This window comes from Schistocerca americana, unplaced genomic scaffold, assembly GCF_021461395.2.
Source record: "Schistocerca americana isolate TAMUIC-IGC-003095 unplaced genomic scaffold, iqSchAmer2.1 HiC_scaffold_13, whole genome shotgun sequence".
NCBI lineage: Eukaryota > Metazoa > Arthropoda > Insecta > Orthoptera > Acrididae > Schistocerca > Schistocerca americana.
The window spans coordinates 23,223,100-23,295,188 of record NW_025725371.1 but is presented as its reverse complement, the minus strand read 5'-3'; positions in this window follow the sequence as shown (position 1 = coordinate 23,295,188).

Below are 72,089 nucleotides of genomic sequence, written 5' to 3'. Positions count from 1 at the left end.
GAGACCAGTATTAGTTTCCGATTCACCACTGCAGGTTCAATGTATTCCTTCGACCTTCACATTGACTATCAAACACAGAAATCGCATCGGAATTAAATACAAAAGGCACAATGCCGCCTTAAGTACAAGAATAGAGACTCATCTTACAGTCGGTGATTTGAGCATTCCCTGTGTGACCAGTATTAGTTTCCGATAGACCACTGCAGGTTCAATATATTTCTTGGACCTTCACATTGACGATGAAATACAGATATCGCATCGGAATTAAATACAAAAGGCACAATGCCGCCTTAAGTACAAGAATAGAGACTCTTCTTTCATTCGGTGCTTTGAGCATTCCCTGTGAGACCAGTATTAGTTTCCGATACACCACTGCAGGTTCAATGTATTCGTTCGACATACACATTGAAGACGAAACACCGAAATTATATCGGAATTAAATACAAAAGGCACAATGCCGCCTTAAGTGCAAGAAGAGTGAGACTTCTTAGAGTCTGTGCTTTGATCCATTCCTGTGAGACCAGTATTAGTTTCCGATACACCACTGCAGGTTCAATGGATTCCTTGGACATACGCATTGACGATGAAACACAGAAATCGCCTCGGAATTAATACAAAAGGCACAATGCCGCCTTACGTACAAGAATAGAGACTCTTCTTACAGTCGGTCCTTTGAGCATTCGCTGTGAGACCAGTATTAGTTTCCGATACACCACTCCAGGTCCAATGTATTCCTTGGACATACTCATTGACGATGAAACACTGAAATTACATCGGTATTAAATACAAAAGGAACAATGCCGCCTTACCTGCAATATGAGTGAGACTTTTTAGAATCTGTGCTTTGATTCTTTCCTGTGAGACCAGTATTAGTCTCCGATACACCACTGCAGGTTCATGTATTCCTTGGACCTTCGCATTGACGAAGAAACGCAGAAATCGCTTCGGAACTAAATATAAAAGGCACAATGCCGCAATAAGCACAAGAATAGAGACTCTTCTTACAGTCGGTGCTTTGAGCATTCCCTGTGAGATCAGTATTAGTTTCCGATACACCACTGCAGTTTCAATGTATTCCTTAGACATACACATTGACGATGAATCACTGAAATTACATTGGAATTAAATACAAAAGGCACAATGCCACCATAAGTGCAAGAATAGAGACTCCTCTTACAGTCGGTGCTTTGAGCATTCCCTGTGAGACCAGTATTAGTTTCCGATACACCACTGCAGGTACAATGTATTCCTTAGACATACACATTGACAATGAAACACTGAAATTACATCGGTATTAAATACAAAAGGAACAATGCCGCCTTAAGTGCAAGAAGAATGAGACTTCTTAGAGTCTGTGCTTTGATCCTTTCCTGTGAGACCAGTATTAGTTTCCGATACACCAATGCAGGTGCAATGTATTCCTTGGACCTTCACATTGAAGATGAAACAGAGAAATCGCATTGGAATTAAATACAAAAGGCACAATGCCGCAATAAGTACAAGAATAGAGACTCTTCTTACAGTCGGTGCTTTGAGCATTCCCTGTGAGACCAGTATTAGTTTCCGATACACCACTCCAGGTTCAATGTATTCCTTGGACATACACATTGACGATGAAACACAGATATCGCATCGGAATTAAATACAAGAGGCACAATGCCGCCTTACGTAAAAGAGTAGAGACTCTTCTTACAGTCGGTGCTTTGAGCATTCCCTGTGAGACCAGTATTAGTTTCCGATACACCATCCAGGTTCAATGTATTCCTTGGACATACACATTGACGATGAAACACTGAAATTACATCGGAATTAAATACAAAAGGCACAATGCCGCCTTAAGTGCAAGAAGAGTGAGACTTCTTAGAGTCTGTGCTTTGATCAGTCCTGTGAGACCAGTAATTGTTTCCGATACACCACTGCAGGTGCAATGTATTCCTTGGGCCTTCACATTGACGATGAAACACAGAAATCACATTGGAATTAAATACAAAAGGCACAATGCCGCCTTAAGTACAAGAATAGAGACTCTTCTTACAGTCGGTGCTTTGAGCTTTCCCTGTGAGACTAGTATTAGTTTCCGAAACACCACTGCAGGTTCAATGTATTCCTTGGACATACACATTGACGATGAAACACAGATATTGCATCGGAATTTAGTAAAAAAGGCACAATGCCGATTTTAGTACAAGAATAGAGACTCTTCTTACAGTCGGTGCTTTGAGCAATCACTGTGAGACCAGTATTAGTTTCTGATATACCACTGCAGGTTCAATCTATTCCTTGGACCTTCACATTCACGATGAAGCACAGAATTCGCATCGGAATTAAATACTACAGGCATAATGCCGCCTTCAGTACAAGAATAGAGACTCTTCTTACAGTCGGTGCTCTGAGCATTTCCTGTGAGACCAGTATTAGTTTCCGATACACCACTGGAGGTTCAATGTATTGCTTGGACATACACATTGACGATGAAACACAGAAATCGCATCGGAGTTAAATACAAAAGGCGAAAAGCCGCCTTACGTACAAGAATTGAGACTCTTCTTACAGTCGGTGCTTTGAGCATTCCCTGTGAGACCAGTATTAGTTTCTGATACACCACTCCAGGTTCAATGTATTGCTTGGACATACTCATTGACGATGAAACTCTGAAATTACATCGGAATTAAATACAAAAGGAACAATGCCGCCTTAACGGCAAGATGAGTGAGACTTCTTAGAATCTGTGCTTTGATCCTTTCCTGTGAGACCAGTATTAGTTTCCGATACACCACTGCAGGTTCAATGCATTCCTTGGACCTTCGCATTGACGATGAAACTAAGAAATCGAATCGGAACTAAATACAAAAGGCACAATACCGCAATAAATACAAGAATAGAGACTCTTTTTACAGTCGGTGCTTTGAGCATTCCCTGTGTGACCAGTATTAGTTTCCGATACACCACTGCAGGTTCAATGTATTCCTTAGACATACACATTGACGATGAAACACTGAAATTACATCGGAATTAAATACAAAAGGCACAATGCCGCCATAAGTGCAAGAATAGAGACTCCTCTTACAGTAGGTGCTTTGAGCATTCCCTGTGAAACCAGTATTAGTTTCCGATACACCACTGCAGGTACAATGTATTCCTTGTACCTTCACATTGACGATGAAACTCAGAAATCGCATCGGAATTAAATACAAAAGGCACAATGCCGCCTTAAGTACAAGAATAGAGACTCTTCTTACAGTCGGTGCTTTGAGCATTCCCTGTGTGACCAGTATTAGTTTCCGATACACCGCACCAGGTTCAATGTATTCCTTGGACATATTCAATGACGATGAAACACTGAAATTACATCGAATTAAATGCAAAAGGAACAATGCCGCCTTAACTGCAAGATGAGTGAGACTTCTTAGAGTCTGTGCTTTGATACTCTCCTGTGAGACCAGTATTAGTTTCCGATACAACACTGCAGGTTCAATGTATTCCTTGGACCTTCGCATTGACGATGAAACACAGAAATCGCATCGGAACTAAATACAAAATGCACAATGCCGCAATAAGTACAAGAATAGAGACTCTTCTTACAGTCGGTGCTTTGAGCATTCCCTGTGAGTCCAGTATTAGCTTGCGATACACCACTGCAGGTTCAATGTATTCCTTGCACGTACACATTGACGATGAAAAACTGAAATTACATCGGAATTAAATACAAAACGCACAAAGCCGCCTTAAGTACAAGAAAAGTGAGACTTCTTTGAGGCTGTGCTTTGATCCTTACCTGTGAGACCAGTATTAGTTTTGGATTCACCACTGCAGGTTCAATGTATTCCTTCGACCTTCACATTGACTATCAAACACAGAAATCGCATCGGAATTAAATACAAAAGGCACAATGCCGCCTTAAGTACAAGAATAGAGACTCATCTTACAGTCGGTGATTTGAGCATTCCCTGTGTGACCAGTATTAGTTTCCGATAGACCACTGCAGGTTCAATATATTTCTTGGACCTTCACATTGACGGTGAAATACAGATATCGCATCGGAATTAAATACAAAAGGCACAATGCCGCCTTAAGTACAAGAATAGAGACTCTTCTTTCATTCGGTGCTTTGAGCATTCCCTGTGAGACCAGTATTAGTTTCCGATACACCACTGCAGGTTCAATGTATTCCTTCGACATACACATTGAAGACGAAACACCGAAATTATATCGGAACTAAATACAAAAGGCACAATGCCGCCTTAAGTGCAAGAAGAGTGAGACTTCTTAGAGTCTGTGCTTTGATCCATTCCTGTTAGACCAGTATTAGTTTCCGGTACACCACTGCAGGTTCAATGTATTCCTTGGACCTTCACATTGACGATGAAGCACAGAAGTCACATCGGAGATAAATACAAAAGGCACAATGCCGCCTTAAGTACAAGAATAGAGACTCTTCTTACAGTCGGTGCTTTGTGCATTCCCAGTGAGACCAGTATTAGTTTCCGATATACCACTGCAGGTTCAATGTATTCCTTGTACCTTCACATTGACGATGAAACACAGAAATCGCATCGGAATTAGATACAAAATGCACAATGCCGCCTTAAGTACAAGAATAGGGACTCTTCGTACAGTCGGTGCTTTGAGCATTCCCTTTGAGACCAGTATTGGTTCCCGATACACCACTGCAGGTCCAATGTATTCCTTGGACATACACATTAACAATGAAACACAGAAATCGCATCGGAATAAAACACAAAAGGCACAATACCGCCATAAGTGCCAGAATAGAGACCCTTCTTACAGTCGGTGCTTTGAGCATTCCCTGTGAGACCAGTATTGGTTTCCGATACACCACTGCAGGTTCAATGTATTTCGTAGACATACACATTGACGATGAAACACTGAAATTACATCGGAATTAAATACAAATGGCACAATGCCGCCATAAGTGCCAGAATAGAGACTCTTCTTACAGTCGGTGCTTTGAGCATTCCCTTTGAGACCAGTATTGGTTTCCGATACACCACTGCAGGTTCAATGTATTCCTTAGACATACACATTGACGATGAAACACTGAAATTACATCGGAATTAAATACAAATGGCACAATACCGCCATAAGTGCCAGAATAGAGACTCTTCTTACAGTCGGTGATTTGAGCATTCCCTGTGAGGCCAGTATTAGTTTCCGATACGCCACTGCAGGTACAATGTATTCCTTGGACCTTCAAATTGACGATGAAACACAGAAATCGCATCGGAATTAAATACAAAATGCACAATGCTGCCTTAAGTACAAGAATAGGGACTCTTCGTACAGTCGGTGCTTTGAGCATTCCCTTTGAGACCAGTATTGGTTTCCGATACACCACTGCAGGTCCAATGTATTCCTTGGACATACACATTAACAATGAAACACAGAAATCGCATCGGAATAAAACACAAAAGGCACAATACCGCCATAAGTGCCAGAATAGAGACCCTTCTTACAGTCGGTGCTTTGAGCATTCCCTGTGAGACCAGTATTGGTTTCCGATACACCACTGCAGGTACAATGTATTCCTTGTACCTTCACATTGACGGTGAAACACAGAAATCGCATCGGAATTAAATACAAATGGCACAATGCCGCCTTAAGTACAAGAATAGAGACTCTTCTTACAGTCGGTGCTTTGAGCATTCCCTGTGTGACCAGTATTAGTTTCCGATACACCACACCAGGTTCAATGTATTCCTTGTACCTTCACATTGACGATGAAACACAGAAATCGCATCGGAATTAAATACAAAAGGCACAATGCCGCCTTAAGTACAAGAATAGAGACTCTTCTTACAGTCGGTGCTTTGAGCATTCCCTGTGTGACCAGTATTAGTTTCCGATACACCACACCAGGTTCAACGTATTCCTTGGACATATTCAATGACGATGAAACACTGAAATTACATCGAATTAAATGCAAAAGGAACAATGCCGCCTTAACTGCAAGATGAGTGAGACTTCTTATAGTCTGTGCTTTGATACTTTCCTGTGAGACCAGTATTAGTTTCCGATACAACACTGCAGGTTCAATGTATTCCTTGGACCTTCGCATTGACGATGAAACACAGAAATCGCATCGGAACTAAATACAAAATGCACAATGCCGCAATAAGTACAAGAATAGAGACTCTTCTTACAGTCGGTGCTTTGAGCATTCCCCGTGAGTCCAGTATTAGCTTGCGATACACCACTGCAGGTTCAATGTATTCCTTGCACGTACACATTGACGATGAAAAACTGAAATTACATCGGAATTAAATACAAAACGCACAAAGCCGCCTTAAGTACAAGAAAAGTGAGACTTCTTTGAGTGTGTGCTTTGGTCCTTTCCTGTGAGACCAGTATCAGCTTCCATACGCCACTGCAGGTTCAATGTATTCCCTGGACATACACATTGACGATGAAACACAGAAATCGCATCGGAAATAAATACAAAAGGCACAATGCCGCCTTAAATACAAGAATAGAGACTCTTCTTGCAGTCTGTGTTTGAGCATTCCCTGTGAGACCAGTATTAGTTTCCGTAACACCACAGCAGGTTCAGTGTATTCCTTGGACCTTCACATTGACGATGAAACACAGAAACCCATCGGAATTAAATACAAAAGGCACAATGCCGCCTTCAGTGCAAGAATAAAGTCTCTTCTTACAGTCGGTGCTTTGAGCATTCCCTGTGAGACCAGTATTAGTTTCCGTTGCACCACTGCAGGTTCAATGTATTCCTTAGACTTACACATTGACGGTGAAACACTGAAATTACATCGGAATTAAATACAAAGGCACAAAGCCGCCTTAAGTACAAGAAAAGTTAGACTTCTTTGAGTCTGTGCTTTGATCCTTTCCTGTGAGACCAGTATTAGTTTTCGATTCACCACTGCAGGTTCAATGTATTCCTTCGACCTTCACATTGACTATCAAACACAGAAATCGCATCGGAATTAAATACAAAAGGCACAATGCCGCCTTAAGTACAAGAATAGAGACTCATCTTACAGTCGGTGATTTGAGCATTCCCTGTGTGACCAGTATTAGTTTCTGATAGACCACTGCAGGTTCAATATATTTCTTGGACCTTCACATTGTCGATGAAATACAGATATCGCATCGGAATTAAAAACAAAAGGCACAATGCCGCCTTAAGTACAAGAATAGAGACTCTTCTTTCATTCGGTGCTTTGAGCATTCCCTGTGAGACCAGTATTAGTTTCCGATACACCACTGCAGGTTAAATGTATTCCTTCGACATACAAATTGAAGACGAAACACCGAAATTATATCGGAATTAAATACAAAAGGCACAATGCCGCCCTAAGTGCAAGAAGAGTGAGACTTCTTAGAGTCTGTGCTTTGATCCATTCCTGTTAGACCAGTATTAGTTTCCGGTACACCACTGCAGGTTCAATGTATTCCTTGGACCTTCACATTGACGATGAAACACAGAAGTCACATCGGAGATAAATACAAAAGGCACAATGCCGCCTTAAGTACAAGAGTAGAGACTCTTCTTACAGTCGGTGCTTTGAGCACTCCCTGTGAGACCAGTATTAGTTTCCGATATACCACTGCAGGTTCAATGTATTCCTTGGACATACGCATTGACGATGAAACACAGAAATCGCATCGGAATTAAATACAAAAGGCACAATGCCGCCTAACGTACAAGAATAGAGACTCTTCTTACAGTCGGTGCTTTGAGCATATCCTGTGAGACCAGTATTAGTTTCCGATACACCACTGCAGGTTCAGTGTATTCCTTAGACATACACATTGACGATGAAACACTGAAATTACATCGGAATTAAATATAAAAGGCACAATGCCGCCATAAGTGCATGAATAGACACTCTTCTTACAGTCGGTGATTTGAGCATTCCCTGTGAGGCCAGTATTAGTTTCCGATACGCCACTGCAGGTACAATGTATTCCTTGGACCTTCAAATTGACGATGAATCACAGAAATCGCATCGGAATTAAATACAAAATGCACAATGCCGCCTTAAGTACAAGAATGGAGACTCTTCGTACAGTCGGTGCTTTGAGCATTCCCTTTGAGACCAGTATTGGTTTCCGATACACCACTGCATGTCCAATGTATTCCTTGGACATACACATTAACAATGAAACACAGAAATCGCATCGGAATTAAACACAAAAGGCACAATACCGCCATAAGTGCCAGAATAGAGACCCTTCTTACAGTCGGTGCTTTGAGCATTCCCTGTGAGACCAGTATTGGTTTCCGATACACCACAGCAGGTTCAATGTATTCCTTGGACCTTCGCATTGCCGATGAAACACTGAAATTACATTGGAATTAAATACAAAAGGCACAATTCCACCATAAGTGCAAGAATAGAGACTCCTCTTACAGTCGATGCTTTGAGCATTCCCTGTGAGACCAGTATTAGTTTCCGATACACCACTGCAGGTACAATGTATTCCTTGTACCTTCACATTGACGATCAAACACAGATATCGCACCGGAAGTAAATGCAAAAGGCACAATGCCGCCTTAAGTACAAGAATAGATACTCTTCTTACAGTCGGTGCTTTGAGCATTCCCTGTGAGACCAGTATTAGTTTCCGATACACCACTGCAGGTTCAGTAAATTCCTTGGACATACACATTGACGATGAAACCCAGAAATCGCATCGGAATTAAATACAAAAGGCACAATGCCGCCTTACGTACAAGAATAGAGACTCTTCTTACAGTCGGTGCTTCGAGCATTCCCTGTGAGACCAGAATTAGTTTCTGATACACCACTGCAGGTTCAATGTATTCCTTAGACATACACATTGACAATGAAACACTGAAATTACATCGGAATTAAATACAAAAGTCACAATGCCGAAATAAGTGGAAGAACATAGACTCTTCTTACAGTCGGTGCTTTGAGCATTCCCTGCCAGACCAGTACTAGTTTCCGATACACAACTGCAGGTACAATGTATTACTTGGACCTTCACATTGACGATGGAACACAGAAATGGCATCGGAATTAAATACAAATGGCACAATGCCGGTTTAAGTACAAGAATAGAGTCTCTTCTTACAGTCGGTGCTTTGAGCATTCCCTGTGAGACCAGTATTAGTTTCCGATAAACCACTGCAGGTTCAATGTATTCCTTGGACATACGCATTGACGATGAAACACAGAAATCGCATCGGAATTGAATACAAAAGGCACAATGCCGCCTTACGTACAAGAATAGAGACTCTTCTTATAGTCGGTGCTTTGAGCATTCCCTGTGAGACCAGTATTAGTTTCCGATACACCACTGCAGATTCCATGTATTCCTAGCACATACACATTGACGATGAAACACTGAAATTACATCGGAATTAAATGCAAAATGCACAATGCCGCCTTAAGAGCAAGAAGAATGAGACTTCTTAGAGTCTGTGCTTTAATCTTTCCTGTGAGACCAGTAATTGTTTCCGATACACCACTGCAGGTGCAATGTATTCCTTGAACCTTCACATTGACGATGAAACACAGAAATCGCATTGGAATTAAATACAAAAGGCACAATGCCGCCTTAAGTACAAGAATGGAGACCCTTCTCACAATCGGTGCTTTGAGCATTCCCTGTGAGACCAGTATTAGTTTCCGATACACCACTCCAGGTTCAATGTATTCCTTGGACATACTCAATGATGATGAAACACTGAAATTGCATCGGAATTAAATACAAAAGGAACAATGCCGCCTTAACTGCAAGATGAGTCACACTTCTTAGAGTCTGTGCTTTGATCCTTTCCTGTGAGACCAGTATTAGTTTCCAATACACCACTGCAGGTTCCATGTATTCCTTGGACCTACGCATTGACAATGAAACACAGAAATCGAATCGGAACTAAATACAAAAGGCACAATGCCGCAATAAGTACAAGAATAGAGACTCTTCTTACAGTCGGTGCTTTGAGCATTCCCTGTGAGACCAATATTAGTTTCCGATACACCACTGCAGCTTCAATGTATTCCTTAGACATACACATTGACGATGAAACACAGAAATCGCATCGGAATTAAACATAAAAGGCACAATACCGCCCTAAGTGCCAGAATAGAGACCCTTCTTACAGTCGGTGCTTTGAGCATTCCCTGTGAGACCAGTATTAGTTTCCGATACACCACAGCAGGTACAATGTATTTCTTGGAACTTCCCATTGACGATGAAACACAGAAATCGCATCGGAATTAAATATAAAAGGCACAATGCCGCCTTAAGTACAAGAATTGAGACTCTTCCTATAGTCGATGCTTTGAGCATTCCCTGTGAGACCAGTATTAGTTTCCGATACACCACTGCAGGTTCAATGTATTCCTTGGACCTTCGCATTGACGAAGAAACACAGATATCGCAGTGGAACTAAATACAAAAGGCACAATGCCGCAATAAGTACAAGAATAGAGACTCTTCTTACAGTCGGTGCATTGAGCATTCCCTGTGAGACCAGTATTAGTTTCCGATACACCACTGCAGGTTCAATGTATTGCTTAGACATACACATTGACGATGAAACACTGAAATTACATTGGAATTAAATACAAAGCACAATGCCACAATAAGTGCAAGAATAGAGACTCCTCTTACAGTCGGTGCTTTGAGCATTCCCTGTGAGGCCAGTATTAGTTTACGATACACCACTGCAGGTACAATGTATTCCTTGTACCTTCACATTGACGATGAAACACAGAAATCGCATCGGAATTAAATGCAAAAGGCACAATGCCGCCTTAAGTACAAGGATAGAGACTCTTCTTACAGTCGGTGCTTTGAGCATTACCTGTGAGACCAGTATTAGTTTCCGATACACCACTGCAGGTTCAGTGTATTCCTTGGACATACACATTGACGATAAAACACAGAAATCTCATCGGAATTAAATACAAAAGTAGAATGCCGCCTTACGTACAAGAATAGAGAGTCTTCTTACAGTCGGTACTTTGAGCAGTCCCTGTGAGATCAGTATCAGTTTCCCATGCACCCCTGCAGGGTCTATGTATTCCTTGGACCTTCACATTGACGATGAAAAACAGAAATCGCATCGGAATTAAATACAAAAGGCACAATGCCACCTTAAGTACATGAATAGAGACTCTTCTTACAGTCGGTGCTTTGAGCATTCCCTGTGAGACCAGTATTAGCTTCCGATGCACCACTGCAGGTTCCATGTATTCCTAGGATATACACATTGACGATTAAACACTGAAATTACATCGGAATTAAATACAAAAGGCACATTGCCGCCTTAAGTGCAAGAAGAATGAGACTTCTTAGAGTCTGTGCCTTGATCTTTCCTGTGAGACCAGTAATTGTTTCCGATACATCACTGCAGGTTCAATGTATTCCTTGGACATACTCATTGACGATGAAACACCGAAATTACATCGGAATTAAATACAAAAGGAACAATGCCGCCTTAACGGCAAGATGAGTGAGACTTCTTGGAGTCTGTGTTGTCATCCTTTCCTGTGAGACCAGTATTAGTTTCCGATACACCACTGCAGGTTCAATGTATTTCTTGGACCTTCGCATTGACGATGAAACACAGAAATCGAATCGGAACTAAATACAAAAGGCACAATGCCGCAATAAGTACAAGAATAGAGACTGTTCTTACAGTCAGTGCATTGAGCATTCCCTGTGAGACCAGTATTAGTTTTCGATACACCACTGCAGGTTCAATGTGTTCCTTAGACATACACATTGACGATGAAACACTGAAATTACATCGGAATTAAATACAAATGGCACAATGCCGCCATAAGTGCAAGAATTGAGACTCCTCTTACAGTCGGTGCTTTGAGCATTCCCTGTAAGACCAGTATTAGTTTCCGATACACCACTGGAGGTACAATGTATTCCTTGTACCTTCACATTGACGATGAAACACAGAAATCGCATCGGACTTCAATACAAAAGGCACAATGCCGCCTTAAGTACAAGAATAGAGACTCTTCTTACAGTCGGTGCTTTGAGCATTCCCTGTGAGACCAGTATTAGTTTCTGATACACCACTGCAGGTTCAATGTATTCCTTGGACATACACATTGACGATGAAACACAGAAATCGCATCGGAATTAAATACAAATGGCACAATGCCGCCTTACGTACAAGAATAGAGACTCTTCTTACAGTCGGTGCTTTGAGCATTCCCTGTGAGACCAGTATTAGTTTCCGCTACACCACTCCAGGTTCAATGTATTCCTTGGACACACTCAATGACGATGAAACACTGAAATTGCATCGGAATTAAATACAAAAGGAACAATGAAGCCTTAACTGCAAGATGAGTGAGACTTCTTAGAGGCTGTGCTTTGATCCTTTCCTGTGAGACCAGTATTAGTTTCCGATACACCACGGCAGGTTCAATGAATTCCTTAGACATACATATTGACGATGAAACACTGAAATTACATTGGAATTAAATACTAAAGGCACAATGCCGCCATATGTGCAAGAATAGAGACTCTTCTTTCAGTCGGTGCTTTTCGCTTTCCCTGTGAGACCAGTGTTAGTTTCCGGTACACCACTCAAGGTTCAATGTATTCCTTGGACATACTCATTGACGATGAAACACTGAAATTACATCGGAATTAAATACAAAAGGAACAATGCCGCCTTAACGGCAAGATGAGTAAGACTTCTTAGAGTCTGTGCTTTGATCCTTTCCTGTGAGACCAGTATTAGTTTCCGATACACCACTGGAGGTTCAATGTATTCCTTGGACCTACGCATTGACGATGAAACACAGAAATCGAATCGGAACTAAATACAAAAGGCACAATGCCGCAATAAGTACAAGAAGAGAGACTCTTCTTACAGTCGGTGCTTTGAGCATTCCCTGTGAGACCAATATTAGTTTCCGATACACCACTGCAGCTTCAATGTATACCTTAGACATACAAATTGACGATGAAACACAGAAATCGCATCGGAATTAAACACAAAAGGCACAATACCGCCATAAGTGCCAGAATAGAGACCCTTCTTACAGTCGGTGCTTTGAGCATCCCCTGCGAGACCAGTATTAGTTTCCGATACACCACAGAAGGTACAATGTATTTCTTGGAACTTCCCATTGACGATGAAACACAGAAATCGCATCGGAATTAAATACAAAAGGCACAATGCCGCCTTAAGTACAAGAATTGAGACTCTTCCTACAGTCGATGCTTTGAGCATTCCCTGTGAGACCAGTATTAGATTCCGATACACCACTGCAGGTTCAATGTATTCCTTGGACCTTCGCATTGAAGAAGAAACACAGATATCGCAGTGGAACTAAATACAAAAGGCACAATGCCGCAATAAGTACAAGAATATAGACTCTTCTTGCAGTCGGTGCTTTGAGCATTCCCTGTGAGACCAGTGTTAGTTTCCGATACACCACTGCAGGTTCAATGTATTCCTTAGTCATGCGCATGACGATGAAACACTGAAATTACATTGGAATTAAATACAAAAGGCACAATGCCACCATAAGTGCAAGAATAGATACAGTCGGTGCTTTGAACATTCCCTGTGAGACCAGTATTAGTTTCCGAACCACCATTGCAAGTACAATGTGTTCCTTGTACCTTCACATTGACGATGAAACACAGAAATCGCATCGGAATTAAATGCAAAAGGCACAATGCCGCCTTAAGTACAAGGATAGAGACTCTTTCTACAGTCGGTGCTTTGAGCATTCCCTGTGAGACCAGTATTAGTTTCCGATACACCACTGCAGGTTCAGTGTATTCCTTGGACACACACATTGACGATAAAACACAGAAATCGCATAGGAATTAAATACCTAAGCACAATGCCGCCTTACGTACAAGAATAGAGACTCTTCTTACAGTCGGTGCTTTGAGCATTCCCTCTGAGACCAGTATTAGCTTCCGATACACCACTGCAGTTTCCATGTATTCCTAGGACATACACATTGACGATGATACACTGAAATTACATCGGAATTAAATACAAAAGGCACAATGCCGCCTTAAGCGCAAGGAGAATGAGACTTCTTAGAGTCTGTGCTTTGATATTTCCTGTGAGACCAGTAATTGTTTCCGATACACCACTGCAGGTTCAATGTATTCCTTGGACATACACATTGACGATGAAACACAGATATTACATCGGAATTTAATAGGAAAGGCACAATGCCGATTTTAGTACAAGAATAGAGACTCTTCTTACAGTCGGTGCTTTGAGCATTCACTGTGAGACCAGTATTAGTTTCTGATACACCACTGCAGGTTCAATGTATTCCTTGGACCTTCACATTCACGATGAAACGCAGAATTCGCATCGGAATTAAATACTAAAGGCATAATGCCGCCTTCAGTACAAGAATAGAGACTCTTCTTACAGTCGGTGCCTAGAGCATTTCCTGTGAGACCAGTATTAGTTTCCGATACACCACTGCAGGTTCAATGTATTGCTTGGACATACACATTAACGATGAAACACAGAAATCGCATCGGAATTAAATACAAAAGGCACAATGCCGCCTTACGTACAAGAATTGAGACACTTCTTACAGTCGGTGCTTCGAGCATTCCCTGTGAGACCAGTATTAGTTTCCGATACACCACTCCAGGTTCAATGTATTCCTTGGACATACTCATTGACGATGAAACACTGACGTTACATCGGAATTAAATACAAAAGAACAATGCCGCCTTAACGGCAAGATGAGTGAGACTTCTTAGAGTCTGCTTTGATTCTTTCCTCTGAGACCAGTATTAGTTTCCGATACACCACTGCTGGTTCAATGTATTTCTTGGACCTTCGCATTGACGATGAAACACAGAATTCGAATCGGAATTAAATACAAAAAGCACAATGCCCTCTTAAGTACAAGAATAGAGACTCTTCTTACAGTCGGTGCTTTGAGCATTCCCTGTGAGGCCAGTATTAGTTTCCGATACACCACTGCAGGTTCAATGTATTCCTTAGACATACACATTGACGATGAAACACTGATATTACATCGGAATTAAATACAAAAGGCACAATGCTGCCATAAGTGCATGAATAGAGACTCTTCTTACAGTCGGTGCTTTGAGCATTCCCTGTGAGGCCAGTATTAGTTTCCGATACACCACTGCAGGTACAATGTATTCCTTGGACCTTCAAATTGACGATGAAACACAGAAATCGCATCGGAATTAAATACAAAATGCACAATGCCGCCTTAAGTACAAGAATAGAGACTCTTCTTACAGTCGGTGTTTGAGCATTCTCTTTGAGACCAGTATTGGTTTCCGATACACCACTGCAGGTTCAATGTATTCCTTGGACATACACATTGACAAAGAAACACAGAAATCTCATGGGAATAAACACAAAAGGCACAATGCAGCCTTAAGTACAAGAATGGAGACTCTTCTTACTGTCGGTGCTTTGAGCATTCTCTTTGAGACCAGTATTGGTTTCCGAAACACCACTGCAGGTTCAATGTATTCCTAGGACATACACATTGACGATGAAATACTGAAATTACATCGGTATTAAATACAAAAGGAACAATGCCGCCTTAAGTGCAAGAAGAATGGGACTTCTTAGAGTCTGTGATTTGATCCTTTCCTGTGACACCAGTATTAGTTTCCGATACACCACTGCTGGTGCAATGTATTCCTTGGACCTTCACATTCACGATGAAACACAGAATTCGGATCGGAATTAAATACTAAAGGCATAATGCCGCCTTCAGTACAAGAATAGAGACTCTTCTTACAGTCGGTGCTTTGAGCATTTCCTGTGAGACCAGTATTAGTTTCCGATACACCACTGCAGGTTCAATGTATTGCTTGGACATACACATTGACGATGAAACACAGAAATCGCATCAAAATTAAGTACAAAAGGCACAATTCCGCCTTACGTTCAAGAATAGAGACTCTTCTTACAGTCGGTGCTTTGAGCATTCCCTGTGAGACCAGTATTAGTTTCCGATACACCACTCCAGGTTCAATGTATTCCTTGGACGTACTCAATGACGATGAAACACTAAAATAACATCGGAATTAAATACAAAAGGAACAATGCCGCCTTAACGGCAAGATGAGTGAGACTCCTTAGAGTCTGTGCCTTGATCCTTTCCTGTGAGACCAGTATTAGATTCCGATACACCACTGCAGGTTCCATGTATTCCTTGGACCTACGCATTGACAATGAAACACAGAAATCGAATCGGAACTAAATACAAAAGGCACAATGCCGCAATAAGTACAAGAATAGAGACTCTTCTTACAGTCGGTGCTTTGAGCATTCCCTGTGAGACCAATATTAGTTTCCGATACACCACTGCAGCTTCAATGTATTCCTTAGACATACACATTGACGATGAAACACAGAAATCGCATCGGAATTAAACATAAAAGGCACAATACCGCCCTAAGTGCCAGAATAGAGACCCTTCTTACAGTCGGTGCTTTGAGCATTCCCTGTGAGACCAGTATTAGTTTCCGATACACCACAGCAGGTACAATGTATTTCTTGGAACTTCCCATTGACGATGAAACACAGAAATCGCATCGGAATTAAATATAAAAGGCACAATGCCGCCTTAAGTACAAGAATTGAGACTCTTCCTATAGTCGATGCTTTGAGCATTCCCTGTGAGACCAGTATTAGTTTCCGATACACCACTGCAGGTTCAATGTATTCCTTGGACCTTCGCATTGACGAAGAAACACAGATATCGCAGTGGAACTAAATACAAAAGGCACAATGCCCCAATAAGTACAAGAATAGAGACTCTTCTTACAGTCGGTGCATTGAGCATTCCCTGTGAGACCAGTATTAGTTTCCGATACACCACTGCAGGTTCAATGTATTGCTTAGACATACACATTGACGATGAAACACTGAAATTACATTGGAATTAAATACAAAAGGCACAATGCCACAATAAGTGCAAGAATAGAGACTCCTCTTACAGTCGGTGCTTTGAGCATTCCCTGTGATGCCAGTATTAGTTTACGATACACCACTGCAGGTACAATGTATTCCTTGTACCTTCACATTGACGATGAAACACAGAAATCGCATCGGAATTAAATGCAAAAGGCACAATGCCGCCTTAAGTACAAGGATAGAGACTCTTCTTACAGTCGGTGCTTTGAGCATTACCTGTGAGACCAGTATTAGTTTCCGATACACCACTGCAGGTTCAGTGTATTCCTTGGACATACACATTGACGATAAAACACAGAAATCTCATCGGAATTAAATACAAAAGTAGAATGCCGCCTTACGTACAAGAATAGAGAGTCTTCTTACAGTCGGTACTTTGAGCAGTCCCTGTGAGATCAGTATCAGTTTCCCATGCACCCCTGCAGGGTCTATGTATTCCTTGGACCTTCACATTGACGATGAAAAATAGAAATCGCATCGGAATTAAATACAAAAGGCACAATGCCACCTTAAGTACATGAATAGAGACTCTTCTTACAGTCGGTGCTTTGAGCATTCCCTGTGAGACCAGTATTAGCTTCCGATGCACCACTGCAGGTTCCATGTATTCCTAGGATATACACATTGACGTTTAAACACTGAAATTACATCGGAATTAAATACAAAAGGCACATTGCCGCCTTAAGTGCAAGAAGAATGAGACTTCTTAGAGTCTGTGCCTTGATCTTTCCTGTGAGACCAGTAATTGTTTCCGATACACCACTGCAGGTTCAATGTATTCCTTGGACATACTCATTGACGATGAAACACCGAATTTACATCGGAATTAAATACAAAAGGAACAATGCCGCCTTAACGGCAAGATGAGTGAGACTTCTTGGAGTCTGTGCTGTCATCCTTTCCTGTGAGACCAGTATTAGTTTCCGATACACCACTGCAGGTTCAATGTATTTCTTGGTCCTTCGCATTGACGATGAAACACAGAAATCGAATCGGAACTAAATACAAAAGGCACAATGCCGCAATAAGTACAAGAATAGAGACTGTTCTTACAGTCAGTGCATTGAGCATTCCCTGTGAGACCAGTATTAGTTTTCGATACACCACTGCAGGTTCAATGTGTTCCTTAGACATACACATTGACGATGAAACACTGAAATTACATCGGAATTAAATACAAATGGCACAATGCCGCCATAAGTGCAAGAATTGAGACTCCTCTTACAGTCGGTGCTTTGAGCATTCCCTGTAAGACCAGTATTAGTTTCCGATACACCACTGGAGGTACAATGTATTCCTTGTACCTTCACATTGACGATGAAACACAGAAATCGCATCGGAATTCAATACAAAAGGCACAATGCCGCCTTAAGTACAAGAATAGAGACTCTTCTTACAGTCGGTGCTTTGAGCATTCCCTGTGAGACCAGTATTAGTTTCTGATACACCATTGCAGGTTCAATGTATTCCTTGGACATACACATTGACGATGAAACACAGAAATCGCATCGGAATTAAATACAAATGGCACAATGCCGCCTTACGTACAAGAATAGAGACTCTTCTTACAGTCGGTGCTTTGAGCATTCCCTGTGAGACCAGTATTAGTTTCCGCTACACCACTCCAGGTTCAATGTATTCCTTGGACACACTCAATGACGATGAAACACTGAAATTGCATCGGAATTAAATACAAAAGGAACAATGAAGCCTTAACTGCAAGATGAGTGAGACTTCTTAGAGGCTGTGCTTTGATCCTTTCCTGTGAGACCAGTATTAGTTTCCGATACACCACGGCAGGTTCAATGAATTCCTTAGACATACATATTGACGATGAAACACTGAAATTACATTGGAATTAAATACTAAAGGCACAATGCCGCCATATGTGCAAGAATAGAGACTCTTCTTTCAGTCGGTGCTTTTCGCTTTCCCTGTGAGACCAGTGTTAGTTTCCGGTACACCACTCAAGGTTCAATGTATTCCTTGGACATACTCATTGACGATGAAACACTGAAATTACATCGGAATTAAATACAAAAGGAACAATGCCGCCTTAACGGCAAGATGAGTAAGACTTCTTAGAGTCTGTGCTTTGATCCTTTCCTGTGAGACCAGTATTAGTTTCCGATACACCACTGGAGGTTCAATGTATTCCTTGGACCTACGCATTGACGATGAAACACAGAAATCGAATCGGAACTAAATACAAAAGGCACAATGCCGCAATAAGTACAAGAAGAGAGACTCTTCTTACAGTCGGTGCTTTGAGCATTCCCTGTGAGACCAATATTAGTTTCCGATACACCACTGCAGCTTCAATGTATACCTTAGACATACAAATTGACGATGAAACACAGAAATCGCATCGGAATTAAACACAAAAGGCACAATACCGCCATAAGTGCCAGAATAGAGACCCTTCTTACAGTCGGTGCTTTGAGCATCCCCTGTGAGACCAGTATTAGTTTCCGATACACCACAGAAGGTACAATGTATTTCTTGGAACTTCCCATTGACGATGAAACACAGAAATCGCATCGGAATTAAATACAAAAGGCACAATGCCGCCTTAAGTACAAGAATTGAGACTCTTCCTACAGTCGATGCTTTGAGCATTCCCTGTGAGACCAGTATTAGATTCCGATACACCACTGCAGGTTCAATGTATTCCTTGGACCTTCGAATTGAAGAAGAAACACAGATATCGCAGTGGAACTAAATACAAAAGGCACAATGCCGCAATAAGTACAAGAATAGAGACTCTTCTTGCAGTCGTTGCTTTGAGCATTCCCTGTGAGACCAGTGTTAGTTTCCGATACACCACTGCAGGTTCAATGTATTCCTTAGTCATGCGCATGACGATGAAACACTGAAATTACATTGGAATTAAATACAAAAGGCACAATGCCACCATAAGTGCAAGAATAGATACTCCTCTTACAGTCGGTGCTTTGAGCATTCCCTGTGAGACCAGTATTAGTTTCCGAACCACCATTGCAAGTACAGTGTGTTCCTTGTACCTTCACATTGACGATGAAACACAGAGATCGCATCGGAATTAAATGCAAAAGGCACAATGCCGCCTTAAGTACAAGGATAGAGACTCTTTCTACAGTCGGTGCTTTGAGCATTCCCTGTGAGACCAGTATTAGTTTCCGATACACCACTGCAGGTTCAGTGTATTCCTTGGACACACACATTGACGATAAAACACAGAAATCGCATAGGAATTAAATACCTAAGCACAATGCCGCCTTACGTACAAGAATAGAGACTCTTCTTACAGTCGGTGCTTTGAGCATTCCCTCTGAGACCAGTATTAGCTTCCGATACACCACTGCAGTTTCCATGTATTCCTAGGACATACACATTGACGATGATACACTGAAATTACATCGGAATTAAATACAAAAGGCACAATGCCGCCTTAAGCGCAAGGTGAATGAGACTTCTTAGAGTCTGTGCTTTGATCTTTCCTGTGAGACCAGTAATTGTTTCCGATACACCACTGCAGGTTCAATGTATTCCTTGGACATACACATTGACGATGAAACACAGATACTACATCGGAATTTAATAGGAAAGGCACAATGCCGATTTTAGTACAAGAATAGAGACTCTTCTTACAGTCGGTGTTTTGAGCATTCACTGTGAGACCAGTATTAGTTTCTGATACACCACTGCAGGTTCAATGTATTCCTTGGACCTTCACATTCACGATGAAACACAGAATTCGCATCGGAATTAAATACTAAAGGCATAATGCCGCCTTCAGTACAAGAACAGAGACTCTTCTTACAGTCGGTGCCTAGAGCATTTCCTGTGAGACCAGTATTAGTTTCCGATACACCACTGCAGGTTCAATGTATTGCTTGGACATACACATTAACGATGAAACACAGAAATCGCATCGGAATTAAATACAAAAGGCACAATGCCGCCTTACGTACAAGAATTGAGACACTTCTTACAGTCGGTGCTTTGAGCATTCCCTGTGAGACCAGTATTAGTTTCCGATACACCACTCCAGGTTCAATGTATTCCTTGGACATACACATTGACGATGAAACACTGATATTACATCGGAATTAAATACAAAAGGCACAATGCTGCCATAAGTACATGAATAGAGACTCTTCTTACAGTCGGTGCTTTGAGCATTCCCTGTGAGGCCAGTATTAGTTTCCGATACACCACTGCAGGTACAATGTATTCCTTGGACCTTCAAATTGACGATGAAACACAGAAATCGCATCGGAATTAAATACAAAATGCACAATGCCGCCTTAAGTACAAGAATAGAGACTCTTCTTACAGTCGGTGTTTGAGCATTCTCTTTGAGACCAGTATTGGTTTCCGATACACCACTGCAGGTTCAATGTATTCCTTGGACATACACATTGACAAAGAAACACAGAAATCTCATGGGAATAAACACAAAAGGCACAATGCCGCCTTAGGTACAAGAATGGAGACTCTTCTTACTGTCGGTGCTTTGAGCATTCTCTTTGAGACCAGTATTGGTTTCCGAAACACCACTGCAGGTTCAATGTATTCCTAGGACATACACATTGACGATGAAATACTGAAATTACATCGGTATTAAATACAAAAGGAACAATGCCGCCTTAAGTGCAAGAAGAATGGGACTTCTTAGAGTCTGTGATTTGATCCTTTCCTGTGACACCAGTATTAGTTTCCGATACACCACTGCTGGTGCAATGTATTCCTTGGACCTTCACTTTCACGATGAAACACAGAATTCGGATCGGAATTAAATACTAAAGGCATAATGCCGCCTTCAGTACAAGAATAGAGACTCTTCTTACAGTCGGTGCTTTGAGCATTTCCTGTGAGACCAGTATTAGTTTCCGATACACCACTGCAGGTTCAATGTATTGCTTGGACATACACATTGACGATGAAACACAGAAATCGCATCAAAATTAAGTACAAAAGGCACAATTCCGCCTTACGTTCAAGAATAGAGACTCTTCTTACAGTCGGTGCTTTGAACATTCCCTGTGAGACCAGTATTAGTTTCCGATACACCACTCCAGGTTCAATGTATTCCTTGGACGTACTCAATGACGATGAAACACTGAAATAACATCGGAATTAAATACAAAAGGAACAATGCCGCCTTAACGGCAAGATGAGTGAGACTCCTTAGAGTCTGTGCTTTGATCCTTTCCTGTGAGACCAGTATTAGATTCCGATACACCACTGCAGGTTCAATGTATTCCTTGCTTAAACCTTCGCATTGACGATTAAATACAGAAATCGAATCGGAACTAAATTCAAAAGGCACAATGCCGCAATAAGTACAAGAATAGAGACTCTTCTTACAGTCTGTGCTTTGAGCATTCCCTTCGATACCAGTATTAGTTTCCGATACACCACTCCACGTTCAATGTATTCCTTGGACATACTCATTGACGATGAAAAACTGAAATTACATCGGAATTAAATACAAAGGAACAATGCCGCCTTAACGGCAAGATGAGTGAGACTTCTTAGAGTCTTTGCTTTGATCCTTTCACGTGAGACCAGTATTAGTTTCCGATGCACCACTGTAGGTTCAATGTATTCCTTGGACCTTCGCATTGACGATTAAATACAGAAATCGAATCGGAACTAAATTCAAAAGGCACAATGCCGCAATAAGTACAAGAATAGAGACTCTTCTTACAGTCGGTGCTTTGGGCATTCCCTGTGTGACCAGTATTAGTTTCCGATACACCACTGGAGGTTCAATGTATTCCTTGGACCTTCGCATTGACGATGGAACACAGAAATCGAATGGGAACTAAATACAAAGGGCACAATTCCGCAATAAGTACAAGAATTGAGACTCTTCCTACTGTCGATGCTTTGAGCATTCCCTTTGAGACCAATATTAGTTTCCGATTCACCACTGCAGGTTCAATGTATTCCTTGGACCTTGGAATTGACGAAGAAACACAGAAATCGCAGTGGAACTAAATACAAAAGGCACAATGCCGCAATAAGTACAAGAATAGAGACTCTTCTTACAGTCGGTGCTTTGAGCATTCCCTGTGAGACCAGTATTAGTTTCCGATACACCACTGCAGGTTCAGTGTATTCCTTGGACAAACACATTGACGATGAAACACAGAAATCGCATCGGAATTAAATACAAAATGCACAACGCCGCCTTACGTACAAAAATAGAGACTCATCTTACAGTCGGTGCTTTGAGCATTCCGAGTAAGACCAGTATTAGTTTCTGATACACCACTGCAGGTTCAATGTATTCCTTAGACATACACATTGACAATGAAACACTGAAATTACATCGGAATTAAATACAAAAGTCACAATGCCGCCATAAGTGCAAGAACATAGACTCTTCTTACAGTCGGTGCTTTGAGCATTCCCTGCGAGATTAGTACTAGTTTCCGATACACAACTGCAGGTACAATGTATTCCTTGGACCTTCACGTTGACGATGGAACACAGAAATGGCATCGGAATTAAATACAAATGCCACAATGCCGCCTTAAGTACAAGAATAGAGCGTCTTCTTACAGTCGGTATTTTGAGCATTCCCTGTGAGACCAGTATTAGTTTCCCATATACCACTGCAGGGTCTATGTATTCCTTGGACCTACACATTGACGATGAAACACAGAAATCGCATCTGAATTAAATAAAAAAGGCACAATGCCGCCTTAAGTGCAAGAAGAATGAGACTTCTTAGAGACTGTGCTTTGATCTTTCCTGTGAGACCAGTAATTGTTTCCGATACACCACTGCAGGTGCAATGTATTCCTTGGACATACACATTGACGATGAAACACAGATATTGCATCGGAATTTAATAAAAAAGGCACATTGCCGATTTTAGTACAAGAATAGAGACTCTTCTTACAGTCGGTGCTTTGAGCATTCACTGTGAGACCAGTATTAGATTCTGATACACCACTGCTGGTTCAATGTATTCCTTGGACCTTCACATTCACGATGAAACACAGAATTCGGATCGGAATTAAATACTAAAGGCATAATGCCGCCTTCAGTACAAGAATAGAGACTCTTCTTACAGTCGGTGCTTTGAGCATTTCCTGTGAGACCAGTATTAGTTTCCGATACACCACTGCAGGTTCAATGTATTGCTTGGACATACACATTGACGATGAAACACAGAAATCGCATCAAAATTAAGTACAAAAGGCACAATTCCGCCTTACGTTCAAGAATAGAGACTCTTCTTACAGTCGGTGCTTTGAGCATTCCCTGTGAGACCAGTATTAGTTTCCGATACACCACTCCAGGTTCAATGTATTCCTTGGACGTACTCAATGACGATGAAACACTGAAATAACATCGGAATTAAATACAAAAGGAACAATGCCGCCTTAACGGCAAGATGAGTGAGACTCCTTAGAGTCTGTGCTTTGATCCTTTCCTGTGAGACCAGTATTAGATTCCGATACACCACTGCAGGTTCAATGTATTCCTTGGACCTTCGCATTGACGATGAAACACAGAAATCGAATCGGAACTAAATACAAAATGCACAATGCTGCAATAAGTACAAGAATAGAGACTCTTCTTACAGTCGGTGCTTTGAGCATTCCCTGTGTGACCAGTATTAGTTTCCGATACACCACTGTAGGTTCAATTTATTCCTTAGACATACACATTGACGATGAAACACTGATATTACATCGGAATTAAATACAAATGGCACAATGCCGCCATAGGTGCAAGAATAGAGACTCCTCTTACAGTCGGTGCTTTGAGCATTCCCTGTGAGACCAGTATTAGTTTCCGATACACCACTGCAGGTTCAATGAATTCCTTAGACATACACATTGACGATGAAACACTGGAACTACATCGGAATTAAATACACTAGGCACAATGCCGCCGTAAGTGCAAGAGTAGAGACTCTTCTTACAGTCGGTACTTTGAGCTTTCCCTGTGAGACCAGTATTAGTTTCCGATACACCACTGCAGGTTCAATGAATTCCTTAGACATACACATTGACGATGAAACACTGGAACTACATCGGAATTAAATACACAAGGCACAATGCCTCCATAAGTGCAAGAATAGAGACTCTTCTTACAGTCGGTACTTTGAGCTTTCCCTGTGAGACCAGTATTAGTTTCCGATACACCACTGCAGGTTCAATGTATTCCTTGGAAATACACATTGACGATGAAACACAGAAATGGCATCGGAATTAAATACAAAAGGCACAATGCCGCCTTTCGTACAAGAATAGAGACTCTTCTTACAGTCATTGCTTTGAGCATTCCCTGTGAGACCAGTATTAGTTTCCGATACACCACTGCAGGTTCAATGTATTCCTTAGACATACACTTTGACGATGAAACACTGATATTACATCGGAATTAAATACAAAAGGCACAATGCTGCCATAAGTACAAGAATAGAGACTCTTCTTACAGTCGGTGCTTTGAGCATTCCCTGTGTGACCAGTATTAGTTTCCGATACACCACTGCAGGTTCAATGTATTCCTTAGACATACACATTGACGATGAAACACTGAAATTACATCGGAATTAAATACAAATGGCACAATGCCGCCATAAGTGCAAGAATAGAGACTCGTCTTACAGTCGGTGCTTTGGGCATTCCCTGTGAGACCAGTATTAGTTTCCGATACACCACTGCAGGTTCAATGTATTCCTTGGACCTTCGCATTGACGATGAAACACAGAAATCGAATGGGAACTAAATACAAAGGGCACAATGCCGCAATAAGTACAAGAATTGAGACTCTTCCTACTGTCGATGCTTTGAGCATTCCCTTTTAGACCAGTATTAGTTTCCGATACACCACTGCAGGTTCAATGTATTCCTTGGACCTTCGCATTGACGAAGAAACACAGAAATCGCAGTGGAACTAAATACAAAAGGCACAATGCCGCAATAAGTACAAGAATAGAGACTCTTCTTACAGTCGGTGCTTTGAGCATTCCCTGTGAGACCAGTATTAGTTTCCGATACACCACTGCAGGTTCAATGTATTCCTTAGACATACACATTGACGATGAAACACAGAAATCGCATCTGAATTAAACAAAAAAGGCACAATGAGGCCATAAGTGCAAGAAGAATGAGACTTCTTAGAGTCTGTGCTTTGATCTTTCCTGTGAGATCAGTAATTGTTTCCGATACACCACTGCAGGTGCAATGTATTCCTTGGACATACACATTGACGATGAAACACAGATATTGCTTCGGAATTTAATAAAAAAGGCACATTGCCTATTTTAGTACAAGAATAGAGACTCTTCTCACAGTCGGTGCTTTGAGCATTCACTGTGAGACCAGTATTAGATTCTGATACACCACTGCTGGTTCAATGTATTCCTTGGACCTTCACATTCACGATGAAACACAGAATTCGGATCGGAATTAAATACTAAAAGCAAAATGCCGCCTTCAGTACACGAATAGAGACTCTTCTTACAGTCGGTGCTTTGAGCATTTCCTGTGAGACCAGTATTAGTTTCCGATACACCACTGCAGGATCAATGTATTGCTTGGACATACACATTGACGATGAAACACAGAAATCGCGTCAAAATTAAGTACAAAAGGCACAATACCGCCTTACGTACAAGAAAAGAGACTCTTCTTACAGTCGGTGCTTTGAGCATTCCCTTTGAGACCATTATTAGTTTCCGATACACAACTGCAGGTTCAATGTATTCCTTGGACATACTCAATGACGATGAAACACTGAAATTACATCGGAATTAAATACAGAAGGAACAGTGCCGCCTTAACTGCAAGGTGAGTGAGACTTCTTAGAGTCTGTGCTTTGATCCTTTCCTGTGAGACCAGTATTAGTTTCCGATACACCACTGCAGCTTCAATGTATTCCATGGACCTTCGCATTGACGAAGAAACACAGAAATCGCAGTGGAACTAAATACAAAAGGCACAATGCCGCAATAAGTACAAGAATAGAGACTCTTCTTACAGTCGGTGCTTTGAGCTTTCCATGTGAGACAAGTTTTAGTTTCCGATACACCACTGCAGGTTCAATGTATTCCTTAGATATACACATTGACGATGAAACACTGAAATTACTTTGGAATTAAATACAAAAGGCACAATGCCACCATAAGTGCAAGAATAGAGACTCCTCTTACAGTCGGTGCTTTGAGCATTCCCTGTGAGACCAGCAATAGTTTCCGATACACCACTGCAGGTACAATGTATTCCTTGTACCTTCACATTAAAGATGAAACACAGAAATCGCATCGGAATTAAATACAAAAGGCACAATGCCGCCTTAAGTACAAGAATAGAGACTCTTCTTACAGTCGGTGCTTTGAGCACTCCCTGTGAGACCAGTATTAGTTTCCGATACACCACCGCAGGATCAATGCATTCCTTGGACATACACATTGACGATGAAACACAGAAATCGCATCGGAATGAAATACAAAAGGCACTATGCCGCCTTACGTACAAGAATAGAGTCTCTTCTTACAGTCGGTGCTTTGAGCATTCCCTGTGGAAGCAGTATTAGTTTCCGATACACCACTCCAGGTTCAATGTATTCCATGGACATACTCACTGACGATGAAACACTGAAATTACATCGGAATTAAACACAAAAGGAACAATGCCGATATAACTGCAAGGTGAGTGAGACTTCTTAGAGTCTGTGCTTTCATCCTTTCCTGTGAGACCAGTATTAGTTTCCGATACACCACTGCAGGTTCAATGTATTCCTTGGACCTTCGCATTGAGGATGAAACACAGAAATCATATCGGAATGAAATAGAAAAGGCACAATGCCACCTCAAGTACAAGAATAGAGACTCTTCTTACAGTTGGTGCTTTGAGCATTCCCTTTGGGACCAGTATTAGTTTCCGATACACTACTGCAGGTTCAATGTATTCCTTGGACATACACATTGACTATGAAACACAGAAATCACATCGTAATTAAATCATAAGGCACAATGCAGCCTTAAGTACAAGAATAGAGACTCTTCTTACAGTCGGTGCTTTGAGCATTCCCTGTGAGACCAGTTTTAGTTTGCAATACACCACTGAAGGTTCAATGTATTCCTTAGACATACACATTGACGAAGAAACACTGAAATTACACTGGAATTAAATACAAAAGGCACAATGCCATCATAAGTGCAAGAATAGATACTCCTCTTACAGTCGGGGCTTTGAGCATTCCCTGTGAGACCAGTATTAGTTTCCGATACACCACTGCAGGTACAATGTATTCCATGTACCTTCACATTGACGATGAAACACAGAAATGGCATCGGAATTAAATACAAAAAGCACTATGCCGCTTCAGTACAAGAATAGAGACTCTTCTTACAGTCGGTGCTTTGAGCATTTCCTGTGAGACCAGTATTAGTTTCCGATACACCACTGCAGGTTCAATGTATTGCTTGGACATACACATTGACGATGAAACACAGAAATCGCATAAGAATTAAATACAAAAGGCACAATGCCGCCTTACGTACAAGAATAGAGACTTTTCTTACAGTCGGTGCTTTGAGCATTCCCTGTGAGACCAGTATTAGTTTCCGATACACCACTGCAGGTTCAATTTATTCCTTAGACATACACATTGACGATGAAACACTGAAATTACATCGAAATTCAATACAAAAGGCGCAATGCCGCCTTAAGTACAAGAATAGAGAGTCTTCTTACAGTCGATGCTTTGAGCATTCCCCGTGAGACCAGTATTAGTTTCCGATACACCACTGCAGGTTCAATGTATTCCTTAGCCATACACATTGACGATGAAAAAAAAGAAATTGCATCGGAATTTAATTAAAATGCACAATGACGCCTTAACTACAAGAATAGGGACTCTTCTTACAGACGGTGCTTTGAGCATTCCCTGTGAGACCAGTATTAGTTTCCGATACACCACTGCCGGTTCAATGTATTGCTTGGACATACACTTTGACGATGAAACACAGAAATCGCATCGGAATTAAATACAAAAGGCACAATGCCGCCTTACGTACAAGAATAGAGACTCTTCTTTCAGTCGGTGCTTTGAGCATTCCCTGTGAGACCGGTATTAGTTTCCGATACACCACTCCAGGTTCAATGTATTCCTTGGACATACTCATTGACGATGAAACACTGAAATTACATCGGAATTAAATACAAAAGGAACAATGCCGCATTAACTGCAAGTTGAGTGAGACTTCTTAGAGTCAGTGCTTTGATCCTTTTACTGTGAGACCAGTATGAGTTTCCGATACACCACTGCAGGTTCAATGTATTCCTTAGACATACACATTGACGATGCAACACAGAAATGAAATCGGAATTAAATACAAAAGGCACAATGCCGACTTAAGTACAAGAATAGAGACTGTTCATACAGTCGGTGCTTTGAGCATTCCCTGTGAGACCAGTATTAGTTTCCAATACACCTCTGCAGGTTCAGTGAATTCCTTGGACCTTCACATTGACGATGAAACACCAAAAACGCATCGGAATAAAATACAAATGGCACAATGCCGCCTTATGTACAAGAATAGTGACGCTTCTTACAGTCGGTGCTTTGAGCATTCCCTGTGAGACCACTATTAGTTTCCGATACACCACTGCAGGTCCAATGTATTCCTTGGACATACACATTGACGATGAAACACAGAAATTACATGGCAAATAAATACAAAAGGTACAATGCCGCCTTAAGTGCAAGAAGCGTGAGACTTCTTAGACTGTGTGCTTTGATGCTTTACTGTGAGACCAGTATTAGTTTCCGATACACCACTGCAGGTTCAATGTGTTCCTTGCACCTTCACATTGACGAAGAAACACAGAAATCGCATCGGAATTAAATACAAACGGCACAATGCCGCCTTAAGTACAAGAATAGAGACTCTTCTTACAGTCGGTGTTTGAACATTCCCTGTGAGACCAGTATTAGTTACAGATACACCACTGCAGGTTCAATGTATTCCTTGGACATACACATTGACGATGAACCACAGAAATCACATCGGAATTAAATACAAAAGGCACAATGCCGCCTTACGTACAAGAAGAGAGACTCTTCTTATAGTCGGTTCTTTGAGCATTACCTGTGAGACCAGTATTAGTTTCCGATACACCACTCCAGGTTCAATGTATTCCTTGAACATACTCATTGACGATGAAACACTGAAATTACATCGGAAATAAATACAAAAGGACCAATGCCGATTTAACTGCAAGATGAGTGAGACTTCTCACAGTCTGTGCTTTGATCCTTTCCTGTGAGACCAGTATTAGTTTCCGATACACCACTGCAGGTTCAATGTATTCCTTGGACCTTCGCATTGACGATGAAACACAGAAATCGCATCGGAACTAAATACAAAAGCACAATGCCGCAATAAGTACAAGAATAGAGACTCTTCATACAGGTGGTGCTTTGAGCATTCCCTTTGGGACCAGTATTAGTTTCCGATACACCACTGCAGGTTCAATGTATTCCTTGGACATACTCATTGACGATGACACACTGAAATTACATCGCTATTAAATACAAAAGGAACAATGCCGCCTTAACTGCAAGATGAGTGAGACTTCTTAGAGTCTGTGCTTTGATCCTCTCCTGTGAGACCAGTATTAGTTTCCGATACACCACTGCAGGTTCAATGTATTCCTTGAACTTTCGCATTGACGAAGAAACACAGATATCGCATCGGAACTAAATACAAAAGGCACAATGCCGCAATAAGTACAAGAATAAAGACTCTTCTTACAGTCGGTGCTTTGAGCATTCCCTGTGAGACCAGTATTAGTTTCCGATACACCATTGCAGGTTCAATGTATTACTTAGACATACACATTGACGAAGAAACACTGAAATTACACTGGAATTAAATACAAAAAGCACAATGCCATCATAAGTGCAAGAATAGAGACTCCTCGTACAGTCGGTGCTTTGAACATTCCCTGTGAGACCAGTATTAGGTTCCGATACACCACTGCAGGTACAATGTATTCCATGTACCTTCACATTGACGATGAAACACAGATATCGCATCGGAATTAAATACAAAAGGCACAATGCCGCTTCAGTATAAGAATAGAGACTCTTATTATAGTCGGTGCTTTGAGCATTTCCTGTGAGACCAGTATTAGTTTCCGATACACCACTGCAGGTTCAATGTATTGCTTGGACATACACATTGACGATGAAACACAGAGAACGCATCCGAATTAAATACAAAAGGCACAATGCCGCCTTACGTACAAGAATAGAGACTTTTCTTACAGTCGGTGCTTTGAGCATTCCCTGTGAGACCAGTATTAGTTTCCGATACACCACTGCAGGTTCAATGTATTCCTTAGACATACACATTGACGATGAAACACTGAAATTACATCGAAATTAAATACAAAAGGCACAATGCCGCCATAAGTGCAAGAATGGAGACTCTTCTTACAGTCGGTGCTTTGGGCATTCCCTGTGAGACCGGTATTAGTTTCCGATACACCACTCCAGGTTCAATGTATTCCTTGGACATACACATTGACGATGAAGCACTGAAATTACATCGGAACTAAATACAAAAGGAACAATGCCGCATTAACTGCAAGATGAGTGAGACTTCTCAGAGTCTGTGCTTTGATCCTTTCCTGTGAGACCAGTATTAGTTTCCGATACACCACTGCAGGTCCAATGTATTCCTTGGACATACACATTGACGATGAAACACAGAAGTTACATCAGCATTTAATACAAAAGGCACAACGCCCCCTTAAGTGCAAGAAGCGTGAGACTTCTTAGACTCTGTGTTTGATCCTTACTTGTGAGACCAGTGTTAGTTTCCGATACACCACTGCAGGTTCAATGTGTTCCTTGCACCTTCACATTGACGAAGAAACACAGAAATCGCATCGGAGTTAAGTACAAACGGCACAATGCCGCCTTAAGTACAAGAATACAGACTCTCCTTACAGTCGGTGTTTGAGCATTCCCTGTGAGACCAGTATTAGTTTCCGATACACCACTGCAGGTTCAATGTATTCCTTGGACATACTCATTGACGATGAAACACTGAAATTACATCGGAAATAAATACAAAAGGAACAATGCCGCCTTAACTGCAAGATGAGTAAGGCTTCTTAGAGTCTGTGCTTTGATCCTTTCCTGTGAGGCTAGTATTAGTTTCCGATACACCACTGCAGGTTCAATGTATTCCTTGGACCTTCGCATTGACGATGAAACACAGAAATCGCATCGGAACTAAATACAAAAGCACAATGTCGCAATAAGTACAAGAATAGAGACTCTTCTTACAGTTGGTGCTTTGAGCATTCCTTTTGGGACCAGTATTAGTTTCCCATACACCACCGCAGGTTCAATGTATTCCCTGGACATACTCATTGACGATGACACACTAAAATTACATCGCTATTAAATACAAAAGGAACAATGCCGCATTAACTGCAAGATGAGTGAGACTTCTTAGAGTCTGTGCTTTGATCCTCTCCTGTGAGACCAGTATTTGTTTCCGATACACCACTGCAGGTTCAATGTATTCCTTGGACTTTCGCATTGACGAAGAAACACAGAAATCGCATCGGAACTAAATACAAAAGGCACAATGCCGCAATAAGTACAAGAATAGAGACTCTTCTTACAGTCGGTGCTTTGAGCATTCCCTGTGAGACCAGTTTTAGTTTCCGATACACCACTGCAGGTACAATGTATTCCATGTACCTTCACATTGACGATGAAACACAGAAATCGCATCGGAATTAAATACAAAAGGCACAATGCCGCTTCAGTACAAGAGTAGAGACTCTTATTACAGTCGGTGCTTTGAGCATTTCCTGTGAGACCAGTATTAGTTTCCGATACACCACTGCAGGTTCAATGTATTGCTTGGACATACACATTGACGACGACACACAGAAACCGCATCCGAATTAAATACAAAAGGCACATGGCAGCCTTACGTACAAGAATAGAGACTCTTCTTACAGTCGGTGATATGAGCATTCCCTGTGAGACCAGTAATAGATTCCGATACACCACTGCAGGTTCAATGTAGTGCTTGGACATACACATTGACGATGAAACACAGAAATCGCATCGGAATTAAATACAAAAGGCACAATGCCGCCTTACGTACAAGAATAGAGACTCTTCTTACAGTCGGTGCTTTGAGCATTCCCTGTGAGACCGGTATTAGTTTCCGATACACCACTCCAGGTTCAATGTATTCCTTGGACATACTCATTGACGATGAAACACTGAAATTACATCGGAATTAAATACAAAAGGAACAATGCCGCATTAACTGCAAGATGAGTGAGACTTCTTAGAGGTTGTGCTTTGATCCTTTCCTGTGAGACCAGAAATAGTTTCCGATACACCACTGCAGGTTCAATGTATTCCTTAGACATACACATTGACGATGCAACACAGAAATCAAATCGGAATTAAACACAAAAGGCACAATGCCGACTTAAGTACAAGAATAGAGTCTGTTCTTACAGTCGGTGCTTTGAGAATTCCCTGTGAGACCAGTATTAGTTTCCGATACACCACTGCAGGTTCAGTGTATTCCTTGGACGTTCACATTGACGATGAAACACCAAAAACGCATCGGAATTAAATACTAATGGCACAATGCCGCCTTATGTACAAGAATAGAGACTCTTCTTACAGTCGGTGCTTTGAGCATTCCCTGTGAGACCAGTATTAGTTTCCGATACACCACTGCAGGTCCAATGTATTCCATGGACATACACATTGACGATGAAACACAGAAATTACAACAGCATTAAATACAAAAGGCACAATGCCGCCTTAAGTGCAAGAAGCGTGAGACTTCTTAGACTCTGTGCTTTGATCCTTTCCTGTGAGACCAGTATTAGTTTCCGATACACCACTGCAGGTTCAATGTGTTCCTTGCACCTTCACATTGACGAAGAAACACAGAAATCGCATCGGAATTAAATACAAACGGCCAATGCCGCCTTAAGTACAAGAATAGAGACTCTTCTTACAGTCGGTGTTTGAGCATTCCCTGTGAGACCAGTATTAGTTTCCGATACACCACTCCAGGTTCAATATATTCCTTGGACCCTCTCTCATTGACGGTGAAACACTAAAATTACATCGGAAATAAATAGAAAAGGAAAAATGCCGCCTTAACTGCAAGATGAGTGAGACTTCTTATAGTCTGTGCTTTGATCCTTTCCTGTGAGACCAGTATTAGTTTCCGATACACCACTGCAGGTTCAATGTATTCCTTGGACCTTCGCATTGACGATGAACACAGAAATCGCATCGGAACTAAATACAAAGCCCAATGCCGCAATAAGTACAAGAAAAGGGACTCTTCTTACAGTTCGTGCTTTGAGCATTCCCTTTGGGACCAGTATTAGTTTCAGAATACACCACTGCAGGTTCAATGTATTCCTTGGACATACTCATTGACGATGACACACTGAAATTACATCGCTATTAAATACAAAAGGAACAATGCCGCCTTAACTGCAAGATGAGTGAGACTTCTTAGAGTCTGTGCTTTGATCCTCTCCTGTGAGACCAGTATTAGTTTCCGATCCACCACTGCAGGTCTAACGTATTCCTTGGACATTCGCATTGACGAAGATACACAAAAATCGCATCGTAACTAAATAGAAAAGGCACAATGCCTAAACAAGTACAAGAATAGAGATTCTTCTTACAGTCGGTGTTTTGAGCATTCCCTGTGAGACCAGTATTAGTTTCCGATACACCACTCCAGGTTCAATGTATTCCTTGGACCTTCACATTGACGATGAAAAACTGAAATCGCATTGGAATTAAATACAAAATGCACAATGCAGCCTTAAGTACAAGATTAGAGACTCTTTTTACAGTCGGTGATTTGAGCATTCCCTGTGAGACCATTATTTGTTTCCGATACACCACTGCAGGTTCAATGTATTCCTTAGACATACACATTGACGATGAAACACAGAAATTGCAACGGAATTTAATACAAATGGCACAATGACGCCATAACTACAAGAATAGAGACTCTTCTTACAGTCGGTGCTTTGAGCATTCCCTGTGAGACCATTATTAGTTTCCGATACACCACTGTAGGTTCAATGTATTGCTTGGACATACACATTGACGATCAAAAACAGAAATCGCATTGGAATTAAATACAAAAGGCACAATGCCGCCATACGTACAAGAATAGAGACTCTTCTTACAGTCGGTGCTTTGAGCATTAACTGTGAGACCGGTATTAGTTTCCGATACACCACTCCAGGTTCAATGTATTCCTTGGACATACTCATTGACTATGAAACACTGAAATTACATCGGAATTAAATACAAAGGGAACAATGCCGCATTAACTGCAAGATGAGTGAGACTTCTTAGAGTCTGTGCTTTGATCCTTTCCTGTGAGACCAGAATTAGTTTCCGATACACCACTGCAGGTACAATGTATTCCTTAGACATACACATTGACGATGCAACACAGAAATCAAATCGGATGTAAATACAAAAGGCACAATGCCGACTTAAGTACAAGAATAGAGACTGTTCTTACAGTCGGTGCTTTGAGCATTCCCTGTGAGACCAGTATTAGTTTCCGATACACCACTGCAGGTTCAGTGTATTCCTTGGACCTTCACATTGACGATGAAACACCAAAATCGCATCGCAATTAAATACAAATGACACAATGCCGCCTTATGTACAGGAATAGAGACTCTCCTTACAGTCGGTGCTTTGAGCATTCTCTGTGAGACCAGTATTAGTTTCCGATACACCACTGCAGGTCCCATGTATTCCTTGGACATACACATTGACGATGAAACACAGAAATTACATCAGCATTAAATACAAAAGGCACAATGCCGCCTTAAGTGCAAGAAGCGTGAGACTTCTTAGACTCTGTGCTTTGATCCCTTCCTTTGAGACCACTATTAGTTTCCGATGCACCACTGCAGGTTCAATGTGTTCCTTGCACCATCACATTGACGAAGAAACACAGAAATCGCATCGGAATTAAATACAAACGGCACAATGCCGCCTTAAGTTCAAGAATAGAGACTCTTCTCACAGTCGGCGTTTGAGCATTCCCTGTGAGACCAGTATTAGTTTCCGATACACCACTGCAGGTTCAATGTATTCCTTGGACATACACATTGACGATGAACCACAGAAATCACATCGGAATTAAATACAAAAGGCACAATGCCGCCTTACGTACAAGAAGAGAGACTCTTGTTACAGTCGGTGCTTTGAGCATTACCTGTGAGACCAGTATTAGTTTCCGATACACCACTCCAGGTTCAATGTATTCCTTGGACATACTCATTGACGATGAAACACTGAAAGTACATCGGAAATAAATACAAAAGGAACAATGCCGCCTTAACTGCAAGATGAGTGAGACTTCTTAGAGTCTGTGCTTTGATCCTATCCTGTGAGACCAGTATTAGTTTCCGATACACCACTGAAGGTTCAATATATTCCTTGGACCTTCGCATTGACGATGAAACACAGAAATCGCATCGGAACTAAATACAAAAGCACAAAGCCGCAATAAGTACAAGAATAGAGACTCTTCTTACAGTTGGTGCTTTGAGCATTCCCTTTGGGACCAGTATTAGTTTCCGATACACCACTGCAGGTTCAATGTATTCCTTGGACATACTCATTGACGATGACACACTGAAATTTCATCGCTATTAAATACAAAAGGAACAATGCCGCCTTAACTGCAAGATGAGTGAGACTTCTTTGAGTCTGTGCTTTGATCCTCTCCTGTGAGACCAGTATTAGTTTCTGATACACCACTGCAGGTACAATGTATTCCATGTACCTTCACATTGACGATGAAACACAGAAATCGCATCGGAATTAAATACAAAAGGCACAATGCCGCTTCAGTACAAGAATAGAGACTCTTATTACAGTCGGTGCTTTGAGCATATCCTGTGAGACCAGTATTAGTTTCCGATACACCACTGCAGGTTCAATGTATTGCTTGGACATACACATTGACGATGAAACACAGAAATCGCATCCGAATTAAATACAAAAGGCACAATGCCGCCTTACGTACAAGAATAGAGACTTTTCTTACAGTCGGTGCTTTGAGCATTCCCTGTGAGACCAGTATTAGTTTCCGATACAACACTGCAGGTTCAATGTATTCCATTGATATACACATTGACGATGAAACACTGAAATTACATCGAAATTAAATACAAAAGGCACAATGCCGCCTTAAGTGCAAGAATGGAGACTCTTCTTACAGTCGCTGCTTTGAGCATTCCCTGCGAGACCAGTATTAGATTCCGATACACCACTGCAGGTACAGTGTATTCCTTGGACCTTAACATTGACGATGAAACACAGATATGGCATCAGAATTAAATACAAATGGCACAATGCCGCCTTAAGTACAAGAATAGAGAGTCTTCTTACAGTCGGAGCTTTGAGCATTTCCTGTGAGACCAGTATTAGCTTCCGATACACCACTGCAGGTTCAATTTATTCCTTGGACCTTTACATTGACGATGAAAAACTGAAATCGCATTGGAATTAAATACAAAAGGCACAATGCCGCCTTAAGTACAAGAATAGAGACTCTTCTTAAAGTCGGTGATTTGAGCATTCCCTGTGAGATTAGTATTAGTTTCCGATACACCACTGCAGGTTCAATGTATTGCTTGGACATACACATTGACGATGAAACACAGAAATCGCATCGGAAATAAATACAAAAGGCACAATGCCGCCTTACGTACAATAATAGAGACTCTTCTTACAGTCGGTACTTTGAGCATTCCCTGTGAGACCGGTATTAGTTTCCGATACACCACTCCAGGTTCAATGTATTCCTTGGACATACTCATTGACGATGAAACACTGAAATTACATCGGAATTAAATACAAAAGGAACAATGCCGCCTTAACTGCAAGATGAGTGAGACTTCTTAGAGTCTGTGCTTTGATCCTTTCCTGTGAGACCAGAATTACTTTCCGATACACCACTGCAGGTTCAATGTATTCCTTAGACATACACATTGACGATGCAACACGGAAACCAAATCGGAATTAAATACAAAAGGCACAATGCCGACTTAAGTACAAGAATAGAGACTGATCTTACAGTCGGTGCTTTGAGCATTCCCTGTGAGACCAGTATTAGTTTCCGATACACCACTGCAGGTTCAGTGTATTCCTTGGACCTTCACATTGACGATGAAACACCAAAAACGCATCGGAATTATATACAAATGGCACAATGCCGCCTTATGTACAGGAATAGAGACTCTTCTTACAGTCGGTGCTTTGAGCATTCCCTGTGAGACCAGTATTAGTTTCCGATACACCACTGCAGGTCCAATGTATTCCTTGGACATACACATTGACGATGAAACACTGAAATTACATCAGCATTAAATACAAAAGGCACAATGCCGCCTTAAGTGCAAGAAGCGAGAGACTTCTTAGACTCTGTGGTTTGATCCTTTCCTGTGAGACCAGTATTAGATTCCGATACACCACTGCAGGTTCAATGTATTCCTTGGACCTTCACATTGACGATTAAACACAGAAATCGCATCGGAATTAAATACAAAAACAACAATGCCGCCTTAAGTACAGATATAGGGACTCTTCTTACAGTCGGTGGTTGAGCATTCCCTGTGAGACCAGTATTAGTTTCCAATACGTTAGTGCAGGTTCAGTGTATTCCTTGGACCTTCGCATTGACGATGAAAGACAGAAATCGCATCGGAATTAAATACAAAAGGCACAACGCCGCCATAAGTACAAGAATAGAGACCCTTCTTACAGTCGGTGCTTTGAGCATTCCCTGTGAGACCAGTATTAGTTTCCGATACTGCACTGCAATTTCAGTGTATTCCTTGGACCTTCACATTGAGGATGAAGCACATAAATCGCATCGGAATGAAATACAAAAGGAACAATGCCGCCTTAAGTACAAGAATAGAGACTCTTCTTACAGTCGGTGCTTCGAGCATTCCCTGTGAGACCAGTATTAATTTCCGATACATCATTGCAGGTTCATTGTATTCCTTGGATTTCACATTGACGATGGAACACAGAAATCGCATCGGAATTAAATACAAAAGGCACAATGCCGCCTTATGTACAAGAATAGAGACTCTTCTTAAGTCGGTGCTTTGAGCATTCCCTGTGAGACCTGTATTAGTTTCCGATACACCACTGCAGGTTCAATGTATTCCATTGATATACACATTGACGATGAAACACTGAAATTACATCGAAATTAAATACAAAAGGCACAATGCCGCCTTAAGTGCAAGAATGGAGACTCTTCTTACAGTCGCTGCTTTGAGCATTCCCTGCGAGACCAGTATTAGATTCCGATACACCACTGCAGGTACAGTGTATTCCTTGGACCTTAACATTGACGATGAAACACAGATATGGCATCAGAATTAAATACAAATGGCACAATGCCGCCTTAAGTACAAGAATAGAGAGTCTTCTTACAGTCGGAGCTTTGAGCATTCCCTGTGAGACCAGTATTAGCTTCCGATACACCACTGCAGGTTCAATTTATTCCTTGGACCTTTACATTGACGATGAAAAACTGAAATCGCATTGGAATTAAATACAAAAGGCACGATGCCGCCTTAAGTACAAGAATAGAGACTCTTCTTAAAGTCGGTGATTTGAGCATTCCCTGTGAGATTAGTATTAGTTTCCGATACACCACTGCAGGTTCAATGTATTGCTTGGACATACACATTGACGATGAAACACAGAAATCGCATCGGAAATAAATACAAAAGGCACAATGCCGCCTTACGTACAATAATAGAGACTCTTCTTACAGTCGGTACTTTGAGCATTCCCTGTGAGACCGGTATTAGTTTCCGATACACCACTCCAGGTTCAATGTATTCCTTGGACATACTTATTGACGATGAAACACTGAAATTACATCGGAATTAAATACAAAAGGAACAATGCCGCCTTAACTGCAAGATGAGTGAGACTTCTTAGAGTCTGTGCTTTGATCCTTTCCTGTGAGACCAGTATTAGCTTCCGATACACCACTGCAGGTTCAATGTGTTCCTTGGACATACACATTGACGATGAAACACTGAAATTACATCGGAATTAAATACAAAAGGCACAATGCCGCCTTAAGTGCAAGTAGTGTGAGACTTCTAAGAGTCTGTGCTCTGATCCTTTCCTGTGGGACCTGTAATAGTTTCCGATACACCACTGTAGGTTCAATGTGATCCTTGCACCTTCACATTGACGAAGAAACACAGAAATCGCATCGGAATTAAATACAAAAGGCACAATGCCGCCTTAAGTACAAGAATAGAGACTGTTCTTACAGTCGGTGCTTTGATCATTGCCTGTGAGACCTGTATTAGTTTCCTATACACCACTGCAGGTACAATGTATTCCTTGGACCTTCACATTGACGATGAAATGCAGAAATAGCATCGGAATAAAATACAATTGGCACAATGCCGCCTTAAGTACAAGAATAGAGACTGTTCTTACAGTCGGTGCTTTGGGCTTTCCTGTGAGACCAGTATTAGTTTCCGATACACCACTGGAGGTTCAAAGGAATCCTTGGACATTCACATTGACGATGAAACACTGAAATTACATCGGAATTAAATACAAAAGGCACAATTCCGCCTTCAGTACAAGAATAGATTCTCTTCTTACAGTCGGTGATTTGAGCATTCCCTGTGAGACCAGTATTAGTTTCCGATACACCACTGCAGGTTCAATGTATTCCTTGGACCTTCAAAATGACCATGAAAGACAGAAATGGCATCGGAATTAAATACAAAAGCCACAATGCCGCCTGAAGTACAAGAATAGAGTCTTTTCTTACACTCGGTGCTTTGAGCATTCCCTGTGAGACCAGTATTAGTTTCCGATACACCACTGCAGGTTCAATGTAATCCTCGGAGAGACACATTGACGATGAAAAAAAGAAATCGGATCGGAATTAAATACAAAACGCAAAATGCCGCCTTAAGTACAAGAATAGAGACTCTTCTTACAGTCGGTGCTTTGAGCATTCCCTGTGAGACCAGTATTAGCTTCCGGTACACCACTGCAGGTTCAATGTGTTCCTTGGACATACACATTGACGATGAAACACTGAAATTACATCGGAATTAAATACAAAAGGCACAATGCCGCCTTAAGTGCAAGTAGTGTGAGACTTCTAAGAGTCTGTGCTTTGATCCTTTCCTGTGGGACCTCAAATAGTTTCCGATACACCACTGTAGGTTCAATGTGTTCCTTGCACCTTCACATTGACGAAGAAACACAGAAATCGCATCGGAATTAAATACAAAAGGCACAATGCCGCCTTAAGTACAAGAATAGAGACTGTTCTTACAGTCGGTGCTTTGATCATTGCCTGTGAGACCTGTATTAGTTTCCTATACACCACTGCAGGTACAATGTATTCCTTGGACCATCACATTGACGATGAAATGCAGAAATCGCATCGGAATAAAATACAAAAGGCACAATGCCGCCTTAAGTACAAGAATAGAGACTGTTCTTACAGTCGGTGCTTTGGGCTTTCCCTGTGAGACCAGTATTAGTTTCCGATACACCACTGGAGGTTCAATGGAATCCTTCGACATTTACATTGACGATGAAACACTGAAATTACATCGGAATTAAATACAAAAGGCACAATTCCGCCTTCAGTACAAGAATAGATTCTCTTCTTACAGTCGGTGATTTGAGCATTCCCTGTGAGACCAGTATTAGTTTCCGATACACCACTGCAGGCTCAATGTATTCCTTGGACCTTCAAAATGACCATGAAAGACAGAAATGGCATCAGAATTAAATACAAAAGCCACAATGCCGCCTGAAGTACAAGAATAGAGTCTTTTCTTACACTCGGTGCTTTGAGCATTCCCTGTGAGACCAGTATTAGTTTCCGATACACCACTGCAGGTTCAATGTAATCCTCGGAGAGACACATTGACGATGAAACACTGAAATCACATCGGAATTAAATACAAAAGGCACAATGCCGCCATAAGTGCAAGTAGCGTGAGACTTCTTAGAGTCTGTGATTTGATCCTTTCCTGTGCGACCTGTATTAGTTTTCGATACGCCACTGCAGGTTCAGTGTATTACTTGGACCTTCAAATTGACGATGATACACAGAAATCGCATCGGAATTAAATACAAAAGGCACAATGCCGCCTTAAGTACAAGAATAGAGACTCTTCTTACAGTCGGTGCTTTGAGCATTCCCTGTGAGACCAGTATTAGTTTCCGCTACACCTCTGCAGGTTCAATGTATTCCTTGGACCTTCACATTGACGATGAATCGCAGAAATCGTATCGGAATTAAATACAAAAGGCACAATGCCACCTTAAGTACAAGAATAGAGACTCTTCTTACAGTCGTTGCTTTGAGCATTCCCTGTGAGACCAGTATTAGCATCCGATACACCACTGCAGGTTCAATGTATTCCTTGGACCTTCACATTGACGATGAAAAAAAGAAATCGGATCGGAATTAAATACAAAACGCAAAATGCCGCCTTAAGTACAAGAATAGAGACTCTTCTTACAGTCGGTGCTTTGAGCATTCCCTGTGAGACCAGTATTAGCTTCCGATACACCACTGCAGGTTCAATGTATTCCTTGGACCTTCACATTGACGATGAAACACAGAAATCGGATCGGAATTAAATACAAAACGCCAAATGCCGCCTTAAGTACAAGAATAGAGACTCTTCTTACAGTCGGTGCTTTGAGCATTCCCTGTGAGACCAGTATTAGCTTCCGATACACCACTGCAGGTTCAATGTATTCCTTGGACCTTCACATTGACGATGATACACAGAAATCGCATCGGAATCAAATACAAAAGGCACAATGCCGCCTTAAGTACAAGAATGGAGACTCTTCTTACAGTCGGCGCTTCGAGCATTCCCTGTGAGACCAGTATTAATTTCCGATACATCATTGCAGGTTCATTGTATTCCTTGGATTTCACATTGACGATGGAACACAGAAATCGCATCGGAATTAAATACAAAAGGCACAATGCCGCCTTATGTACAAGAATAGAGACTCTTCTTAAGTCGGTGCTTTGAGCATTCCCTGTGAGACCAGTATTAGCTTCCGATACACCACTGCAGGTTCAATGTATTCCTTGGACATACACATTGACGATGAAACACTGAAATTACATCGGAATTAAATACAAAAGGCACAATGCCGCCTTAAGTGCAAGTAGTGTGAGACTTCTAAGAGTCTGTGCTTTGATCCTTTCCTGTGGGACCTGTATTAGTTTCCGATACACCACTGTAGGTTCAATGTGTTCCTTGCACCTTCACATTGACGAAGAAACACAGAAATCGCATCGGAATGAAATACAAAGTGCACAATGCCGCCTTAAGTACAAGAATAGAGACTCTTCTTACAGTCTGTGCTTTGAGCATTCCCTGTGAGACCAGTATTAGCTTCCGATACACCACTGCAGGTTCAATGTATTCCTTGGACCTTCACATTGACGATGAAACACAGAAATCGGATCGGAATTAAATACAAAACGCAAAATGCCGCCTTAAGTACAAGAATAGAGACTCTTCTTTCAGTCGGTGCTTTGAGCATTCCCTGTGAGACCAGTATTAGCTTCCGATACACCACTGCAGGTTCAATGTATTCCTTGGACCTTCACATTGACGATGATACACAGAAATCGCATCGGAATCAAATACAAAAGGCACAATGCCGCCTTAAGTATAAGAATAGAGACTCTTCTTACAGTCGGTGCTTCGAGCATTCCCTGTGAGACCAGTATTAATTTCCGATACATCATTGCAGGTGCATTGTATTCCTTGGATTTCACATTGACGATGGAACACAGAAATCGCATCGGAATTAAATACAAAAGGCACAATGCCGCCTTATGTACAAGAATAGAGACTCTTCTTAAGTCGGTGTTTGAGCATTCCCTGTGAGACCAGTATTAGCTTCCGATACACCACTGCAGGTTCAGTGTATTCCTTGGACATACACACTGACGATGAAACACTGAAATTACATCGGAATTAAATACAAAAGGCACAATGCCGCCTTAAGTGCAAGTAGTGTGAGACTTCTAAGAGTCTGTGCTTTGATCCTTTCCTGTGAGACCTGTATTAGTTTCCGATACACCACTGTAGGTTCAATGTGTTCTTGCACCTTCACATTGACGAAGAAACACAGAAATCGCATCGGAATTAAATACAAAAGGCACAATGCCGCCTTAAGTACAAGAATAGAGACTGTTCTTACAGTCGGTGCTTTGAGCTTTCCCTGTGTGACCAGTATTAGTTTCCGATACACCACTGGAGGTGCAATGGAATCCTTGGACATTCCCATTGACGATGAAACACTGAAATTACATCGTAATTAAATACAAAAGGCACAATTCCGCCTTCAGTACAAGAATAGATTCTCTCCTTACAGTCGGTGATTTGAGCATTCCCTGTGAGACCAGTATTAGTTTCCGATACACCACTGCATGTTCAATGTATTCCTTGGACCTTCAAATTGACCATGAAAGACAGAAATGGCATCGGAATTAAATACAAAAGCCACAATGCCGCCTGAAGTACAAGAATAGAGACTTTTCTTACAGTCGGTGCTTTGAGCATTCTCTGTGAGAGCAGTATTAGTTTCCGATACACCACTGCAGGTTCAATGTATTCCTCGGACATACCCATTGACGATGAAACACTGAAATCACATCGGAATTAAATACAAAAGGCACAATGTCGCCATAAGTGCAAGAAGCGTGAGACTTCTTAGAGTCTGTGTTTTGATCCTTTCCTGTGCGACCTGTATTAGTTTTCGATACGCCACTGCAGGTTCAGTGTATTACTTGGACCTTCAAATTGACGATGATACACAGAAATCGCATCGGAATTAAATACAAAAGGCACAATGCCGCCTTAAGTACAAGAAAAGAGGCTCTTCTTACAGTTGGTGCTTTGAGCATTCCCTGTGAGACCAGTATCAGTATCCGATACACCACTGCAGGTTCAATGTATTCCTTGGACCTTCACATTGACGATGAAACACAGAAATCGCATCGGAATCAAATACAAAAGACACAATGCCGCCTTAAGTACAAGAATAGAGACTCTTCTTACAGTCGGTGATTTGAGCATTCCCTGTGAGACCAGTATTAGTTTCCGCTACACCTCTGCAGGTTCAATGTATTCCTTGGACCTTCACATTGACGATGAATAGCAGAAATCGCATCGGAATTAAATACAAAAGCCACAATGCCGCCTTAAGTACAAGAATAGAGACTCTTCTTACAGTCGGTGCTTTGAGCATTCCCTGTGAGACCAGTATTAGTTTCCGATACACCACTGCAGGTTCAATGTATTCCTTGGACCTTCACATTGACGATGAAACACAGAAATCTGATCGGAATTAAATACAAAACGCAAAATGCCGCCTTAAGTACAAGAATAGAGACTCTTCTTACAGTCGGTGCTTTGAGCATTCCCTGTGAGACCAGTATTAGCTTCCGATACACCACTGCAGGTTCAATGTATTCCTTGGACCTTCACATTGACGATGATACACAGAAATCGCATCGGAATCAAATACAAAGGGCACAATGCCGCCTTAAGTACAAGAATAGAGACTCTTCTTACAGTCGGTGCTTCGAGCATTCCCTGTGAGACCAGTATTAATTTCCGATACATCATTGCAGGTTCTTTGTATTCCTTGGATTTCACATTGACGATGGAACACAGAAATCGCATCGGAATTAAATACAAAAGGCACAATTCCGCCTTCAGTACAAGAATAGATTCTCTTCTTACAGTCGGTGCTTTGAGCATTCCCTGTGAGACCAGTATTAGTTTCCGATACACCACTGCAGGTTCAATGTATTCCTTGGACCTTCAAATTGACCATGAGACACAGAAATGGCATCGGAATTAAATACAAAAGCCACAATGCCGCCTTAAGTACAAGAATAGAGACTCTTCTTACAGTCGGTGCTTTGAGCATTCCCTGTGAGACCAGTAATAGTATCCGATACACCACTGCAGGTTCAATCTATTCCTTGGACATACACATTGACGATGAAACACTGAAATTACATCGGAATTAAATACAAAAGGAACAATGCCGCCTTAAGTACAAGAATAGAGACTCTTCTTACCGTCGGTGCTTTGAGCATTCCCTGTGAGACCAGTACTAGTTTCCGATACACCACTGCAGGTTCATTGTATTTCTTGGACCTTCACATTGTCGATGAAACACAGATATCGCATCGGAATTAAATCCAAAACGCGCAATGCCGCCTTACGTACAAGAATACAGACTCTACTTACAGTCAGTGCTTTGAGCACTCCCTGTGAGACCAATATTAATTTCCGATACACCACTGCAGGTTCAATGTATTCCTTGGACCTTCACATTGACAATGAAGCACAGTAATCGCATCGGAATTAAATACAAAAGCCACAATGCCGCCTTAAGTACAAGAATAGAGACTTTTCTAACAGTCGGTGCTTTGAGCATTCCCTGTGAGACCAGTAATAGTATCCGATACACCACTGCAGGTTCATTCTATTCCTCGGACATACTCATTGACGATGAAACACTGAAATTACAATGGAATTAAATACAAAAGGAACAATGCCGCCTTAAGTACAAGAATAGAGACTCTTCTTACCGTCGGTGCTTTGAGCATTCCCTGTGAGACCAGTATTAGTTTCCGATACACCACAGGAGGTTCAATGAATTCCTTGGACATTCACATTGACGATGAAACACTGAAATTACATCGGAATTAAATACAAAAGGAACAATGCCGCCTTAAGTACAAGAATACAGACTCTACTTACAGTCGGTGCTTTGAGCATTCCCTGTGAGACCAGTATTAGTTTCCGATACACCACTGCAGGTTCAATGTATTCCTTGGACCTTTACATTGACGATGAAACACAGAAATCGCATCGGAATCAAATACTAAAGACACAATGCCGCCTTAAGTACACGAATAGAGACTCTTCTTACAGTCGGTGCTTTGAGCATTCCCTGTGAGACCAGTTTTAGTTTCGGCTACACCTCTGCAGGTTCAGTTTATTCCTTGGACCTTCACATTGACGATGAAACACAGAAATGGCATCGGAATTAAATACAAAAGGCACAATGCCGTCTTAAGTACAAGAGTAGAGACTCTTCTTACAGTCGGTGCTTTTAACATTCCCTGTGAGACCAGTATTAGTTTTCGATACACGACTGCAGGTTCAGTTTATTCCTTGGACCTTCACATTGACGATGAAACACAGAAATGGCATCGGAATTAAATACAAAAGGCACAATGCCGCCTTAAGTACAAGAATAGAAACTCTTCTTACAGTCGGTGCTTTGAGCATTCCCTGTGAGACCAGTATTAGTTTCCGATACACCACTGCAGGTTCAATGTATTTCTTTGGACCTTCAAATTGACGATGATACACAGAAATCGCATCGGAATTAAATACAAAAGGCACAATGCCGCCTTAAGTACTAGAATAGAGACTCTTCTTACAGTCGGTGCTTTGAGCATTCCCTGTGAGACCAGTATTAGTTTCCGATACACCACTGCAGGTTCAATGTGTTCCTTGGACCTTCACATTGACGATGAAACACAGAAATCGCATCGGAATTAAATACAAAAGGCACAATGCCGCCTTAAGTACAAGAATAAAGACTCTTCTTACAGTCGGTGCTTTGAGCATTCCCTGTGAGTCCAGTATTAGTTTCCGCTACACCTCTGCATGTTCAGTTTATTCTTTGGACCTTCACATTGACGATGAAACACAGAAATGGCATCGGAATTAAATACAAAAGGCACAATGCCGCCTTAAGTACAAGAATAGAGACTCTGCTTACAGTCGGTGCTTTGAGCATTCCCTGTGAGACCAGTAATAGTTTCCGCTACACCTCTGCAGGTTCAGTTTATTCCTTGGACCTTCACATTGACGATGTAACACAGAAATGGAATCGGAATTAAATACAAAAGCACAATGCCGCCTTAAGTACAAGAATAGGGACTCTTCTTACAGTCGGTGCTTTGAGCATTCCCTGTGAGTTAAGTATTAGTTTCCGCTACACCTCTGCTGATTCAGTTTATTCCTTGGAACTTCACATTGACGATGAAACATAGAAATGGCATCGGAATTAAATACAAAAGGCACAATGCCGCCTTAAGTACAAGAATAGAGACTCTTCTTACAGTCGGTGCTTTGAGCATTCCCAGTGAGACCAGTATTAGTTTCCGCTACACCTCTGCAGGTTTTGTTTATTCATTGGACCTTTACATTGACGATGAAACACAGAAATGGCATCGGAATTAAATACAAAACGCACAATGCCGCCTTAAGTACAAGAATAGAGACTCTTCTTACAGTCGGTGCATTGATCATTCCCTGTGAGACCAGTATTAGTTTCCGATACACCACTGCAGGTTCAATGTATTCCTTGGACCTTTACATTGACGATGAAACACAGAAATCGCATCGGAATCAAATACTAAAGACACAATGCCGCCTTAAGTACACGAATAGAGACTCTTCTTACAGTCGGTGCTTTGAGCATTCCCTGTGAGACCAGTATTAGTTTCCGATACACCACTGCAGGTTCAATGTATTCCTTGGACCTTCAAATTGACCATGAAACACAGAAATGGCATCGGAATTAAATACAAAAGCCACAATGCCGCCTGATGTACAAGAATAGAGACCTTTCTTACAGTCGGTGCTTTGAGCATTCCCTGTGAGACCAGTATTAGTTTCCGATACACCACTGCAGGTTCAATGTATTCCTCGGACATACACATTGACGACGAAACACTGAAATGACATCGGAATTAAATACAAAAGGCACAATGCCGCCATAAGTGCAAGAAGACTGAGACTTCTTAGAGTCTGTGCTTTGATCCTTTCCTGTGCGACCTGTATTAGTTTTCGATACGCCACTGCAGGTTCAATGTATTACTTGGACCTTCAAATTGACGATGATACACAGAAATCGCATCAGAATTAAATACAAAAGGCACAATGCCGCCTTAAGAACAAGAAAAGAGACGCTTCTTACAGTTGGTGCTTTGAGCATTCCCTGTGAGACCAGTATAAGTATCCGATACACCACTGCAGGTTCAATGTATTCCTTGGACCTTCACATTGACGATGAAACACAGAAATCGCATCGGATTCAAATACAAAAGGCACAATGCCGCCTTAAGTACAAGAATAGAGACTCTTCTTACAGTCGGTGCTTTGAACATTCCCTGTGAGACCAGTATTAGTTTCCGCTACACCTCTGCAGGTTCAATGTATTCCTTGGACCTTCACATTGACGATGAATCGCAGAAATCGCATCGGAATTAAATACAAAAGGCACAATGCCGCCTTAAGTACAAGAATAGAGACTCTTCTTACAGTCGGTGCTTTGAGCATTCCCTGTGGGACCAGTATTAGTTTCCGATACACCACTGCAGGTTCAATGTATTCCTTGGACCTTCACATTGCCGATGAAACACAGAAACCGCATCGGAATTAAATACAAAACGCAAAATGCCGCCTTAAGTACAAGAATAGAGACTCTTCTTACAGTCGGTGCTTTGAGCATTCCCTGTGAGACCAGTATTAGCTTCCGATACACCACTGCAGGTTCAATGTATTCCTTGGACCTTCACATTGACGATGATACACAGAAATCGCATCGGAATCAAATACAAAAGGCACAATGCCGCCTTAAGTTCAAGAATAGAGACTCTTCTTACAGTCGGTGCTTTGAGCATTCCCTGTGAGACCAGTATTAGTTTCCGATACACCACTGCAGTTTCAATGTATTCCTTGGACCTTCACATTGACGATGAAACACAGAATTCGCATCGGAATTAAATACAAAACGCACAATGCCGCCTTAAGTAAAAGAATAGAGACTCTTCTTACAGTCGGTGCTTTGAGCATTCCCTGTGAGACCAGTATTAGTTTCCGATACACCACTGCAGGTTCAATGTATTCCTTGGACCTTCAAATTGACGATGATACACAGAAATCGCATCGGAATCAAATACAAAAGGCACAATGCCGTCTTATGTACAAGAATAGAGACTCTTCTTACAGTCTGTGATTTGATCCTTTCTTGTGAGACCAGTATTAGTTTTCGATACACCACTGCAGGTTCAATGTATTCCTTGGACCTTCACATTGACGATGAAACACAGAAATCGCATCGGAATCAAATACAAAAGGCACAATGCCGCCTTAAGTACAAGAATAGAGACTCTTCTTACAGTCGGTGCTTTCAGCAATCCCTGTGAGACCAGTATTAGTTTCCGCTACACCTCTGCAGGTTCAGATTATTCCTTGGACCTTCACATTGAAGATGAAACACAGAAATGGCATCGGAATTAAATACAAATAGTACAATATCGCCTTAAGTACAAGAATAGAGACTCTTCTTACAGTCGGTGCTTTGAGCATTCCCTGTGGGACCAGTATTAGTTTCCGATACACCACTGCTGGTTCAATGTATTCCTTGGACCTTCACATTGACGATGAAACACAGAAATCGCATCGGAATTAACTACGAAATGCACAATGCCACCTTAAGTACTAGAATAGAGACTCTTCTTACAGTCGGTGCATTGAGCATTCTCTGTGAGACCAGTATTATTTTCCGATACACCACTGCAGGTTCAATGTATTCCTTGGACCTTCAAATTGACGATGATACACAGAAGTCGCATCGGAATCAAATACAAAAGGCACAATGCCGCCTTAAGTACAAGAATAGAGACTCTTCTTACAGTCGGTGCTTTGAGCATTCCCTGTGAGACCAGTATTAGTTTCCGATACACCACTGCAGGTTCAATGTATTCCTTGGACCTTCACATTGACGATGAAACACAGAAATCGCATCGGAATTAAATACAAAACGCACAATGCCGCCATAAGTACTAGAATAGAGACTCTTCTTACAGTCGGTGCTTTAAGAATTCTCTATGAGACCAGTATTAGTTTCCGATTCACCACTGGAGGTTCAATGGAATCCTTGGACATTCACATTCACGATGAAACACTGAAATTACATCGGAATTAAATACAAAAGGCACAATTCCGCCTTCAGTACAAGAATAGATTCTCTTCTTACAGTCGGTGCTTTGAGCATTCCCTGTGAGACCAGTTTTAGTTTCGGCTACACCTCTGCAGATTCAGTTTATTCCTTGGACCTTCACATTGACGATGAAACACAGAAATGGCATCGGAATTAAATACAAAAGGCACAATGCCGCCTTAAGTACAAGAGTAGAGACTCTTCTTACAGTCGGTGCTTTGAGCATTCCCTGTGAGACCAGTATTAGTTTCCGATACACTACTGCAGGTTCAGTTTATTCCTTGGACCTTCACATTGACGATGAAACACAGAGATGGCATCGGAATTAAATACAAAAGGCACAATGTCGCCTTAAGTACAAGAATAGAGACTCTTCTTACAGTCGGTGCTTTGAGCATTCCCTGTGAGACCAGTATTAGTTTCCGATACACCACTGCAGGTTCAATGTATTTCTTTGGACCTTCAAATTGACGATGATACACAGAAATCGCATCGGAATTAAATACAAAAGGCACAATGCCGCCTTAAGTACTAGAATAGAGACTCTTCTTACAGTCGGTGCTTTGAGCATTCCCTGTGAGACCAGTATTAGTTTCCGATACACCACTGCAGGTTCAATGTGTTCCTTGGACCTTCACATTGACGATGAAACACAGAAATCGCATCGGAATTAAATACAAAAGGCACAATGCCGCCTTAAGTACAAGAATAAAGACTCTTCTTACAGTCGGTGCTTTGAGCATTCCCTGTGAGTCCAGTATTAGTTTCCGCTACACCTCTGCATGTTCAGTTTATTCTTTGGACCTTCACATTGACGATGAAACACAGAAATGGCATCGGAATTAAATACAAAAGGCACAATGCCGCCTTAAGTACAAGAATAGAGACTCTGCTTACAGTCGGTGCTTTGAGCATTCCCTGTGAGACCAGTAATAGTTTCCGCTACACCTCTGCAGGTTCAGTTTATTCCTTGGACCTTCACATTGACGATGTAACACAGAAATGGAATCGGAATTAAATACAAAAGCACAATGCCGCCTTAAGTACAAGAATAGGGACTCTTCTTACAGTCGGTGCTTTGAGCATTCCCTGTGAGTTAAGTATTAGTTTCCGCTACACCTCTGCTGATTCAGTTTATTCCTTGGAACTTCACATTGACGATGAAACATAGAAATGGCATCGGAATTAAATACAAAAGGCACAATGCCGCCTTAAGTACAAGAATAGAGACTCTTCTTACAGTCGGTGCTTTGAGCATTCCCAGTGAGACCAGTATTAGTTTCCGCTACACCTCTGCAGGTTTTGTTTATTCATTGGACCTTTACATTGACGATGAAACACAGAAATGGCATCGGAATTAAATACAAAAGCCACAATGCCGCCTGATGTACAAGAATAGAGACCTTTCTTACAGTCGGTGCTTTGAGCATTCCCTGTGAGACCAGTATTAGTTTCCGATACACCACTGCAGGTTCAATGTATTCCTCGGACATACACATTGACGACGAAACACTGAAATGACATCGGAATTAAATACAAAAGGCACAATGCCGCCATAAGTGCAAGAAGACTGAGACTTCTTAGAGTCTGTGCTTTGATCCTTTCCTGTGCGACCTGTATTAGTTTTCGATACGCCACTGCAGGTTCAATGTATTACTTGGACCTTCAAATTGACGATGATACACAGAAATCGCATCAGAATTAAATACAAAAGGCACAATGCCGCCTTAAGAACAAGAAAAGAGACGCTTCTTACAGTTGGTGCTTTGAGCATTCCCTGTGAGACCAGTATAAGTATCCGATACACCACTGCAGGTTCAATGTATTCCTTGGACCTTCACATTGACGATGAAACACAGAAATCGCATCGGATTCAAATACAAAAGGCACAATGCCGCCTTAAGTACAAGAATAGAGACTCTTCTTACAGTCGGTGCTTTGAACATTCCCTGTGAGACCAGTATTAGTTTCCGCTACACCTCTACAGGTTCAATGTATTCCTTGGACCTTCACATTGACGATGAATCGCAGAAATCGCATCGGAATTAAATACAAAAGGCACAATGCCGCCTTAAGTACAAGAATAGAGACTCTTCTTACAGTCGGTGCTTTGAGCATTCCCTGTGGGACCAGTATTAGTTTCCGATACACCACTGCAGGTTCAATGTATTCCTTGGACCTTCACATTGCCGATGAAACACAGAAACCGCATCGGAATTAAATACAAAACGCAAAATGCCGCCTTAAGTACAAGAATAGAGACTCTTCTTACAGTCGGTGCTTTGAGCATTCCCTGTGAGACCAGTATTAGCTTCCGATACACCACTGCAGGTTCAATGTATTCCTTGGACCTTCACATTGACGATGATACACAGAAATCGCATCGGAATCAAATACAAAAGGCACAATGCCGCCTTAAGTTCAAGAATAGAGACTCTTCTTACAGTCGGTGCTTTGAGCATTCCCTGTGAGACCAGTATTAGTTTCCGATACACCACTGCAGTTTCAATGTATTCCTTGGACCTTCACATTGACGATGAAACACAGAATTCGCATCGGAATTAAATACAAAACGCACAATGCCGCCTTAAGTAAAAGAATAGAGACTCTTCTTACAGTCGGTGCTTTGAGCATTCCCTGTGAGACCAGTATTAGTTTCCGATACACCACTGCAGGTTCAATGTATTCCTTGGACCTTCAAATTGACGATGATACACAGAAATCGCATCGGAATCAAATACAAAAGGCACAATGCCGTCTTATGTACAAGAATAGAGACTCTTCTTACAGTCTGTGATTTGATCCTTTCTTGTGAGACCAGTATTAGTTTTCGATACACCACTGCAGGTTCAATGTATTCCTTGGACCTTCACATTGACGATGAAACACAGAAATCGCATCGGAATCAAATACAAAAGGCACAATGCCGCCTTAAGTACAAGAATAGAGACTCTTCTTACAGTCGGTGCTTTCAGCAATCCCTGTGAGACCAGTATTAGTTTCCGCTACACCTCTGCAGGTTCAGATTATTCCTTGGACCTTCACATTGAAGATGAAACACAGAAATGGCATCGGAATTAAATACAAATAGTACAATATCGCCTTAAGTACAAGAATAGAGACTCTTCTTACAGTCGGTGCTTTGAGCATTCCCTGTGGGACCAGTATTAGTTTCCGATACACCACTGCTGGTTCAATGTATTCCTTGGACCTTCACATTGACGATGAAACACAGAAATCGCATCGGAATTAACTACGAAATGCACAATGCCACCTTAAGTACTAGAATAGAGACTCTTCTTACAGTCGGTGCATTGAGCATTCTCTGTGAGACCAGTATTATTTTCCGATACACCACTGCAGGTTCAATGTATTCCTTGGACCTTCAAATTGACGATGATACACAGAAGTCGCATCGGAATCAAATACAAAAGGCACAATGCCGCCTTAAGTACAAGAATAGAGACTCTTCTTACAGTCGGTGCTTTGAGCATTCCCTGTGAGACCAGTATTAGTTTCCGATACACCACTGCAGGTTCAATGTATTCCTTGGACCTTCACATTGACGATGAAACACAGAAATCGCATCGGAATTAAATACAAAACGCACAATGCCGCCATAAGTACTAGAATAGAGACTCTTCTTACAGTCGGTGCTTTAAGAATTCTCTATGAGACCAGTATTAGTTTCCGATACACCACTGGAGGTTCAATGGAATCCTTGGACATTCACATTCACGATGAAACACTGAAATTACATCGGAATTAAATACAAAAGGCACAATTCCGCCTTCAGTACAAGAATAGATTCTCTTCTTACAGTCGGTGCTTTGAGCATTCCCTGTGAGACCAGTTTTAGTTTCGGCTACACCTCTGCAGATTCAGTTTATTCCTTGGACCTTCACATTGACGATGAAACACAGAAATGGCATCGGAATTAAATACAAAAGGCACAATGCCGCCTTAAGTACAAGAGTAGAGACTCTTCTTACAGTCGGTGCTTTGAGCATTCCCTGTGAGACCAGTATTAGTTTCCGATACACTACTGCAGGTTCAGTTTATTCCTTGGACCTTCACATTGACGATGAAACACAGAGATGGCATCGGAATTAAATACAAAAGGCACAATGTCGCCTTAAGTACAAGAATAGAGACTCTTCTTACAGTCGGTGCTTTGAGCATTCCCTGTGAGACCAGTATTAGTTTCCGATACACCACTGCAGGTTCAATGTATTTCTTTGGACCTTCAAATTGACGATGATACACAGAAATCGCATCGCAATTAAATACAAAAGGCACAATGCCGCCTTAAGTACAAGAATCGAGACTCTTCTTACAGTCGGTGCTTTGAGCATTCCCTGTGAGATTAGTATTAGTTTCCGATACACCACTGCAGGTTCAATGTATTCCTTGGACCTTCACATTGATGATGAAACACAGAAATCGCATCGGAATTAAATACAAAAGGCACAATGCCGCCTTAAGTACAAGAATAGAGACTCTGCTTACAGTCGGTGCTTTGAGCATTCCCTGTGAGACCAGTATTAGGTTCCGCTACACCTCTGCATGTTCAGTTTATTCCTTGGACCTTCACATTGACGATGAAACACAGAAATGGCATCGGAATTAAATACAAAAAGCACAATGCCGAATTAAGTACAAGAATAGAGACTCTGCTTACAGTCGGTGCTTTGAGCATTCCCTGTGAGACCAGTATTAGCTTCAGATACACCACTGCAGGTTCAATGTATTCCTCGGACATACACATTGACGACGAAACACTGAAATCACATCGGAATTAAATACAAAAGGCACAATGCCGCCATAAGTGCAAGAAGACTGAGACTTCTTAGAGTCTGTGTTTTGATCCTTTCCTGTGCGACCTGTATTAGTTTTCGATACGCCACTGCATTTCAATGTATTACTTGGACGTTCAAATTGACGATGATACACAGAAATCGCATCGGAATTAAATACAAAATGCACAATGCCGCCTTAAGTACAAGAAAAGAGACGCTTCTTACAGTTGGTGCTTTGAGCATTCCCTGTGAGACCAGTATCAGTATCCGATACACCACTGCATGTTCAATGTATTCCTTGGACCTTCACATTGACGATGAAACACAGAAATCGCATCGGATTCAAATACAAAAGGCACAATGCCGCCTTAAGTACAAGAATAGAGACTCTTCTTACAGTCGGTGCTTTGAGCATTCCCTGTGAGACCAGTATTAGTTTCCGATACACCACTGCAGGTTCAATGTATTCCTTGGACCTTCACATTGACGATGAAACACAGAAATCGCATCGGATTCAAATACAAAAGGCACAATGCCGCCTTAAGTACAAGAATAGAGACTCTTCTTACAGTCGGTGCTTTGAGCATTCCCTGTGAGACCAGTATTGGTTTCCGCTACACCTCTGCAGGTTCAATGTATTCCTTGGACCTTCACATTGACGATGAATCGCAGAAATCGCATCGGAATTAAATACAAAAGGCACAATGCCGCCTTAAGTACAAGAATAGAGACTCTTCTTACAGTCGGTGCTTTGAGCATTCCCTGTGAGACCAGTATTAGTTTCCGATACACCACTGCAGGTTCAATGTATTCCTTGGACCTTCACATTGACGATGAAACACAGAAATCGCATCGGAATTAAATACAAAACGCAAAATGCCGCCTTAAGTACAAGAATAGAGACTCTTCTTACAGTCGGTGCTTTCAGCATTCCCTGTGAGACCAGTATTAGCTTCAGATACACCACTGCAGGTTCAATGTATTCCTTGGACCTTCACATTGACGATGATACACAGAAATCGCATCGGAATCAAATACAAAAGGCACAATGCCGCCTTAAGTACAAGAATAGAGACTCTTCTTACAGTCGGTGCTTTGAGCATTCCCTGTGAGACCAGTATTAGTTTCCGATACACCACTGCAGTTTCAATGTATTCCTTGGACCTTCACATTGAGGATGAAACACAGAAATCGCATCGGAATTAAATACAAAACGCACAATGCCGCATTAAGTAAAAGAATAGAGACTCTTCTTACAGTCGGTGCTTTGAGCATTCCCTGTGAGACCAGTATTAGTTTCCGATACACCACTGCAGGTTCAATGTATTCCTTGGACCTTCAAATTGACGATGATACACAGAAATCGCATCGGAATCAAATACAAAAGGCACAATGCCGACTTAAGTACAAGAATAGAGACTCTTCTTACAGTCGGTGCTTTGAGCATTCCCTGTGAGACCAGTAATAGTATCCGATACACCACTGCTGGTTCAATCTATTCCTTGGACATACACATTGACGATGAAACACTGAAATTTCATCGGAATTAAATACAAAAGGAACAATGCCGCCTTAAGTACAAGAATAGAGACTCTTCTTACCGTCGGTGCTTTGAGCATTCCCTGTGAGACCAGTATTAGTTTCCGATACACCACTGGGGGTTCAATGAATTCCTTGGACATTCACATTGACGAAGAAACACTGAAATTACATCGGAATTAAATACAAAAGGCACAATGCCGCCATAATTACAAGAATAGAGACTCTTCTTACAGTCGGTGCTTTGAGCATTCACTGTGATACCAGTATTAGTTTCCGCTACACCTCTGCAGGATCAGTTTATTCCTTGGACCTTCACATTGACGATGAGACACAGAAATGGCACGGAATTAAATACAAAAGGCACAATGCCGCCTTAAGTACAAGAATAGAGACTCTTCTTACAGTCGGTGCTTTGAGCATTCCCTGTGAGAAAAAGTATTAGTTACAGATACACCTCTGCAGGTTCAGTTTATACCTTGGACTTTCACATTGACGATGAAACACAGAAATCTCATCGGAATTAAATACAAAAGGCACAATGCCGCCTTAAGTACAAGAATAGAGACTCTTCTTACAGTCGGTGCTTTGAGCATTCCCTGTGAGACCAGTATTAATTTCCGATACGCCACTGCAGGTTCAATGTATCCCTTGGACCTTCAAATTGACATTGATACACAGAAACCGCATCGGAATTAAATACAAAAGGCACAATGCCGCCTTTAGTACAAGAATAGAGACTCTTCTTACAGTCGGTGTTTTGAGCATTCCCTGTGAGACCAGTAATAGTTTCCGATACACCACTGCAGGTTCAATGTATTCCGTGGAACTTTACATTGACGATGAAAAACAGAAATCGCATCGGAATTAAATACAAAAGGCACAATGCCGCCTTAAGTACAAGAATAGAGACTCTTCTTACAGTCGGTGCTTTGAGCATTCACTGTGAAACCAGTCATAGTTTCCGTTACACTTCTGCAGGCTCAGTTTATTCCTTGGACATTCACATTGACGATGAAACACAGAAATGGCATCGGAATTAAATACAAAAGGCACAATGCCGCCTTAAGTACAAGAATAGAGACTCTTCTTATAGTCGGTGCTTTGAGCATTGCCTGTGAGACCAGTATTAGTTTCCGATACACCACTGCAGGTTCAATGTATTCCTCGGACATACACATTGACGATGAAACACTGAAATCACATCGGAATTAAATACAAAAGGCACAATGCCGCCGTAACTGCAAGAAGAGTGAGACTTCTTAGAGTCTGTGTTTTGAGCCTTTCCTGTGCGACCTGTATTAGTTTTAGATACGCCACTGCAGGTTCAATGTATTCCTTGGTCCTTCAAATTGACGATGATACACAGAAATCACATCGGAATTAAATACAAAAGGCACAATGCCGCCTTAAGTACAAGAAAAGAGACTCTTCTTACAGTCGGTGCTTTGAGCATTCCCTGTGAGACCAGTATTAGTTTCCGATACACCACTGCAGATTCAAAGTATTCCTTGGACCTTCACATTGACGATGAAACACAGAAATCGCATCGGAATTAAATACATAAGGAACAATGACGCCTTAAGTACAAGAATAGAGACTCTTCTTACAGTCGGTGCTTTGAGCATTCCATGTGAGACCAGTATTAGTTTCCGATACACCACTGCAGGTTCAATGTATTCCTTGGACCTTCACAATGACGATGATACACAGAAATCGCATCGGAATCAAATACAAAAGGCACAATGCCGCCTTAAGTACAAGGATAGAGACTCTTCTTACAGTCGGTGCTTTGAGCATTCCCTGGGAGACCAGTATTAGTTTCCGATACACCACTGCAGGTTCAATGTATTCCCTGGACCTTCACATTGACGATGAAACACAGAAATCGCATCGGAATTAAATACAAAACGCACAATGCCGCCTTAAATACCAGAATAGAGACTCTTCCTACAGTAGGTGCTTTGAGCATTCCCTGTGAGACCAGTATTAGTTTCCGATACACCACTGCAGGTTCAATGTATTCCTTGGACCTTCAAATTGACGATGATACACAGAAATCGCATCGGAAACAAATACAAAACGCACAATGCCGCCTTAAGTACAAGAATAGAGACTCTTCTTACAGTCTGTGTTTTGATCCTTTCCTGTGAGACCAGTATTAGTTTTCGATACACCACTGCAGGTTCAATGTATTCCTTGGAACTTCATATTGACGATGATACACAGAAATCGCATCGGAATCAAATACAAAAGGCACAATACCGCCTTAAGTACAAGAATACAGACTCTTCTTACAGTCGGTGCTTTGAGCATTCCCTGTGAGACCAGTATTAGTTTCCGATACACCTCTCCAGGTTCAGTTTATTCCTTGTACCTTCACATTGACGATGAAACACGGAAATGGCATCGGAATTAAATACAAAATGCCCAATGCCGCCTTAAGTACAAGAATAGAGACTCTGCTTACAGTCGGTGTTTTGAGCATTCCCTGTGTGACCAGTATTAGTTTCCGCTACACCTCTGCAGTTTCAGTTTATTCCTTGGACCTTCAAATTGACGATGATACACAGAAATCGCATCGGAATCAAATACAAAAGGCACAATGCAGCCTTAAGTACAAGAAAAGAGACTCTTCTTACAGTCGGTGCTTTGAGCGTTCCCTGTGAGACCAGTATCAGTTTCCGCTACACCTCTGCAGGTTCAATGTATTCCACGGACATACACATTGACGATGAAACACTGAAATCACATCGCAATTAAATACAAAAGACACAATGCCGCCATAACTGCAAGGAGAGTGAGACTTCTTAGAGTCTGTGTTTTGAGCCTTTCCTGTGCGACTTGTATTAGTTTTAGATACGCCACTGCAGGTTCAATGTATTCCTTGGTCCTTCAAATTGACGATGATACACAGAAATCACATCGGAATTAAATACAAAAGGCACAATGCCGCCTTAAGTACAAGAAAAGAGACTCTTCTTACAGTCGGTGCTTTGAGCATTCCCTGTGAGACCAGTATTAGTTTCCGATACACCACTGCAGATTCAAAGTATTCCTTGGACCTTCAGATTGACGATGAAACACAGAAATCGCATCGGAATCAAATACAAAAGGCACAATGCCGCCCTAAGTACAAGAATAGAGACTCTTCATACAGTCGGTGCTTTGAGCATTCCCTGTGAGACCAGTATTAGTTTCCGCTACACCTCTGCAGGTTCAGTGTATTCCTTGGACCTTCACATTGACGATGAAACGCTGAAATCGCATCGGAATTAAATACAAAAGGCACAATGACGCCTTAAGTACAAGAATAGAGACTCTTCTTACAGTCGGTGCATTGAGCATTCCCTGTGAGACCAGTATTAGTTTCCGATACACCACTGCAAGTTCAATGTATTCCTTGGACCTTCACATTGACGATGAAACACAGAAATCGCATCGGAATTAAATACAAAACGCACAATGCCGCCGTAAGTACAAGAATAGAGACTCTTCTTACAGTCGGTGCTTTGAGCATTCCATGTGAGACCAGTATTATTTTCCGATACACCACTGCAGGTTCAATGTATTCCTTGGACCTTCACATTGACGATGATACACAGAAATCGCATCGGAATCAAATACAAAAGGCACAATGCCGCCTTAAGTACAAGGATATAGACTCTTCTTACAGTCGTTGCTTTGAGCATTCCCTGGGAGACCAGTATTAGTTTCCGATACATCACTGCAGGTTCAATGTATTCCTTGGACCTTCACATTGACGATGAAACACAGAAATCGCATCGGAATTAAATACAAAACGCACAATGCCGCCTTAAGTACCAGAATAGAGACTCTTCTTACAGTAGGTGCTTTGAGCATTCCCTGTGAGACCAGTATTAGTTTCCGATACACCACTGCAGGTTCAATGTATTCCTTGGACCATCAAATTGACGATGATACACAGAAATCGCATCGGAATCTAATACAAATGGCACAATGCCGCCTTAAGTACAAGAATAGAGACTCTTCTCACAGTCTGTGTTTTGATCCTTTCCTGTGAGACCAGTATTAGTTTTCGATACACCACTGCAGGTTCAATGTATTCCTTGGACCTTCACATTGACGATGATACACAGAAATCGCATCGGAATCAAATACAAAAGGCACAATGCCGCCTTAAGTACAAGAATAGAGACTCTTCTTACAGTCGGTGCTTTGAGCATTCCCTGTGAGACCAGTATTAGTTTCCGATACACCTCTGCAGGTTCAGTTTATTCCTTGTACCTTCACATTGACGATGAAACACAGAAATGGCATCGGAATTAAATACAAAATGCCCAATGCCGCCTTAAGTACAAGAATCGAGACTCTGCTTACAGTCGGTGCTTTGAGCATTCCCTGTGAGACCAGTATTAGTTTCCGCTACACCTCTGCAGGTTCAGTTTATTCCTTGGACCTTCAAATTGACGATGATACACAGAAATCGCATCGGAATCAAATACAAAAGGCACAATGCCGCCTTAAGTACAAGAATAGAGACTCTTCTTACAGTCGGTGCTTTGAGCATTCCCTGTGAGACCAGTATTAGTTTCCGCTACACCTCTGCAGGTTCAATGTTACCCTTGGACCTTCACATTGACGATGAAACGCAGAAATCGCATCGGAATTAAATACAAAAGGCACAATGCTGCCTTAAGTACAAGAATAGAGACTCTTCTTACAGTCGGTGCTTTTGAGCATTCCCTGTGAGACCAGTATTAGTTTCCGATACGCCACTGCAGGCTCAATGTATCCCTTGGACCTTCAAATTGACGATGATACACAGAAATCGCATCGGAATTAAATAAAAAAGGCACAATGCTGCCTTAAGTACAAGAATAGAGACTCTTCTTACAGTCGGTGCTTTGAGCATTCACTGTGAGACCAGTCATAGTTTCCGCTATACCTCTGCTGGTTCCGTTTATTCCTTGGACCTTCACATTGACGATGAAACACAGAAATGGCACGGAATTAAATACAAAAGGCGCAATGCCGCCTTAAGTACAAGAATAGAGACTCTTCTTACAGTCGGTGCTTTGAGCATTGCCTGTGAGACCAGTATTAGTTTCCGATACACCACTGCAGGTTCAATGTATTCCGCGGACATACACATTGACGATGAAACACTGAAATCACATCGGAATTAAATACAAAAGGCACAATGCCGCCATAACTGCAAGAAGAGTGAGACTTCTTAGAGTCTGTGTTTTGATCCTTTCCTGTGCGACCTGTTTTAGTTTACGATACGCCACTGCAGGTTCAATGTATTCCTTGGTCCTTCAAATTGACGATGATACACAGAAATCACATCGGAATTAAATACAAAAGGCACAATGCCGCCTTAAGTACAAGAAAATAGACTCTTCTTACAGTCGGTTCTTTGAGCATTCCCTGTGAGACCAGTATCAGTTTCCGATACACCACTGCAGGTTTATTGTATTCCTTGGACCTTCACATTGACGATGAAACACAGAAATCGCATCGGAAACAAATACAAAAGGCACAATGTCGCCTTAAGTACAAGAATAGAGACTCATCTTACAGTCGGTGCTTTGAGCATTCCCAGTGAGACCAGTATTAGTTTCCGCTACACCTCTGCAGGTTCAATGTATTCCTTGGACCTTCACATTGACGATGAAACGCTGAAATCGCATCGGAATTAAATACAAAAGGCACAATGCCGCCTTAAGTACAAGAATAGAGACTCTTCTTACAGTCGGTGCTTTGAGCATTCCCTGTGAGACCAGTATTAGTTTCCGATACACCACTGCAGGTTCAATGTATTCCTTGGACCTTCACATTGACGATGAATCACAGAAATCGCATCGGAATTAAATACAAAAGGCACAATGCCGCCTTAAGTACCAGAATAGAGACTCTTCTTACAGTAGAAGCTTTGAGCATTCCCTGTGATACCAGTAATACTTTCCGATACACCACTGCAGGTTCAATGTATTCCTTGGACCTTCAAATTGACGATGATACACAGAAATCGCATCGGAATCAAATACAAAATGCACAATGCCGCCTTAAGTACAAGAATAGAGACTCTTCTTACAGACGGTGCTTTGAGCATTCCCTGTGAGACCAGTATTAGTTTCCGCTACACCTCTGCAGGTTCAGTTTATTCCTTGTACCTTCACATTGACGATGAAACACAGAAATAGCATCGGTATTAAATACAAATGGCACAATGCCGCCTTAAGTACAGGAATAGAGACTCTTCTTACAGTCGGTGCTTTGAGCATTCCCTGTGAGACCAGTATTAGTTTGCGATACACCACTGCAGGTTCAATGTATTCCTTGGACCTTCACATTGACGATGAAACACAGAAATGGCATCGGAATTAAATACAAAACGCACAATGCCGCCTTAAGTACTAGAATAGAGACTCTTCTTACAGTCGGTGCTTTGAGCATTTCCTGTGAGACCAGTATTAGTTTCCGCTACACCTCTGCAGGTTCAATGTTATCCTTGGACCTTCACATTGACGATGAAACGCAGAAATGGCATCGGAATTAAATACAAAAGGCACAATACCGCCTTAAGTACAAGAATAGAGACTCTTCTTACAGTCGGTGCTTTGAGCATTCCCTGTGAGACCAGTAATAGTATCCGATACACCACTGCAGGTTCAATCTATTCCTTGGACACACACATTGACGATGAAACACTGAAATTACATCGGAATTAAATACAAAAGGAACAATGCCTCCTTAAGTACAAGAATAGAGGCTCGTCTTACCGTCGGTGCTTTGAGCATTCCCTGTGAGACCAGTATTAGTTTCCGATACACCACTGAAGGTTCAATGAATTTCTTGGACCTTCACATTGACGATGAAACACAGAAATCGCATCGGAATTAAATACAAAACGCACAATGCCGCTTTAAGTACAAGAATAGACACTCTTCTTACAGTCGGTGCTTTGAGCATTCCCTGTGAGACCAGTATTAGTTTCTGCTAAACCTCTGCAGGTTCAATGTTATCCTTGGACCTTCACATTGACGATGAAACGCAGAAATCGCATCGGAATTAAATACAAAAGGCACAATGCCGCCTTAAGTACAAGAATAGAGACTCTTCTTACAGCCGGTGCTTTGAGCATTCCCTGTGAGACCAGTACTAGTTTCCGATACGACACTGCAAGTTCAATGTATTCCTTGGACCTTCAAATTGACGATGATACACAGAAATCGCATCGGAATTAAATACAAAAGGCACAACGCCGCCTTAAGTACAAGAATAGAGGCTCTTCTTACAGTCGGTTTTTGAGCATTCACTGTGATACCAGTATTAGTTTCCGCTACACCTCTGCAGGATCAGTTTATTCCTTGGACCTTCACATTGACGATGAAACACAGAAATGGCACGGAATTAAATACAAAAGGCACAATGCCGCCTTAAGTACAAGAATAGAGACTCTTCTTACAGTCGGTGCTTTGAGCATTGCCTGTGAGACCAGTATTAGTTTCCGATACACCACTGCAGGTTCAATGTATTCCACGGACATACACATTGACGATGAAACACTGAAATCACATCGGAATTAAATACAAAAGGCACAATGCCGCCATAACTGCAAGAAGAGTGAGACTTCTTAGAGTCTGTGTTTTGATCCTTTCCTGTGCGACCTGTATTAGTTTTCGATACGCCACTGCAGGTTCAATGTATTCCTTGGTCCTTCAAATTGACGATGATACACAGAAATCACATCGGAATTAAATACAAAAGGCACAATGCCGCCTTAAGTACAAGAAAAGAGACTCTTCTTACAGTCGGTGCTTTGAGCATTCCCTGTGAGACCAGTATCAGTTTCCGATACACCACTGCAGGTTCAATGTATTCCTTGGACCTTCACATTGACGATGAAACACAGAAATCGCATCGGAAACAAATACAAAAGGCACAATGTCGCCTTAAGTACAAGAATAGAGACTCATCTTACAGTCGGTGCTTTGAGCATTGCCTGTGAGACCAGTATTAGTTTCCGATACACCACTGCAGGTTCAATGTATTCCACGGACATACACATTGACGATGAAACACTGAAATCACATCGGAATTAAATACAAAAGGCACAATGCCGCCATAACTGCAAGAAGAGTGAGACTTCTTTGAGTCTGTGTTTTGATCCTTTCCTGTGCGACCTGTATTAGTTTTCGATACGCCACTGCAGGTCCAATGTATTCCTTGGTCCTTCAAATTGACGATGATACACAGAAATCACATCGGAATTAAATACAAAAGGCACAATGCCGCCTTAAGTACAAGAAAAGAGACTCTTCTTACAGTCGGTGCTTTGAGCATTCCCTGTGAGACCAGTATCAGTTTCCGCTACACCTCTGCAGGTTCAATGTATTCCTTGGACCTTCACATTGACCATGAAACGCTGATATCGCATCGGAATTAAATACAAAAGGCACAATGCCGCCTTAAGTACAAGAATAGAGACCCTTCTTACAGTCGGTGCTTTGAGCATTCCCTGTGTGACCAGTATTAGTTTCCGATACACCACTGCAGGTTCAATGTATTCCTTGGACCTTAACATTGACGATGAATCACAGAAATCGCATCGGAATTAAATACAAAAGGCACAATGCCGCCTTAAGTACCAGAATAGAGACTCTTCTTACAGTAGAAGCTTTGCGCATTCCCTGTGATACCAGTATTACTTTCCGATACACCACTGCAGGTTCAATGTATTCCTTGGACCTTCAAATTGACGATGATACACAGAAATCGCATCGATATCAAATACAAAATGCACAATGCCGCCTTAAGTACAAGAATAGAGACTCTTCTTACAGTCTGTGTTTTGATCCTTTGCTGTGAGACCAGTATTAGTTTTCGATACACCACTGCAGGTTCAATGTATTCCTTGGACCTTCACATTGACGATGATACACAGAAATCGCATCGGAATCAAATACAAAAGGCACAATGCCGCCTTAAGTACAAGAATAGAGACTCTTCTTACAGTCGGTGCTTTGAGCATTCCCTGTGAGACCAGTATTAGTTTCCGCTACACCTCTGCAGGTTCAGTTTATTCCTTGTACCTTCACATTGACGATGAAACACAGAAATGGCATCGGTATTAAATACAAATGGCACAATGCCGCCTTAAGTACAAGAATAGAGACTCTTCCTACAGTCGGTGCTTTGAGCATTCCCTGTGAGACCAGTATTAGTTTCCGCTACACCTCTGCAGGTTCAATGTTATCCTTGGACCTTCACATTGACGATGAAACGCAGAAATCGCATCGGAACTAAATACAAAAGGAACAATGCCGCCTTAAGTACAAGAATAGAGACTCTTCTTACAGTCGGTGCTTTTGAGCATTCCCTGTGAGGCCAGTATTAGTTTCCGATACGACACTGCAAGTTCAATGTATTCCTTGGATCTTCAAATTGACGATGATACACAGAAATCGCATCGGAATTAAATACAAAAGGCACAATGCCGCCTTAAGTACAAGAATAGAGACTCTTCTTACAGTCGGTGCTTTGAGCATTCCCTGTGTGACCAGTACTAGTTTCCGATACGACACTGCAAGTTCAATGTATTCCTTGGACCTTCAAATTGACGATGATACACAGAAATCGCATCGGAATTAAATACAAAAGGCACAACGCCGCCTTAAGTACAAGAATAGAGGCTCTTCTTACAGTCGGTGCTTTGAGCATTCCCTGTGAGACCAGTATTAGTTTCCGATACACCACTGCAGGTTCAATGTATTCCTTGGACCTTCACATTGACGATGAAACGCAGAAATCGCATCGGAATTAGTTACAAAAGGCACAATGCCGCCTTAAGTACAAGAATAGAGACTCTTCTTACAGTCGGTTTTTGAGCATTCACTGTGATACCAGTATTAGTTTCCGCTACACCTCTGCAGGATCAGTTTATTCCTTGGACCTTCACATTGACGATGAAACACAGAAATGGCACGGAATTAAATACAAAAGGCACAATGCCGCCTTAAGTACAAGAATAGAGACTCTTCTTACAGTCGGTGCTTTGAGCATTGCCTGTGAGACCAGTATTAGTTTCCGATACACCACTGCAGGTTCAATGTATTCCACGGACATACACATTGACGATGAAACACTGAAATCACATCGGAATTAAATACAAAAGGCACAATGCTGCCATAACTGCAAGAAGAGTGAGACTTCTTAGAGTCTGTGTTTTCATCCTTTCCTGTGCGACCTGTATTAGTTTTCGATACGCCACTGCAGGTTCAATGTATTCCTTGGTCCTTCAAATTGACGATGATACACAGAAATCACATCGGAATTAAATACAAAAGGCACAATGCCGAATTAAGTACAAGAAAAGAGACTCTTCTTACAGTCGGTGCTTTGAGCATTCCCTGTGAGACCAGTATCAGTTTCCGATACACCACTGCAGGTTCAATGTATTCCTTGGACCTTCACATTGACGATGAAACACAGAAATCGCATCGGAAACAAATACAAAAGGCACAATGTCGCCTTAAGTACAAGAATAGAGACTCATCTTACAGTCGGTGCTTTGAGCATTGCCTGTGAGACCAGTATTAGTTTCCGATACACCACTGCAGGTTCAATGTATTCCACGGACATACACATTGACGATGAAACACTGAAATCACATCGGAATTAAATACAAAAGGCACAATGCCGCCATAACTGCAAGAAGAGTGAGACTTCTTAGAGTCTGTGTTTTGATCCTTTCCTGTGCGACCTGTATTAGTTTTCGATACTCCACTGCAGGTCCAATGTATTCCTTGGTCCTTCAAATTGACGATGATACACAGAAATCACATCGGAATTAAATACAAAAGGCACAATGCCGCCTTAAGTACAAGAAAAGAGACTCTTCTTACAGTCGGTGCTTTGAGCATTCCCTGTGAGACCAGTATTAGTTTCCGCTTCACCTCTGCAGGTTCAATGTTATCCTTGGACCTTCACATTGACGATGAAACGCAGAAATCGCATCGGAACTAAATACAAAAGGAACAATGCCGCCTTAAGTACAAGAATAGAGACTCTTCTTACAGTCGGTGCTTTTGAGCATTCCCTGTGAGGCCAGTATTAGTTTCCGATACGACACTGCAGGTTCAATGTAATCCTTGGATCTTCAAATTGACGATGATACACAGAAATCGCATCGGAATTAAATACAAAAGGCACAATGCCGCCTTAAGTACAAGAATAGAGACTCTTCTTACAGTCGGTGCTTTGAGCATTCCCTGTGAGACCAGTACTAGTTTCCGATACGACACTGCAAGTTCAATGTATTCCTTGGACCTTCAAATTGACGATGATACACAGAAATCGCATCGGAATTAAATACAAAAGGCACAACGCCGCCTTAAGTACAAGAATAGAGGCTCTTCTTACAGTCGGTGCTTTGAGCATTCCCTGTGAGACCAGTATTAGTTTCCGATACACCACTGCAGGTTCAATGTATTCCTTGGACCTTCACATTGACGATGAAACGCTGAAATCGCATCGGAATTAAATACAAAAGGCACAATGCCGCCTTAAGTACAAGAATAGAGACTCTTCTTACAGTCGGTTTTTGAGCATTCACTGTGATACCAGTATTAGTTTCCGCTACACCTCTGCAGGATCAGTTTATTCCTTGGACCTTCACATTGACGATGAAACACAGAAATGGCACGGAATTAAATACAAAAGGCACAATGCCGCCTTAAGTACAAGAATAGAGACTCTTCTTACAGTCGGTGCTTTGAGCATTGCCTGTGAGACCAGTATTAGTTTCCGATACACCACTGCAGGTTCAATGTATTCCACGGACATACACATTGACGATGAAACACTGAAATCACATCGGAATTAAATACAAAAGGCACAATGCCGCCATAACTGCAAGAAGAGTGAGACTTCTTAGAGTCTGTGTTTTGATCCTTTCCTGTGCGACCTGTATTAGTTTTCGATACTCCACTGCAGGTCCAATGTACTCCTTGGTCCTTCAAATTGACGATGATACACAGAAATCACATCGGAATTAAATACAAAAGGCACAATGCCGCCTTAAGTACAAGAAAAGAGACTCTTCTTACAGTCGGTGCTTTGAGCATTCCCTGTGAGACCAGTATCAGTTTCCGCTACACCTCTGCAGGTTCAATGTATTCCTTGGACCTTCACATTGACGATGAAACGCTGATATCGCATCGGAATTAAATACAAAAGGCACAATGCCGCCTTAAGTACAAGAATAGAGACCCTTCTTACAGTCGGTGCTTTGAGCATTCCCTGTGAGACCAGTATTAGTTTCCGATACACCACTGCAGGTTCAATGTATTCCTTGGACCTTCACATTGACGATGAATCACAGAAATCGCATCGGAATTAAATACAAAAGGCACAATGCCGCCTTAAGTACCAGAATAGAGACTCTTCTTACAGTAGAAGCTTTGAGCATTCCCTGTGATACCAGTATTACTTTCCGATACACCACTGCAGGTTCAATGTATTCCTTGGACCTTCAAATTGACGATGATACACAGAAATCGCATCGATATCAAATACAAAATGCACAATGCCGCCTTAAGTACAAGAATAGAGACTCTTCTTACAGTCTGTGTTTTGATCCTTTGCTGTGAGACCAGTATTAGTTTTCGATACACCACTGCAGGTTCAATGTATTCCTTGGACCTTCACATTGACGATGATACACAGAAATCGCATCGGAATCAAATACAAAAGGCACAATGCCGCCTTAAGTACAAGAATAGAGACTCTTCTTACAGTCGGTGCTTTGAGCATTCCCTGTGAGACCAGTATTAGTTTCCGCTACACCTCTGCAGGTTCAGTTTATTCCTTGTACCTTCACATTGACGATGAAACACAGAAATGGCATCGGTATTAAATACAAATGGCACAATGCCGCCTTAAGTACAAGAATAGAGACTCTTCCTACAGTCGGTGCTTTGAGCATTCCCTGTGAGACCAGTATTAGTTTGCGATACACCACTGCAGGTTCAATGTATTCCTTGGACCTTCACATTGACGATGAAACACAGAAATGGCATCGGAATTAAATACAAAACGCACAATGCCGCCTTCAGTACTAGAATAGAGACTCTTCTTACAGTCGGTGCTTTGAGCATTCCCTGTGAGACCAGTATTAGTTTCCGCTACACCTCTGCAGGTTCAATGTTATCCTTGGACCTTCACATTGACGATGAAACGCAGAAATCGCATCGGAACTAAACACAAAAGGAACAATGCCGCCTTAAGTACAAGAATAGAGACTCTTCTTACAGTCGGTGTTTTTGAGCATTCCCTGTGAGGCCAGTATTAGTTTCCGATACGACACTGCAGGTTCAATGTAATCCTTGGATCTTCAAATTGACGATGATACACAGAAATCGCATCGGAAGTAAATACAAAATGCACAATGCCGCCTTAAGTACAAGAATAGAGACTCTTCTTACAGTCGGTGCTTTGAGCATTCCCTGTGAGACCAGTATTAGTTTCCGATACACCACTGCAGGTTCAATGTATTCCTTGGACCTACACATTGACGATGAAACACAGAAATCGCATCGGAATTAAATACAAAAGGCACAATGCCGCCCTAAGTACAAGAATAGAGACTCTTCTTACAGTCGGTGCTTTGAGCATTTACTGTGAGACCAGTATTAGTTTCCGCTACACCTCTGCACATTCAGTTTATTCCTTGGACCTTCACATTGACGATGAAACACAGAAATGGCATCGGAATTAGATACAAAAGGCACAATGCCGCCTTAAGTACAAGAATAGAGACTCTTCTTACAGTCGGTGCTTTGAGCATTCCCTGTGAGACCAGTAATAGTATCCGATACACCACTGCAGGTTCAATCTATTCCTTGGACATACACATTGACGATGAAACACTGATATTACATCGGAATTAAATACAAAAGGAACAATGCCTCCTTAAGTACAAGAATAGAGACTCGTCTTACCGTCGGTGCTTTGAGCATTCCCTGTGAGACCAGTATTAGTTTCCGATACACCACTGCAGTTTCAATGTATTTCTTGGACCTTCACATTGACGATGAAACACAGAAATCGCATCGGAATTAAATACAAAACGCACAATGCCGCCTTAAGTACAAGAATAGACACTCTTCTTACAGTCGGTGCTTTGAGCATTCCCTGTGAGACCAGTATTAGTTTCTGCTAAACCTCTGCAGGTTCAATGTTATCCTTGGACCTTCACATTGACGATGAAACGCAGAAATCGCATCGGAATTAAATACAAAAGGCACAATGCTGCCTTAAGTACAAGAACAGAGACTCTTCTTACAGTCGGTGCGTTGAGCATTCCCTGTGAGACCAGTATTAGTTTCCGATACGACACTGCAAGTTCAATGTATTCCTTGGACCTTCAAATTGATGATGATACACAGAAATCGCATCGGAATTAAATACAAAAGGCACAACGCCGCCTTAAGTACAAGAATAGAGGCTCTTCTTACAGTCGGTGCTTTGAGCATTCCCTGTGAGACCAGTATTAGTTTCCGATACACCACTGCAGGTTCAATGTATTCCTTGGACCTTCACATTGACGATGAAACGCAGAAATCGCA